The 72,089-nt window shown below is 34.4% G+C and overlaps 4 protein-coding genes, 1 long non-coding RNA gene and 1 pseudogene across 6 annotated transcripts; 4 read left to right on the top strand and 2 right to left on the bottom strand.

The window, feature by feature from the left end:
• The first annotated feature begins 17,031 nt into the window (after positions 1-17,031).
• Positions 17,032-19,934, top strand: LOC106624752 (obg-like ATPase 1). Of its 2 annotated transcripts, none has more exons than XM_014244523.3 (6): positions 17,032-17,220; positions 17,392-17,589; positions 18,552-18,612; positions 18,680-19,061; positions 19,132-19,467; positions 19,547-19,934. In XM_014244523.3, the coding sequence occupies exons 2-6, from the start codon at positions 17,409-17,411 to the stop codon at positions 19,778-19,780; spliced, it is 1,194 nt and encodes a 397-aa protein (XP_014099998.1). In that variant the 5' UTR covers positions 17,032-17,220; positions 17,392-17,408; the 3' UTR covers positions 19,781-19,934. The 2 variants fall into 2 exon arrangements, with proteins under 2 accessions (XP_014099998.1, XP_069965651.1); XM_070109550.1 differs by having other exon boundaries at positions 17,392-17,593; positions 18,556-18,612.
• Positions 19,935-51,349: 31,415 nt separating this feature from the next.
• LOC118681444 (uncharacterized) lies at positions 51,350-52,330 on the bottom strand (annotated as a pseudogene).
• A 5,800-nt stretch (positions 52,331-58,130) lies between these two features.
• Positions 58,131-59,341, top strand: LOC106624237 (angiopoietin-related protein 3). The gene is made up of 4 exons (XM_014243927.3): positions 58,131-58,343; positions 58,438-58,487; positions 58,590-58,679; positions 58,762-59,341. The coding sequence occupies exons 1-4, from the start codon at positions 58,215-58,217 to the stop codon at positions 59,282-59,284; spliced, it is 792 nt and encodes a 263-aa protein (XP_014099402.2). The 5' UTR covers positions 58,131-58,214; the 3' UTR covers positions 59,285-59,341.
• Positions 59,342-60,015: 674 nt separating this feature from the next.
• On the top strand, positions 60,016-61,855 carry LOC138857335 (uncharacterized). Its single transcript, XM_070109723.1, has 3 exons — positions 60,016-60,843; positions 60,932-60,966; positions 61,041-61,855. Exons 1-3 carry the CDS (start codon positions 60,754-60,756, stop codon positions 61,567-61,569), a joined length of 654 nt encoding a protein of 217 aa, XP_069965824.1. The 5' UTR covers positions 60,016-60,753; the 3' UTR covers positions 61,570-61,855.
• Positions 61,312-62,200, bottom strand: LOC118681445 (uncharacterized). Its single transcript, XR_004977175.2, has 2 exons — positions 62,067-62,200; positions 61,312-61,500 (listed from the first exon to the last, which is right to left on the bottom strand). It is a non-coding gene; the product is annotated as an uncharacterized lncRNA (long non-coding RNA).
• Positions 62,201-63,128: 928 nt separating this feature from the next.
• Positions 63,129-64,393, top strand: LOC106624235 (uncharacterized). Its single transcript, XM_014243925.3, has 3 exons — positions 63,129-63,344; positions 63,442-64,044; positions 64,122-64,393. The coding sequence occupies exons 1-3, from the start codon at positions 63,196-63,198 to the stop codon at positions 64,192-64,194; spliced, it is 825 nt and encodes a 274-aa protein (XP_014099400.2). The 5' UTR covers positions 63,129-63,195; the 3' UTR covers positions 64,195-64,393.
• The last annotated feature ends 7,696 nt before the right edge of the window (positions 64,394-72,089 follow it).

Below are 72,089 nucleotides of genomic sequence, written 5' to 3'. Positions count from 1 at the left end.
CGCCGGTAACAATTGGCATTCTATGATACTTAGAAAGTTCCCATTTCTTACCATTACCATGGATATTCGAAATCCTACAGAGTTGAATTTAAATCCGGTCCCCAATATTGGCGTCACTTCCAAAGAAGAGTGGGAAAGGGGCGAGGTGGACAAGGACGCAGGGATAAGCATCTATACGGCTGGTTCCAAACTAGATAACAGAGTGAGCGCCGATGACTTCTCTGCACACAGAAAAAAAAAACATATATATATATACAGACAGCCAGACGTCTTTGAGATCACTAAAGTCTCTTAGGTTTTCGTTCAAGTAAATGAAAGGTCAAGTAAAGGTAGCTGAGTCTCGGAGGAATCAACCCTTACTTGTTCAATAAGCAGGCAAGCGTCTCAGGAATGGAATATGGGCAGTAGATCAGGAATGCCATATAACGACTATTGTAAAAATTGTCTGGAGGTAGAAGAGGAAGACACGAATAAACATCTTCTATGAGACCTACCTACCTAATACTTAACCGTATAATGAGCATTTTCAAAAGAAAAAGTATATGCAGGTAATGTTTTAAGTTTTCTATGTAAATGTTTCCAGTAACACAGTCTCTTCAACTCATCCAGTTATGCATATTTCGATATGTTATAGCTTTCAAAATCACATACTAAAATTTGGGACTAACTTACAACTTAAGTGGTAACATTTACTTGAGAGGTGAAGTCCGTATTACTATACATAAAAACTTTCGGTTTCTCTGATTTTAATACCCTGAACAGGGTATGTTAAGTTTGCCACAAAATTTGTAACACCAAGAAAGACCCTTTAAAATATGTACATAAATGATCATGCATAATGAGCTGAGTTGATTTAGCCATGTCCGTCTGTCTGTTTGTCTGTATATACGCGAACTAGTCCCTTAGTTTTTAAGCACTGGATGAAATTTTGACATGTCCTTTCCTCACTAAAAATCTGCTCATTTGTCGGAACGGCCGATATCGGAACACTGTAGCATATAGCTGCCATATTAACTGAACGATCGGAGTAAAGTGTTTGCAGGGAAAACTTTTTTATTTGACTAGGTATATTCACGAAATTAGATCTGAATCAATTTATTGTAAGGATCCTTTGTATCAGCTGTAGCTTCGGTACAACCAAAGTTAACGTTTTTTCTTGTTATTTTATATTATTGTTAAAGTTCGATGCAAATGAAAATACCAATTTATTAAATATAAAATAGTGTTGTTCAAATATAAATAGTACCATAACTCTCAAAACCCGATTCGGTTAAAAATTAAATTTTTTATTATTTGGAAATTGCAAAATTTGGTAAAACAATACTGAGCAGAAATGTAGTAAGAAGTGACTAAAAGTGCTGAGGAAAATTATATCTCTATAAATAACTCGAGAATTTTCTCACTCAAGAATTTTCGACACTGAGCGAAATATATAACTGAAACTTAATGTGCATCTTGTCATGAACGATAAAAATTAGTAGGTAATGAATGTCTCAGTATTTACTTTGATCTAATATTACAATATAGAAACCAAGGATATCGCAAAAACTTACTTGATAAAAGAACTTGATGTTTGATTGATACGTCTGTATGGTAACTACTTATATGTTGTTGTTGTATTGCTCATTGCTTTGTACAATAGTCAATGCCGAGTTTCGTGAAGATATATCCTCAATCAAAAAGATATTAAGGACTATATGCTATAGTGCTTGGATCTAGAAAATTTCTGTGGAGTTTTGGATAATAATCTATGCAAAATTTTAAAAAGATATCTCTATAAATATAAAATTTATTAATATAAGAACATAATTTTGATCGTTTAGTTTGTATGGCGGCTATATACTTTAGTGGTCCGATATCAGCGGTTCCGACAAATGAGCAACTTCTTGGGGAGGAAAGGAATTTCAGATCGATATTTCAAAAACTGAGTTACCAATTCGCGCATATACAGGCAGACGGACGGACGTGGCTAAATCGACTCAGCTCGTCATGCTGATCATTACATATATTTTATAGGGTATCCGACGTTTCCTGCTGGCTGTTACAAACTGCGTAGTAAACTTTAAATATCCTGTTCAGGGTATAAAAATTAAAATTATTTTCTTATTAGCGTAACGTTTCAAAATAATCAACCCTATTTATATCATTTGAAATTGAAGAATTTGAAAGGAATATGAAACATTTAAAATCGTCTGATACCCTTAATAAGGTATATAAACCCACTACACAGTAACAGTTTTTATTTTAAGAAAATATTTGCACTTTTAATGTAATTTGCGCGCATTCACAAAGCCATACGTAATTATTATTGTTAAACAATAGTATTAACGCAATTTGCATACAAGTACACAATGTCTTGATTATTACTTTTCTTTCGCCTATCCTTCAGCGTTCTCAAATGGTCAATTGAACACTTTTTCAATAACATTTCTCATGCGAACACAAATTATTTGACTCATGCGAACAAAATGGCCGCTCTAAGAGGTGGAATAAAAATAAAAAAAAAATTCTGCAATGCGATTTCTAAGAAGCTAATTGCCACTGAGCAAAGTGTGGCGAAAACAAAGAAAAAACTGGCCGATATTAAATGTTACAAAAACAACAGCAACAGTCGTTCGCTGTGTTCAGTATATTTTCAGTTTTTACTACTACTGCTTCCAAACACTGCTACTGGCTACCGGTTTTGCGCCACAATCCGCCATTGAATTTTAACGTCTTTTTAGCAGTTTTTCTTTTGTTGTGCTCCTTCGTCGTTTTTTCGCACTGTTTTAACGCAAATTACTGGTCAGTTTAATGGCGGATACTTGGCATCCGTTGCAGGCACCGCCAAATCGCCGCTATACTAGTACTCTATCAACGGCGCCCAACCGGACAGTATAAGCACAGCGAGTCTTCGCAATGGTGGCTATCAGATGTGGCGGGCTCTTTCTGGGGTGTTGCAAACAGTAGTCAGTTCGTCAAACGTTGAACCCAACTATTAGGAGAGTTGTGGCATTGCTGCCATTCGAATTTGCAACTACTTTACTCCTCATTGCCGCTACCTCCCTACCAACTAGCAATTACGGTTGTTTTGCGCGTAATAATTTCACTTCTGCATTAAATGGATTTAATGAATGCGGTCCTATTAATTTTTTCCTTCACTAAATTTTCCACCGTCAAATGGCGCACCGCGGCCAACTTTTGTTGGCATTATTTTTTAGTTGTGGTAGTTGCTGTTACTACGTTTTCTGTTTAAACTCTTGCATTTTATTTTTGTCATTATTAACAATAATTGGTTGCAGCATGCAATTTGACTACTGCCAACGCAAATACCATTTCGTTGTAAAGCAAGATCTTATGTATGTCTTATATGAGTTGCTCGCCTATTGTTGTCCAATATTTGTTTTCAAATATAGATATTAATATGATCACAATGACAAGATATATTGATTTCTGGATGTGTTACTTGGTGATTGCTCTTCTTATTAATGGGAGTAGTCTGGTCATTACGCAAGCAAAAGGTTTTTATTCAATAATTAATTTTGTAAAATCACTTTATTAACCCAATTACAGTCGATGCTGATAAATGGGATAAATATTTTTTTTCTTTGGTACGTAAGGAAATGTCGGAAGCCCTATAAAGTATATAAAACGGGGATTTTACCAAGTGTACTTTTTTTGAAGTTAGTATTTTGATAGCTGTTACTTGATTTATACTCAGTTTGGTTTGTCATTTGATAATGAACAGCGCGCGGCGTCCAATATTCATTCGATATAATCGAACATCAGAGTCGATAATTCGAGCAACCATGGATGAGTTTCGCACTACGTTTACTGCAGTTGATAATGCACATCCCCAAGACGTCGTACAGTCCGCACCGAACACGCTATTGCTGCTGTGGAGCACATTGTCGAAGAACACCCGAGTTAATCCATCCGCCATCGCGCGCAATAATTGGAGCTGTGCTTATCCATTTTACTGAAGATTTTGTGAAAGGATCTTGGCTTACGGGCCTACAAAATCCAACTCGTACTCAAGCGCATGACACGTTCAGTGAATGGGCCGAGAATGAGATGGTCACCTATCCCGATTTTCACTAAAAAAAATTGTTCAACGATGAAGCTCACTTTTAAATGGGTTAATAAACAAAATTGTTGCATCCTCAAAAAGTCTAAAAAGTGTTTCGTGTGCTTTACAGAGGGAATAATCACTGGTCCATATTTCTGCATAAATTAAAACGGCCATAAAGTTACATTCGCTTGACCACGCAGATAAAACCGAGACGACTGACGTCTTGTAATAGCATATTCGGCGCGTTATTGCTGACTTACAGACACAATTGGTGCAAAAAGTAGGTGAAAATTGAGCTTCTCGGCTGGAATTTATTCGAGGCACCCGTGGGGTTAACTTGTCCGAAATCATTTTTAAAATATAATGGTAATATCTCATCTTTATAACAAAGCCTACTTTCTAAATTCTTGGTCATAACATTAAACTATATGCGTTTATTTCTTTTTGGAAGCCACACTTCTAAAAACCAATCCTTTATAAATGATCAACACGATTAGTTGAGGCTAATTAGTCATGTCCGGCTATTTGTCTGTTATCGATCAAAAATTTTGCACACGTCCTTCTCTCCGCCACTTATTTGTCGGGAGCGTCGATATCGAACTACAATAGGATTTAACTGCCCCTGAAACTGATCGATCAAAATCAAGATATAGATCCTCTTATAACCTTTCATGCTACATACTGTTCCTATAAAGGTTATTATATGTAGCTTCGGTGCAGTCAAAGTTAACAAGTTTTGAAAGTTTTTCTTATTTTAATTTGCTTTTGCATTTTCTTTTCTTTATTAATTTAGTTTTATTTTTAAATCGGTATATAAGAATAAAATTTTTATTTTTAATTCCTAACCAGATTTTTGGAGAATTTTTCAAACTGTTATCTCGTTTTTGATATTAAAAAAATTGTATATCAAAGATTTTCGGGATTGCAAAAAAAAAAATTATATAATTATCTTTATAACACATTATTTGCAACCCTTCCTTCGGGGAACCTTCATAAATATTATGTGAAAGTGCATTATCACATGAGATAAATTTTGTTAAAGTTATGAGAGAATGTGTCGGCTCTGAACTAATAAGTACAAAAAGTCTCGTGGGAATTGGAAAATAAATGTTTTATGGTTGAACCCTAGTTGAAGATATAAACGACTCATTCGCACTTTTTGTTAAATTACAGGTATACGATTCTCCTGATGGAAGATTTAGACCCCGCTGAAAATTAAGTACGACAGTGGTTCAATAAATATTTTGCCTCACCGCTCAATGGTGCTACTACGCTAGTAAATTTTATTAAGGCGTATTAAATCGGTAACAATCTCGGATTTTTTGAAAAAAAACGTTGATTCGATTCTTGTTTTTAGAAGGGAAGTTGAGCAGAGAAATCAAAACTTCCATGGCGACTATCAAAATTAGAATTAATATCTGATGACGATAAAACATAGATTATGTAGACAGAGCTTAGTCTAATTCATTTAAAATATAAGCACCCAAATTCCCAAACTTAAAAGCCTAGTCTCCTTGGTTGTTTGCCGCTTATATGCAAAATGTTATACTCCTTAAATTTCATAAACGCCTCAAGCGTAGGTGTTTCACATTGCTTGTAAATATCAAAGGTTATTAGAAAAAGTCTTTCGTCAACATTACGTATTCAAGGACCTCGTCTAATTTTTTAATTAGGAAAAGTCAATTAAATTTTAACGGACCTATATAATTTTACGTAAAGACGTTTTCCTATCATCACATTTCTGTTATAAACATTCATTTTGGTACTTATCGCATTCGATAATTTCCCTCCTATCGCAATTTTCGATGTTTGCATTGGTTTTCCAATGCCAGAAACCCATCATTGTTAGCTGTGCCACTAATAAGGTCGTGGTATTATATTTTTACTTTATCCAGCGCACGAGCTACAAATTAAGTGATTATCACCATGGGATAGCGACAATGACGATGTTTACAAGTACACACCGGTATTTAGGTACATACCCACTTATTCACATGGCAGGCGACATTGATGGGAGATGAATGCCAGGCCACATCACCACACGGGGAGCGCTTAAAATTACAAATAATAAAGAATTTAATATATAAAATTATATACTAGCAGGCCTGTGGCAGGCATGCTTTTCGAAAAGTGGCAGGGGCAACCAAACAACCAACCAAAGTTCATGGCGAGCGCGGCACGGATAATAATGATTTGGTGCTTTTGGATTATTTCAAAGAGGACAATTACTAATAGCTATGCATTTACATACATAGCTATATGCATATGGATTATAGGAAGTATTTTCCTTAGAACTTTTGTAGAAAATCCAATTGACCGTTAATTATTATCGTTAGCTTGACTAGTTGACTGAATATATATAATATATGTTGGAATAGTAAAAGACAATTCAAATCAAAATATTCTTCAAAAACGATTTATATGTCTCTAAATTATATAGTAGACTCATAAACATTTACTGTACTTTAACTGAGCTCGTCTATTTTTCTCATTTTTAATTCAGCTTTTGGTACGTTTCGATTTTATTCATGCCTTTCGATTCAATTTTTGATTCAAAATAGGCTTTAGCGCCGGCGATTACACTTTTTAATTGTAATTAATTTAAATTTTTTCCATTTAGCATTATTTTCAGGTTTGACGGAAAAGTCTCTAGGCGATCAATTCGGAAAATATAGTGGATGCAGAATAATTCAAAGAACAATTTCAGCAATTTTATTTCTTTGGGTAGTTTTTCAACGATTTGATACATCAAAAGTTCCGATAACGTTATACAATAGGTTTTTCCTTTTCAAAATATACGATGATGTTTGGGCTCCTCAGATTTGTCTCATATTTATGTAAAATGGAGTCTAATACTAGCTAAAAATTAAATTCGTTGTTATTTTGTGTTCGATTGTGTGATCGGGCGACATCTCATCTGCACAAACCTTTTACATACCCAAATATTTATGAACTATGAGCCCAATTACTCTAAAGTGTTAAAATGTCGGCCATCCCGATCAAGTTCATTTTGAGGCCATTCAAAATTTTAGTGTGTGTTCATATAGCCTGAAGTTAAAAATCTATTTACATAAGGCCACTTTCGTATCAGAAACATTTTATCACCATTAAATAATATAATATTACGTTAACACAAAAAGAGCTTTCGTCGAACGAAACGAAATAACGTGAAATTATGTAACCGCCTGTTATATACAAACTATTTTTCAAAAATAAAATTTTTTGATTTTGGTCTGTCCGGTAAATTTGTTATATGAAATCTCAAGCAATAACTGAGACGTCTGATTGAAACTAGGTAAATAAGGAACTTTGAATTCACATTGAACGAACAGATACAATGTATCTTGTATGTATAATGCATTAAAAAAATGGAAATAGATTATATATTTCCTCTCTATTTCACGAGCATGGACAATAACTGGGTAGTACACCTAGATGGTCAAAGGAAAGAGTTAAGGAATTAGATTCAAAAGACCTAAACAGGTAGTAATGATGTCGGCCACCATTTATCCATAAATAAGTTTACATCAGGTTAAGCATGAAAGAATTACAGATTATGCCGAGTTTTTACCGTTACTTTTTAATATTTCGGCTGTGACAGCTGTGACGTCATATCTCACACAAAAATGGGGGAAAACAATGAAACGAAAAACTTTAAATGTATATGGGTTTTTATATAAAATTAAATGCAAATAAATCATTAAGAAGTGCTTTTTCGGGTGTTAACAAAAATGGGTAAATGTCTATGTGGGTGTGAGTAAATCGTAATCATTATCGTAGTAACATCACATAGTCGGGAGGCGCAATCTTGTCTCTATATTTCTTGCTTTAGGTCCAGCCATCCACTTAATCTCATTTTAATAATAATTATTTTTTTCTTGCAAACTCATCAGTATAACATATATCTTATCTTTCAGAAAGTTCCAGAAACTATGTTAGCTCTTTTGTTTCCAAAAAAAGAAGATACGAAGATTATCATGCTCGTACCTCAAACACTCTCCAAATTATTTGTGTTCTGATAACTTCCTACTCTTTTAGTACTCTTCTTCTTTCCCATCTCAGCTAACTACTAATAGTTGCATACAACGTATGTGAATGCAACATAAAAATTTGTGTTATAATTATATTTAACGGTTTAACACTTCCTTCAAACGATTATCCGATTTTTGTTTTACAATATATCGTGGCGCATACCGAAAGATACGCATTTATAATCACCTTTACAGTTCATCATACAATTTTTGTATTATAATAATATTGATAATTTTAACCATAAAAAAGTAGTACATGAAAATTAAAAGTTACAAGGGGTAGTTTGTGCTTTGAGGCTCTTCCGTACACAGCCGCAGTCTTATTCATATGCGGCTTTCAAGGTAAATATGTAAATACATATACATACTCACATTATTTTTGTTAAAGATTATATGCCATTGCACCCTCTGAAATGTAAAATAAAACCAGCAACGGAGCGAGATGTGAGACAGAAATATAAAAGGGAAAAAAATAAAATAAAACAATAACACAAACACAAACAAAAAACCATGTCTAGTAATATGACATGAAAATATATAAAGGTGAAAAAATTGATTTACAGGATGTGAATGTTAGCCAGTTAAATAGGAGGCGGGGAACGCCTACTTTAAGGATACGCTTTTATATGCATACATAAAAGTATTTCGATATGACATGAAAGAAAAGCATGCACACTCATATTATATTTCATTTTACTGTACAAATTCGGCAAATTTAGTACTATTTATTAAACAATAATATTGTAAAATTTAGGAAAATTTATATAATACTAAATTTATATTTCTTAGACTAATTGATGATGTTAAAGAAATATAAGGATTTAGGTATAATACATTTCCATACCATATTCATAAATGAAAAACGCAAAATTTGGTGAAAATATATTTTAATTATAGTGACCGTCGAGACCCTCTTGAAAAATGTGTGACTCCGAAAATGGGTCTAGTAGCCGTTATTATGTGTCAAATAGTCAATAAAAAAATTTTTTTAAGCATTTAAATATATGTTTAATAATGCCTGATTGATATAAATTCTTGTTTTTTTTTTACTCTCAGAATAAATTTTCAAAAGTAAGTCTTTATCAGAGATGTAAAGATACGTACAAATAAATATTTTGTAACCGAATGATATTATGTAAGGCAGTTTAAATTTTATTTGAAATATTTTAATTTATTTAAACATTCTGCTCTAACCCCTATCTTCGACACATAACCAACAAGTTGTTTGAAAACTATTATATTGGGCTTGTGGAGACTGGGAAAATTTTTGGATTTGAAGTCATTTACACTGACAATGGTCACAACTTACTTATTCAATACTTGAAAACAAAACCCGTGGCGTTACATAACTTTTATAGACTTATAAGTTTGCTTTTAAATATATTTCCATATGCTGAAAACGGATCAAAATGAAAATATTGAAAACAAGTTAGGCTAAGTTCGGGTGTAACCGAACGTTATACGAGTATACTCGAGCTAGGGATTTTCGTATATATATTTTAAATAAAAGTAGCAAATATTGCGCCCATGATTTACAATCACAAGCCAGAAAAGACACTATTCTTTGAAATATATTCATTCATAGTTTACTTAATATTTCTTACTATTGACCTATAGCTGTGGCATAAAGTCAACCGGAAGTTCGAAAATATTTATGTAAGGTATATGGGGGCTAAGGGAAGTATTGACCCGTTTTTATCTATTTTTGGCATAAGGGCAGGCTGTCATCACAAAAATATTCTCTTATCTATATAGATTCTCTTATAAACATATATAATACTAGAACTCACAAATTGACCGATATGTTCAGTAAAAATCATCGAAATGTACTGTGGTCCAGATATTAGATGTATGGGTCCATGAAAAGTTATAGTCCGATTTCGACAATTTTTGGACGTAAAGTTAAATTTCTTGAGGGAACTACTTGTGCAAAGTTTTATACCTATATATTCATACGTGCTTAATTTGTATACTGAAAGTGATAGAATCAGATGAAATTTATATTTGTGTTATATGAGAAATAGGCGTGGTCGTTGTCCATTTACACAGTGTATTATAGCAATGGCTGAGTAACGTCAAATACCAAATTTGGTTAAAATTGGTCGAGTAGTTCCTGAGATATAAAATTTCACCTAATGGTGGGCGGTGCCAAGCCCATTGTCTATTTAATTATGGGTTTTTACACTTGCTCCTATAAAGCTCTTCCCCACCATCTTGGTTGTGAAATTTAATGCTTGTGGCGTATTTATTCAGTGAGATATCGCACTTTTACTCGGTTTCAACATAACTGTTATATGGGAACTGGGCGTGGTTATTATCTGATATTACTAATTTCATCGCAACATATGAAGATGTGCTAAACGAACTTATTTCCAGCGAGTTTAGTTAATTTAGCTCTTTAAGGGCATTTTTAAACGAATTTTAACCAACAGAAGTCCCTAGTTACTGCGATTCGCTGTATCAAAGTACAGTTATATTATGTTTCATTAATTTAGTGCTTAATTTAGGCTTTTTCTGGCAGTGGATTAAATATGATTACAAAACCGACCTCTTCGGGCGCCAAGGAACATATGTAGCAAGTTTCATCAAGATATCTAAATTTGTATTCAAGTTAATGCTTGCACAGACGGACGGACAGATAATCACCCAAATTTCAACTCGCCTCGTCAACTGGATCATTTTGATCAATTTCGATTAGTTTTAAGTGATGCAAATAACCGTTAGGTGAACAAAACTATTATATCCTGTAGCAACATGTTGCGAGAGTATAAAAATATAAAGTTGTGCCTATTTATTACATAAGAATTTCCCATGTATTAGCTCCGATATCAAATTTATTAGTTCTTTGTAATGAACTCGTATACATTATCCCATAGTGGACCATAAGACATCAAATGCTTCTATGTAATGGCCGCAACTATTTTTCTTTCTTATTAGTCGCGAAAGCATAAAGACAAATAACCTATTTGGAATTACATTTCTGTGGAATTTACCATATAATTTAATAATTTTATTTAATTATGCGTTATTATAATGGTGGAAACATAAAATCCAAACCCACAACGAATTAGTACCAGCACAGCACATAAAAAGTCAAACAATTTGCATAAACCATCCTCCAAATGGAAGTAAATGGCGCAAAGCAGCCAAATTTAATGAGCCAGCATTATAATTAGCAGCAATAAATTGTTGTGTAGCACACAAAGAAATATGCATTTCAAATTTTCATTTAATTCATTTCATATTTTCAGTAATTGGAAGCAAAGTAAAAAAAAGTTGTATAATTCGGAAATACAACTAGAATTCACCGAAGTCCACCTGCTTAGCGGGTATGCCACACCCAAAATTGCACTCATTAAACACAATGGGACTTGGCGCTTCAAATGCCTCAAGTATTACATAATTCTCCATCCGCAGCCAATTTGTTTCATTGTAAGTACGCAAGCGTGAAACACTGTTCTTAGCGATGTTGATTTCTGTTGCTGTCGGCAGCAAGTCGTGAGATTAGCAGCTGCAGACATTAGTGTACAAAATTAATTTATTCATCCTCAAATATACAATTCAAAGGAAGTAATTTCATTTCCAACTATCTATGTATGGATATGAACATTGTTTAAGTACTAAGCAGAGTATAGTATTTTTAATTATTGGTTGAAAAGGTTAAAACTAAGCTTTTCAAGTAGAATAAGAGCACATATATAAATTCAAATGGAAATGCCAAAGCCAATAGGAAAATAGTGTATATGCATGAGTATTAAGCGTGTACAAATGTTGTTAATACGAGTACGAATATTTAATGTTGCAAGTGGTATGAATGAGTTGCATGTGAAATGTGAATAAAATGGTGCGTCGAGTATGCCAATTGACGGCAGAATTAATTTGTAAATTGGAGCTATAAAATGCCACAGTGGCGTAATTAGGGTAATTAACTGCACAAAGAGTATTAATTAAACTGTGTTGTATTAATTCACATTTAGTTTGTAGCTTTCTTTCTTCTTATTCCTCATCTGCTAACTTCGTGTACTCACAGCGCAGTATTTTAAAATATATTTAAATGAAAATTAATTTAATTTTTAAAAAATTAAGAGCACTTTCTTCGTTACAATTTATATTGAGGAAAAGTAAAATATACAAGTAAGAAAAATTAAATTCGGTTGAAACCAAACAATATATGAAATAATCTAGAAATCGTAAAAATATAAGGGTGTATACATACATAGTTTATTTTAACAAATATGATCGCAGAGATCAGTTATCATTGTTTGTCAATTTTAAAAATCGATCGTCCAGTTTCATTATTTTATATTGACACATATGTTATCTAACCTACATATGTATATGGTATGTCTCACTTTATCACATTAAAGTCATCAGAACTAAGCGGTAGACTTGCTCAGTGGAGATTAGAAAAATTTATAAAACGGTGTCATCAACATATGTTTAATACCGTACTAGGTTTGGTCAAAATGCATCGCGTATTTGAAGAGGACAAAATAGATGTTCATGAATAAATAAACACTTTTCTAAGAAATACAAAATTCGCGATACTTTATTATCGTATTTTACGAGGTACTTCACCGGTTTCGCTTATAACAATCACATTTTTCCTTATTATATAGTGTGTAAGTGGGTAAAATGTGATTAAAAGTAACCACAATTTAAATGCAATCAACTTTTTTGGTTTTTTATCGGATATTTACAAGGATATCGAAATCGGTCCACATCTCCCTTAACGACTGAATATGAGAATATCCATCGATCCGGTTTACTTTGACATAAATTGTGCTATTTATTGATATAGCTTTTCTTTACTTATTGTATTACATGTCATAACTACATGCTTGTATATACGTAAGTCTACATCTATCACGATTAGGATACAGAACTAGGTAGGTAGGGTGGATATCTGACGACGCACTTAGGCCTTCAGGAAGCCCATAGTGAAATCACCAGGACTAAAATTCCTTCGCCCTATTATGTACTCTCTGAATCACCCTGTGCTTCTTATGCAGTTTATCAATGCAAAAAGTTTTATGATTGCAACTTCCAAGGCATCGTCAAGAAACCCTCTACCGATAGCTTCTACAATAGTCGTTGTGTGGTATCCCTAGTATGCTGGCATGTCAATAAGATAGCATGTCAATCAGTGATAGGACTCACACAAGAGTTTTTATATCATTCATTTTGAGTTTTAATAGTCGACATGTGCGGCCCATGTTCCATACATGCCACGTAAAAATTAACAGAACTATAACCTGGGAAAAATTATGGCCATCTAAATATCATATATTAATTTTTCGTTGTATATTTATTGTTCTGCTTGGTAATATCAATTGTTTAAAACTTGTTTTTATTGTCATGATAAATATTTATTATTTACTTAGACTTTTAGATTATTGGATTTACCATGTAACAAAACACATGCTTTGAGTTTTAGGTTAGAATAGACAATTGTTTTTAAATATTTCATAGTTGGGCAACTTTTCTTATTATTTTGTGATTTATGCATTTTTTTTCAATTGTATATTAATAATAAGATAAATAATAATTAGTACTTACCACATAACTGACCTTTCTCAATTTTATCGTCTCAATTCTCAAGTGAGACCAAACAAAAGACTAAAGTTCCGAACTCGTTGACCGCAACCTACAAACATATACGCATTCAAGCGTCTCAACTTAATTAAATATAAACTACTGTTATGGTCATTTTTCAATATAACTGATGAAGCTCTACAATAACAATGTCGTATAGAGTTCGGTACAGCATTGAGTGGCAACGTTTAGGGTTGTAAATTGCGATTGACCGCAAAATTGCTTCTTGGCTATTAACCATTGTGAAGACGACAAGTAGTGCTTGCTTGACTGACCGTCCAAATACTTCTTTTGAGTCAATTCGGTCACGTGACACATGTGTAAAATGTCCTTGAAAGTAATTTCATGTGGTTAATGCAGTTTGTAATGTATTGAAAGCAAAAATTGACAAAAGGACGCCAACCGATAAAAGCACCGATACCATCGTTCTATATCGGTTGCTAAAGCCACATTGCGGCTTTGGGTCTTCTGCAAAAGATGTTGTTAAAATGCTATTAAAAACGCATTTTGATAGAAACCGCAATATTATTGAAAATAATGTTTAAGGGTATTTTATATGGTTTTACTCCGTTAAGCGTCTAATAACGTCAAAGCACAATAAAAAAAAATTACAACAACAAAGTTGCAGACACACATGTGTGAAATTATGTGCACATTCATGTTAACTAATTCGAATACAACTATTTGGAAATAATTATAATGCGAAAATTATGCCATAACGCAGAAAAGATTACTGCTACGTGATGCACCTTTCTTTTTCACATTACCTCCTTCACATTTCACGGTACAGCAAGTCAAAGCAAGCTACGGCGACAGTTCCCACATAACATTCTCAACAACCTGGAACTTTTTTAGTAAATGGTGCACCTAATTATATTCAACGAGTTCGTATTTTAAAGAATAATCATAATAAAATCATATACGTGCTTTGCGCATTTTATCTAAGAATATACGGATCGTCATCGGAATCACAATATCATAACGCAATAAATGGCAGGCAAATAGAAGAGTGCAAGGGCAGATATGAAATCACTTGCAACAATAATGATCAATCAATAACAGTTTAAGTGATTTGACCTTAACATTCTTTAGATATTAAGCCCAATTCAGATAAGCGGTTTTATGTCGGACTTGAAACAAGAGTATAGTCTAAGTCTAATAAGTATATAAGAGTGGGCAAAATATAACGAATATTTTTTTTTGCTGGTTATTCAGAAAACTAGGTGCTTAGTCTCTCCAAGTATGAGCTCTTAATTTTAACGTTAAAGTCCTTCGCCTTAAAGTTTTCTATTTTTTTCGCCCATATTTGCAGTATATAATAGGAATGTTTGTTTATCACATACACCAAATTTTAAATTGGTCGATTAGTTCCTGTGATATTGGTTTCATCTAAAGGTGGGCGGTGCCACACCCCCTGTCCAATTTTCACACCAGAACCTAAAGAGCCCTTCACTATCATCCTGGTTGTGAAGTTTAATGCTTGTGACTCATTTATTCAGTGAGTTATAGTACTTTTAGTAGTTTTCAACACAACCGTTATTTGGGAAGCGGGCGTGGATAGTACGATAACCCGTGGAGGATGTGAATATCGCTGTTACATTTATATTGTAAATTTATAAGCTTGTTTTAATGTGTTTTGAGCCTTCAGAAATCAATAGAATAACATTGTCAGGTCTCAATCAAGAAAAAACGTTAACTTTGGCTGCGCCGAGGCTATAACAATTTTTACAAGTGCATTTTTTTTATAGAATTAAAGGGTATACAAAGATCTTTATCTATCTTTTGATCAGTCAATAAGTTATAATGGCCCAATCTGAACAATATGTTCGGAGATTATAACGATGCTTTGTATAATAACCTATGGTATGAAAAATTTCGTGATGATACCTTGTCAAATTAAAAAATTTCCATACTAAGACTTTAGTTTGATCGGTCAGTTATGTGACAGCTATAGTTGTCCGATATCGGAAGTTCCGACAAATGATCAACTTCTTGTTGAGAAAATGACTTGTGACAAATTTCAGATCGATATCAAACAAAAACCAGCTCGTCACGTTGATCATTTATATATACATATATATATCTACTTTAGAGGATCTCTGACGTTTCCTTTTGGGTGTTACAAACATAGTGGCTAAAATTAATATACCCTGATCAAGGTATAAAAAAGTGAAGGTTAGTTTAGAAAGGAAACTAAAACAAGTTAATGTTTGTGAACCGGAACTAAATGATGATGAACGGTAAACCCCGTGAAAGCTGATGAAGGAATTGCGGACGATGCCGAACTGTGAAACGGCAGAAACTTTTTAGGATATCCACTAAGAACTTTTACTAACTTAACTCTTAAATAAATTGAGAGCAGCCTGAGTTTAATACAGGAGATGTGTTATAAAAGAAGTAAAGGTATTGTAGTCAGAATAATGATCCGGTTTTAATTACTAGATACATTTATATTACTAGGTTGTTATCATGTAACCAAAAACTTAATAAATATTTTTCATATATTTGGTTTTATATGTATGTATGTATAGTTATTAAATACAATATTTGTCTTTTTTCTTCCGTGGGGTCAGAGCTTTCATTTATTCGAGGAGTCTTCTTCGCACATTATCTCATAGAAATATGGCATATATAATATTTAGAGAAATTTAAAATACAAAATTTCTCTTTAAAAAAAATCATTTTATTCATATAGCTTCAAAACCATTAGAATTATATTAAAAAGTGTTAAACTAAAAAAAATCAGATAGCATAAAGATCGTTAGAGGTTTGTTTTATCACCGCTGAACGTGAGTAAACATTGATTTATAGTGGGATTTGAAAGATTTCATAGACTATTTCTTATATTCCGAAATGCTTCTTTACGATTGTTCTTATATTATTTATGCGATTTAGTGCTGCTGTTGCGAAAGATTTTTTCAGATATTTGGGATCGTTAACCTGATGCTTGTGTCAATTTCAGGGCCATTTTTGTTTTAAAAAGTGCAAAGTGTACTATATGATATCTTTAATTCCACGATGTAAGGCTATGACTGTCTCTGCAGGAACAAAACTAGGCAGTTGGTCGAAAATCCGCACCTATTTAGGCTCTTGAGACACCGTCATGCCCTAATCTTTGTGAAAAGTATCACTGAGTATAGAAATGTGACTTCTTAGTAATAGATTTTGCAAATTTTTTATGTGCTGTTTTATGGTTATGCATAACCGACTTAAGAATGAAATTGTGTATATAAAATAATAAAAGTGAATTAAAATAAAAATTATGCTATTTACTGCATAAAATATTTTTTAAAGTATTGGTTATTGTGAATGACATACGTTGCATTCACAATGATGACCCGTCACAACTCCGGGCTTGACTTGACAGCTGACGTCTCTCTACGTGCATGTGTGCGACCGTATTGATTCCTTGCCGGCTGGATCGTAAAATAAAACTAATTTCCAAGTGAATTGGTGAATTATATTAAAATAATACGGTTTTTGTGATAATACGCAAAAAATTACTTTTAATTTGCTCAATCGAGATTGCGTGAACTCAAAGAGGTAAGTTTATATTCTCCACGTTGAGGTTATGTGCTCGAATGAAACAACTACACACATTCCTTACCACTCTAATATGTTGCTGCCAACGAAACAAATACTTACCATAAATAGATAAAAATATATAAACATTAATAGTACCTATCTGCTAATGAATATTGTATTAATTTGCAGACAAATAAAAGTGCACTATGCCACCTAAAAAGCAAGAAGAGCCCGAACGCAAACCACTAATTGGTCGTATTGGCACTAACTTACGCATCGGTATTGTAGGTGTGCCTAATGTGGGCAAGTCAACTTTCTTCAACGTACTCACTAAGAGTGCTGCGCCGGCGGAAAACTTCCCTTTCTGTACCATCGATCCAAATGAGAATAAGTATCCCAATAATATTTATTTTGACGTGCATTAAATTTTAAATTTTGTTCTACCATTTTTGTGTACGAATATCTCGTAGAGCTGATAACATACCCCTTTGGACACAATTATGGGATAACATTTTTTGTATATTCATATATAATTCTGATAATTTAGATTTTAATAGCATTGGTTATTAACCTGTGTGCTGCCAGGATAGCACCACATGACTGAATTGTACAGATCATTGTAGTCTGCTGAAAGGTCAAATGAAGGTGCGTCAAACTCCACTTTTCCTCAGTTCTGCTGGCAAGCTTCCTATATTTTTACTATTTTCTCCAGATAGCCAATTTGGCTATTGGAAAACAGTATAAAATTATGGTAATTTAGTGAACAAAATTATTTCACATAGAGCCTGCGAAAACACGTTTCTACGACTAGTTGCGCTGCCGTTGGCCACTGTGTTGAGGGATATTAACCAATCCTTCAAACCCGTAGCTTTGGTTTAGTATAAATGAAACAAGTAAAATAAGCAATAATGGGCGTTGGTAATTTCATATGCAAATTGCTTCGCCGTTGTGCAAAAATTTTAAAGATTTCGTTAAAATGTCTACCAATGGACATACTTGCCATGATATAAAAAGAGAGCAAACTATAAAGTTGGCTTGGGTATGGTAAATGATAATCGTCTTCGAAACGGCCATTATTGCCTGTGGACATTTTAAAATTGCAGGAAATTATAGAAAATTGCAATGATTGGCCACATTCAAGTGCATTACCACTAGCGATAGTCCATTGGAGATTAGTATTATAATAAAAACCTGTTTTAAATGAAAAAACAAAGATGCAACTAGTCTCGTTATTATTCAGATGTATCAATTATGATTGCAAAGTAGTATTTAAGTACACTGAGTCTGTTAAAATTTTGTGACGCCACTTGTTGAAATTCGCGTTAATAGTGATTTTCTTATTTCAGTACGTAGGGTACCAGTGCCTGATGAGCGCTTCGATTTTCTATGTGATTATCATAAGCCAGCTTCGTAAGTATAATTTAAAGATTTTTACCACTTGTTTTCTTCACATTCTCATATATGACTTTGTTTTTAGGAAAGTGCCTGCCTACCTCAATGTCGTAGATATTGCCGGTCTGGTGAAGGGCGCATCTGAAGGTCAGGGTCTTGGTAATGCTTTCTTGTCACATATAAGCGCATGTGATGCTATTTTCCACTTATGTCGTGCTTTCGAAGATCCTGATGTTACACACGTTGAAGGAGAAGTAAATCCAGTGCGTGATTTAGATATCATTTCAGAGGAGTTACGACTTAAAGATGAAGAAAAGCTTATGCAGAATTTAGATAAATTAGAAAAAGTAGTTGCGAGGGGTGGAGATAAAAAGCTCAAACCCGAATATGATTCAATGTTAAAAATTAAAGGCGTTTTAGTGGATGAGAAAAAACAACTACGATTTGCTGATTGGAATGCACATGATGTAAGCTCCGAAAAATTTTTTTTACATCTTTTTTTATATAATGGATTTTATTTTTTAATTTTTCTACCAGATTGAAACTCTAAATAAATATCTGTTCCTTACAACTAAGCCAGTGATTTATCTGGTAAATTTATCAGAAAAAGATTTTATACGTAAAAAGAACAAGTGGTTGCCTAAAATTAAAGAGTGGGTGGATAAACACGATCCCGGCGCAATAATTATCCCCTTTTCTGGAGCTTTTGAACAAACCTTAGCTGAAAAGGATGATCTGGAGCGGAAGGAGTATGAAGAAGAAGTTAAATGTAAAAGTCAGTTAGATAAAATCATTGTAACAGGCTACAAAGCTTTACAGCTCGAGTATTTTTTCACTGCCGGAGTAGACGAAGTCAAAGCATGGACAATTCAGGTAATATGTCAAACACACAATTTATATTATATGTTAATGGAGGAATTACCATGTATATATTACTTAATTTTTTTTCTAGAAAGGTACCAAAGCCCCACAAGGCGCTGGCCGGATTCATACAGATTTCGAGAAAGGTTTCATCATGGCTGAGGTAATGCACTTCCACGACTTTAAGGAAGAGGGTTCAGAAGCTGCAGCTAAATCCGCTGGCAAATATCGTCAACAGGGACGTAATTATGTTGTCGAAGATGGCGATATAATATTCTTCAAATTTAATGCGGGCGCCGGTTTAAAGGACGCAAAGAAGAAATGATCCTGTGTGTTTATGGTACTCTTCGCAATGTTTTATATCAATTTGATTTTTTACTCACAAAGTTTCTTGTTTGCCTAAAATTATTATTTTTGTGCTAATTATATTTGGAAATATATGATATGCTGTCATCATATGCTGTGCATTTGAAAAATGAGAGCTTTGTTATAATTTATTTTTTATTGAAAAAAATATAGGGATTTACAAAAAATATTGAAAACATAACTTGAAGTTTTAGGAGGTTTGACGGTGGGTGGTACTTGCAAAAAAAAATTGAGTATTGCAACATTTATAATAATCAAAAATATTTAACGTCATTGGATTTTAATATGAACTTTTATCGTGAACCAGAAACTTTCATCTTTTTAAATTCACAATAGACTTGTTATATCAAAATAATTTTGCGATTCCCCATTAGATGTCGCCGTAATTGCCTTCCATTCGTTGTTGTGCGAAATTTTACGTAGAGATGTCGCGGTAAGGAGTAACACTCTCTATGAAAAATGTTGCTTAGCCAAATAAAAACCGAAGTAAGTACAATAGTTACGCAAAATTTGTGGTATATATCCATGGCTTTCATCAACTTTCTGCTGCGAGTCCGTATTGAAAGAAGCATGTAAAGATATTATCTATTATGCATATAAGTATTAGCGTCGTTAATTCTAAAACTAGTTTAATAAGAAAAAACGTTAAGTTCGAGGCTATAATACCCTTCCTGAATACAGAAGATCCCGCACAAGAAATTCATTTTGATCGGTCTGTTGTATAGCATGTAGCTACCCGATCTATACAATTTCCTCGTTGATTGTAGCGATGCTTTGGATAATAATCTGTGCCAAATTTTTCAATACAAATACTTCAGTTGGATCGTTCAGTTTAAATAGCAGCTATATGCTACAGTTTTTCGATATCGGCAGTTTCGACAAAGATGTGAGACGTGCGCAAAATTTCAAATCGATATCTGACTAAGGCTAAAACTGAGGGACTAGTTCGCGTATATAAAGACAGAAGGACGGACAGACAAACGGACATGGCTAAATCGACTCAACTCGTCGCGCTAATCATTTACCATATATATGTATGTGTGTATATTTATAGAGTCTCTGACGTTTAGACGTTACTAATGTCGTGGTAAACTTAATATACCCTATTTAGGGTATTGTTACGAAAGCGACTTCAAAGAGATTTCTATTAAGTTCTCTCCCTTTATACTTATGTAAACTTATTAGCACATTTCAAGGTAAAGATACATAAGTCTCGCGCAACTAAGGTAGTGTCAATAGTGAAATTACTAGTTGAGACGATATTATTTTTAACGTTGGTACTTTCAAACAGTATTTCATCATACTTCAATGATGTTGAAGTTCGTGACTCTATAGATTAAGTACATAATCTCACTAACTAATAAAGTTATATTAACCAACTTTTGTTAAATAAAAGTCGCTTGAAATCCTTATGTTACAGTTTGAGATGGGTGAAATCGGACTACAACTACGTCGACTTCTCATATAACAATAATTTATTCTACAGCAGATTCTTTTATCTTACAATATGCAAATTAAACCTCACATGAAGATATTGGATTAGCACATGTAATCCTTCTAATATTTGCCCACACTCAACTATTTTTATTGTGTGTGACAACTTTATACCGAAAAAGTAGAATAATTTGTAAGATATTCTAATAAACCGTAGTGAGCATTTTTGATAATAATGTGTCGTTTTGTTACAACTATCTTAGCCCCATATAATGACTTTCGATCTGTCATTGTCAATGAAGTTATCCTATTATCTTGAGAACACTGTATTTTGGTGCCGAAAATAGACGATATCGGCTGTTGGATATGTGTATATCAAGCACCCATATACAATATATAACGAATGTCTTTATTCTAGTATATAGAAAAGCTCCACACGTTGATTTAGCCGATTAATTTCAGACCTTCGCACCTCTTTTAAATTCTATGTCATCACGCGCCTGATGTTTTGTAACTTCCCTCTTTAAATGCCTTTATTACTTCGTGTTTTGTATAAGTTTGTCAAATGTGCAGTAGAAAATACGAAACCAGTTGACAAACTCAAATGCTAAGCCTAAAATGAGTATTTAATTTGTGTTACTTGCAAACCTATTCAACAACCACGCCAGAAATTGCGGTAAGGAAGTAAAATAGTAATAATAAAGTGCATTTGTAGTTCACATATGCATACGTAAAACCATATCAAACTGGTTTACCGTTTAACAACTTGGGGCAGAATTCTGCCTCAACATTAAAATTCGTAAAATTATGAACTACCTGATTCAGATATACTGCATATGTAAATTATTATATATATATTAACATAAAGTTTTACAAGAATTTTGATTTATTTTGCGTTAGATGTCTGGTACTTTTGCAAACTTACCGCGTTGCTTGATGCAAACTTGATGTATATTAAATATTCCAAGTTTTCTCGTATTTATCTTTTGTACACTGTGGCGTATGAGTAACACTAATTTATAGTACATATTTTACACTTTCCTCAAATAGAGCAAATTGCATTTTGTAGTGAAAAACATCAAACATTTTTTTATTTTTAAAAAATTCGGAGAAGTTAAAAACTGACAGAAAAAATAAAAGCTGGATACACCCTTTTTCACTATTTACTTCAATAATGTGCCGCTTGGTGAAATTTATTTTTTCCCATTGAATTAATTTTTTAACTCTGAAAATATAATTGTATATATGATAAAAATGGATAGTAAAAATATTTATCGAAAATTAACGAGCCTCAAAAATACACAAATTTTAGCCCTCTAGACGAGAATACCCACTAATATACATATAATTATATAACACCGAAATATTACTATAACAATAAGTAAAATTAGTCAAGTCAAATGGGTTTTAGAGATGTAGTAAATATCAGGCCACATACTTTACTCTAATCTATCGAAATTGTAGCTTCCAATGCTGTATTGCTTGCAATAAAATAAAACTTCAAAACTTAATTAAGTTGTCCAAAAAAAAAAAACTCAAATTGTAACCATTAACTTAGGTCGAGTTAAGCTAGTTTAATATATATTCATTATACCATATTCTTACTTGTACAAGAGAGTGCCCACAGTTCAGTAGATCGCAAACTTAGCCTTATATAAAATTCTCTTCAGCAAAATTCAAGGTATATGTACATGTACATATGTATAACCTGCTTGTAATTAATATCAATGAATACAGAAATATGTTTTTCTGAATAATTTGTCATGCTTTGATGCCACGGTGCAATACTAGGTGTAAAAGTATGCAAGATGCTAGTGTGGTGCATAAACAAAAGTAATCTCGCATCTTGTTATGAGTTAGCATAAGCAACAACCATGTTTGCATTTTTGCCTTACGGCATGTTTTGCAAACAAGTGTTTGTCCTGCATTTGTTCTAAATGTAGTTGTTGGGTTAACTGACGTCATAGCACCTCATTAATGAGTATTTGTTATATAGCTATTCCTCAACGATTTCGCTTAAATCTACTAACAACATTACATGTAAAATACACTTTTTCAAATGACATTTTCTTTACGGAACGTTTCGCTTAGTTTTCATCACTGAAATGAGGTATTCGTGTATCGTTTGTAATGCCCCAAGTTACGTAACGTTTGTAGTTCCGCTTGCCACTCATTAAATGCTTAAACGAAGTGAAAATACAATTGTGTTAACGGTGCTACAATGCATTTCAAAGCTGTTAAGAGCGACTTGTTTATGTGTTTTTTATTTGCTTGTTGCTGTGTTGTTTGAGTTGATTGTTTTTGCGCTTTTAACAGGTGCCCTTTCAAACGGTACTTGCTCTGTCTCTTCAATATGCCTACGCCATTAACGATGCTGTCGGTGTAAGCAAGTTGTTTGTTGACTTTTTAATTTTTAGCTATTGTTGTCTTCTTCATGCTGTGGCTATTACATTAACACCGTCATTTCTATACATATACCATGTTGCCAAAACATTCTATTCGAATTTTAATTTGAGGCACGTTTTTGAAAACGTTTTACAGATTGATAAACTTTCCTATCGCTATTCATCCTTTTAGTGAATTTGCTGTAGCACTGGCTAGAAAAACAAAAAGTTTTTAAAGTAAAAGGAATCAAATAACCCGCGACGCCTCACTCGCCGGAAAACTACATGAGAGTTTTTGTATAGAATGATAAATGGATATTGAAAATCGATGGAAGTTTAATATGGAACATTCTGGGAAATTTTGCAAAAAAAAGGTAGATCTGACCTTTATTATCTAATCAAATAATAAATTCCCTGATATATTGTAAAAAAACTACCTTTTAATAATTTTTTAAATAATAAAAGTAATAGTTAAATTTTTTGATTTATTTGTAAATTTATTCTATAATCTATAACTACAAGTATATTCGTTTTGAGGTTTCAATAACCAAAGAACTGCGCTGGCCAAGAATGAATTTAACAAATTTTTGATAATCTGTTTTTTTAAGAACCGTATTCCAGTGAAAGCGTTCTGCATCAATCGGAATTGGTAGTCAAAAGGGGCAAGACCTGGGCTGTAAGGAGGGTGGGGCAAAACTTTCCAGGCGCTGTTTTCCAACTAGTTTTTAACTGATCTTGCAACATGAGGCCGATCGTTGTCAGGATGGAAAATTATTACCGCGTGTTTATCGAATTCCGGACAAGAGCTCGTTTCAATTTCATGAGTTGTTGTCGGTAGCGTTTCATATTACAGCACGCCATTCTGATATAACCAAATGCAGAGCATTACCTTGGCGTCATGGATATTCGACTTAGCCCTTTATTTGGCTGGTTAGCGAGGTTTGATATATGATTTTTTGCGGTTGGTTATGGCTGTCGTAATCGATGCTAAAACGTTTTTATAGCGTTCAAGCAACATTTCCGACATGCCCAATCGTTTTCTAACGTCGCTTGGCTTCAATTCATAAATCACACTATAACCTTGCTTTAGAGTGTATCCGGCTGCTTCTAAATATTTTGAAATGACTGCTCGAGTGATTCCCAAAGTTGCTGCAAGCTTTTTTTGAATTTGGCAATAATCTTCCTTGATGAAGAGCTCGCTTGAGGTTTCTCATCTTATCTCAGCTTCAAACCTAAAATCACCTCTTTTAGCACGTTCGCTCAACTATAGCATATTCACTATAAACTTCCACCAAAATACGATGACTTTCGCTGACGTTTTCTTTATATTGAAGTAATGAGGAAGAACATAACACTTTTTCAGACGCAAAGTTTCCTTCACATGATCGGAAGATTTATCAAGTTACGTCATCTCTTGGCAAACCGCACGAATATAGTTAAAAACTTAATATACTTATTATGTTCTGGAAATTTAAAAGTTTAAATATCAGCAAAAGGGTTGCATACTAACTTACAAAACTTTAAATTGCCTTACTTAAAGTCAGAAGTAAAAAATGACTAGATTTGGTGTATCGTGGCTAGGAGAAGACCTGAACTGATTTGATTAGCGTAAATACAGATAATTGAATAAATGTGTGTCTCTTATCTTGGAGAACGCCACCTAGACATTAACACCTATAAAGATATTTACACTGTATTTAAAATCGCGTGATATAAAAAGCGATGTGTTTCGTATATGTATAAACAAGTTTATTATTGACATCTGTTATTATAAAAAATAATTAATTATAAAAGAAAAGAGTTTGATGTACAATTGAAGCGTGTATCGCGCAGAATCGTTAAGAGTCGACGCGGCGGAACGATGTCGATCGAATTAGCTGTCGAATTGTGCAATGTAACGAATGATATGATGCGGCGCTCAAGCCCGTTGGCGAAACGAAATGTGTCGTATCGATGATGCAATCCCTTTTTTGTTGTTGATGGTGTGTGGTGACATCCTGTGTAGTGTGGTCGTATATGTTGTGAGTGTGAGTTGTGTTCCAAGGTATGGTGTGTTGTATTAGAGTGTATCATTATTTACCCGGATGGAGCAGTGTACTTGGAGGTTGCAGTTTATAATCATTTAAACAATAATTATTAACTGTAGTATAAGAAGCAAGCGTAATTCATTGAAGGATATGTTAAATATTGCAAGATATATACGATATAGTGGCAACAAAAAGTTCAAAAAGTAAATGTTTATATTATTGTTATGGCGCTGGGGGTTATTATAATCAGGATTAGAGGATACTCTTCATTTTATTAAGGTAATTTATAGAAGTTTGATTTATGCATATGCAAAATGAAATACTATAAGGGACTATAATTGGCTGTGTTATATGTAAATGAGGCGTGGTTGTTATCCATTTTGGTTCAAACTGGTCGAACAGTTTCCTAAATGTGGGCGGACCACGTTTACTCACCAATTTTAATGCCGAATAACAAATTGATTTATTGGCGCTATCATTTTTATACCCTGAACAGGGTATATTAAGTTTGCCACGATGTTTGTAAAGCCCAAAAGAAAATGGCGGATACCCTATAAAATATATAACATATATAAATGTTCGGCAGTACGACCTAGGTCGATTTAACTATGTCCGTCTGTCTGTATATACGCGAACTAACCGCACACTTTTGAAGATATCGATCTGTAAATTTGCAAGTGATTGAAAAACTATTATAAGCAGTAAATTTTTGCGTCTGCGAGATTTATGTGACACTATTTCAGCCATGTACATATGTATGTGTCATCCACACGGCTCTTGTTGTCATTGTTATTGCCGGCGGTTCATTGTTGCTTCCCCCAATAAATTGTTACTGATTCTGTTTTTGTTGTTCGTGGTAAAACGTAAGTATATATGTATGTATGCTTATAAGCCATCAACCTAACATTAATCGCCGCCAAATGTATATATGAGTAGTGTATGTATGTATATTCGCCTGCAAATGTAAAACTGTATCGTTTAATCCTTCTGACAATCGCTGAGAATCACCACAAACGGACCAACAGAGGCCATAGTTCAGTCCAACAAAATGTCAGTTTCGACTAGCGCTAACTATATGAATTACTTACTGGTTAAATGGCTGACAGATTGACTGACTGACCTTCGACTGATACTGGGAGCTTGTGGCTCTACATAAATATTTGCAGTTGACAGTTTCCATTTATTGCCGTAAACGCTTGACATTGCTGTTGCCTTGGCTATAGTTCTCTTGTTATTGTGTTCACTGCTTAACATGCTGCTGTTTGTTGCTTCATTGTCCGAAGTTTCCACAATTGCTGGCGGCATTTCAAAGTGTTTGCCGCAACTGTATACTGTATTTGCCATCCAGGTGGAAGGTTAGTATCTGCGTATGTGTTCGCCGGCGACAAATGTCAATTTGGTGATTTATATGATCGTCACGTTTCCGTTGCCATCGTGGCAGTGTGTTAATCGGGTCGTACACGCAACAGCTAATAGCCAACAGCAATGACTACTAAATAACAACAAATACTAGAAGTGGCTGTACCGTTCATTCTATACCATAGCTGAGTTTCGAGGATAGTAGTGGCAGCATAAAACGCTTGTAGCCATTGCTTTCCTGACATTTTAGGACATTCGATTTTAGCTGAAAACGGCATTTTTAAATACAGGTAAACTTTTGTGAAATTAATTAGTTGCGCATTTATCATATAATTATTTGTGCTGGATTCTAGCAAAACGAACACATAATTAGATAGATTAACACACGTTGCAAGATTGGTAATTTTTAAAAGCATACATTTTACAAAATTTGTAACGGATATTCTGAACTCATAAAACAAATGCTCTTATTTAATGTACCACTTTCAAAGCATGCTTCCTTTAAGTCAATATGGGAACGCCACTTCTTTCCGTTAAAACCCCAATTGACTGTTTATATGCCCAAAATATGTTTTGTTTTGGTAGAGAGACAAGTTTCCAGCGACCCAAATCTATCGTTAAAGTTAACATAGCATTAGCTCTCAGTTTTTGCAAAACCCTCAGTCTTTTAGCATAAGGCTGATAGAGCCCACTGACTTTCTTCAAAAAACGAAAAGTTCAAAAAAACAAATTGTGTATATAGTCGAAATCGCTAGATAATATATTTATGTGTGATTGTTCCACCCGTTAAAGAGCAAATATTAAAATTAAGATATTAAATAAATATAGTTTTCACACGTATGGTCTCTTATCTCGGCTCTACCTTTTTAATACATGGTCTGCAAAGCTCTTGACAAGACTGTCCTTAGAGCCTTACTTTTAGATAATCTAACTTAATCGTTTTCAGGCCGAAACTGCTGAAATGGTGTTGCGGGAACTGTAAATGAAATTGAGTTATTTAGTTAACATCATTGGAAACTTTAAGGAATGCGTAAGTCATATTATTTTGCAATTGTAACAACTTCATTCAGCGTGTGATACATTCGATAAATTGAAGAATTCGCGCTATGCACTAGACGACCTCTCATCATATTTGCCAGATTAGGATTCCTACTTTCTCTGTCCCTGATTCAAAACGTGGCTTGCTGGAAAAAGATTTTCCCGAAATAGGGAGGTGAAGATGGAATCAAACAACTATTTTGTAGGCCTTGAAGCTTCACTCTATCGAACCGGTATCGAAAGGTTTTACGACTGTTACAACAAATGAATTCGTCTAGATGCAGACTAAAACCAAATTTTCATTTAAAAAAACATTCTCTCATTGCTACTTTTCGGTCCATGTAGTATGCTATTACAAAAACGAACGATGGAATATTCCACAATGAATGATTCGGGCGTAGCTCAATAAGTAGAGGGTTGGTTGATAAAATATTTGGCCAGCGGAACTTACAACATCTACAAGTAGGTAGACGGATCAAAAATGACAAATGGAGAGGGAGCCGGAATATATTGCTCGGAGCTGGATCTCAGTCGACCCTTCAAGCTACCTGAATACTGCAGTATCTTACAGTTGGAAGTCTTTGCGGTCAGGAAAGCGGCTGAGATAACTAACAAGGCAGGAAACAATATAAAGAAGATCAATATATACGTCGATAGTCAAGCGGAAATTAAAGTAATACTCTCACATCGCAATGCGTCAGAGAGGTAGTATCGAAATTAGATATCAAGTCGCTCCTAAAGCTCTTAAAGTTCGCAAAAAGCGTTGACGTCCTGTATGACGAGTACTTCATCTCAAATTAAATTAAACCTAAATCTGTAATTACTAAAGACCAGTAGGTCCATGGCTAGTATAACTTAACCTAACCTAACTTTTGTTGAATATTCGCTGTGCACATCAGGCAACTTGCCATAATTCAGACAAGAGCATGAATTTAAATGGAAAGTTGGAATTAGGTATATTGAAAACGAAAATTGCTGAAATTAAATTTAATTCAACTCATAAATGGTTTGAACTGCACACAAAAAAGGTGGGGCTCTCTTCAGTACTAAAGATTTGATTTACGGGGCGCATGAGCAACCATTACAAACGGTTGAGTGCATCGCACTCGACACGCACACCGCATTTATGCAGAGACGTTGCATTTGCTGCAAATAGTGACGCGTTATGGAGCGATTGATGTCCTGTGACAGCAAAACAATTTGAATTGTGAGTGCGATAAGTGGCGGTGAATAGAGGAGTAGGCGACGGGAATGACTACGTTGCGGCGGCATCTGTAAATGAGTAATGATGCAATTCTGAAATTTCAATCCAATTTTTACTCGCCTTCATTTGTGTCTGTCACTTGATGTGCTCTTATTGTTTGTTTGTTAGTTAGTTTGCAAGTGAGCAAGTGCGCGACGGTTTGCGTGTGTGTGTGTGTGTATGAGGAGTTCACTTGTTTGATTGCTTGCGAACTTTCTCATTAATTTATGACAGCAATTTTTAACGCTTTGCTGCTCTTGCAACCTGCACAATCACACAAATATATAAAATTAAATGTACATACATACCCACATTTATATTTCTTTCAATGTCATTTGCAGTCATGTCAGCAAAAGGTGTTGTTGTACGTTTTTAGTTGTTATTGCAACGCTTTGATTTTGAGTTTCTAGTTGGCAGTTGATGATTTGATTTATGTGTGATTCGTGGAGGCCTCTCGCACCCTCGTTAGTTACATATATATGCATTTAGATACATACTTATATCCATGACTTTTTTGGTTCTGTGCTGAATGGAGTTAGACAATTAGTAGGAAGGTATTTCCAAGCAAGCAAGTATTAAGAAACGCTTATTTCAGGCGAATCTGAATATTAGTTTAACTTTTTGATAATAGATAATAGGTAAAAGAATATTAATACCGCTATAATCGGTATATGGATCTTTATGTTCAATAATAAGACTGAATTTTGCAAAACAATTGTGTTTTCATTTAAGCGGCCATTTTTAGGCCAGCCAAGGACTTTAAAAAAATCGTACTCTTTGTTGGTTCAAAATACAAAGTTGGTTTTAAAAGCATTATTCAATTGGTAGAATAGTGGAAAATGTTTTTTACCTGTTCAATCCGCTGAAGTCTTGAAGTGTTCAGATTAGTCAAAATCGCATTTTTCATGTTGGGGGAGGAGGGTACTCGGAAACTGTACAGGTATTCATTGGAGATTTAACTGTAGCTTCCTGTTAATATTATCTGGTAAATTACGTAAGATTTTTGTTGATATTTTGAAATTTTTATATACATTTTTATTATTATATTGTATATACATATATATATATTTCATATTTTCATTTTTGAAGTAAAAATTTAACAATTTTTTGCAAGTCCGTCATTTTGCGACAAAAACGGAAAGATCTTACTAGCAAGTAATATGTAAATACATTAAGATTCTATTTTTTATTTTATTTCAGAGAGCATGAATCTTTGTTTAATAAAGTGTAAGTAAAAGGTATATAACAAAATAGAATTCCCGAAGTTATGCCATCATTAATCAATGATATCGGGCTGTCAATACGAGAGAAAGCAAGGAAGAAATTTTAGGCAGGAACCTTTTAGGGGAACCAAACCGTTTAAATATGGTAAATAAATCAGTGAAATCGAGTTTTCGAATTCTAATAGAATCAACTCGGTTACAAATATTGCCTTCCCTTCCAGAGGAGAATGGGAAAGGGGCGAGATGGACAGAGAAACAGGGATAGGAATCTATACGGATGGGTCCAAACTAATTTGATCAACAAACAGGCAAACGTGGCATGAATAGAATATGGGCCGCACATGCCGACTATTAAAAATAAAAAGGAATGACATGAAAACTCTTAGTGTTAACAGGTCATTGTTTAATTGGAAAATATGCCAGCAGACTGGGAATACCATACAATGACTATTGTAAAAGCTGTCAATAGGTAGAAGAAGAAGAGACTATAAAATATCTTCTATGTGATTACTTTGCATAAGAAAATAATCGCAACTATCGGTTGAGGGTTTCTTGACGATGTCTCGGAGGTTAAACAAATCAAATTTTTATTTTGATGAACTTCATCAGAAGCAAGGGGTGGTTCAGAGAGAACCTTGTAGAGTGAGGAGATTTTAGTCCCGGCGGTTTCACATTGGGCCTCCGAAAAGCCTAGGTTCGTCCACTCTACCTGGATGTCTGACGACACACCTATCTATTATATCATCAAAAGTGATAGAGTAGTAAAAGAGTTTCACTTCTTATCTATCTATGTTATCTAATATTTCAATAAATAACCGTTATAAACGTGGCTTGTAGAGACAAATAATGTTAGCGTTGTTCAACATGAGACATAATCTATGGAAATAAGTTTCACTTATGGTTAAGTGGGTGTCTTCCTCTTCTGTTTTTCAATTATTTCCAATCCTACAGCAACAAAACTCGTAATTTTTCTTAGAATTTAAACCATTTGTAAAATCGAAATTACCAACATAAGTGAAACAGTTAATTTTTTCCATTACGTTTGACGGATATTTGACGCTTGTGTGAAAAAACTTTTGTCTGTTTGGCTTAGAAAGCGTAGAACAGGGATACTTAATGTTTCTAAAAATTTTATATTATATGTTGGCATTAAAAATGCCATGCAACAAGCCAATTGTATTATCTGAACGGTCTGAATTGCAATGCCAAATAAACTGATGAAGTTTGTAATATATATTTATGACGCAAGTTGTCTTCCGATTACACATACTTAGAAAGTTGGCTTTAACGGTCAACCAAAAGGGTGTACTCGTATATGCCATATTTTTTCAGGTTAGGTTAGCGGTTTGAGAGATTATTACTGATCATGACAAATATACATAAGTTAAACACTTTAAAAATGTAAATATTTCCCATATGTACTTACTCTGAATTAAATCGTTTCCGTAATGGGCATTTACTTCATACATACGAGTACTTGTATGCATTTAAGAGTGTGGCACTTTACAATCAGAGGTGCGCCGTACGACGCATTCCAAAGCGGTACTTTATCCGCTTAGGCGAGCGTGGTGCTAAGTATTCGTACACACGTAACGTAAAGGTAAACGAATTATGGACAGCAAAAGAGAACCGAAAACAAACCAAACAACCTGCATGCGCTTATAGCTACATATACAAAAACATGTATACATACACATGTGCATACATATATGATTTCACAGGATTACAGGTGGGAGTTTGTATCAAGTATGCGCGTTCGCTGAATGCCTTCATTTTATTTTGAAAATGTTGCCCATGACGATTTATGGCGATTAAAAATGAAAAGAAAATGCTGAAAAATGCTGCAAGTATACAAGCTAGCCGAGAAATGAATTACTGAAAAAAGGAGTACAGCAAAGTATGAGCTGTGGCATATTTACAAAGAAAAATGATGCTGTGAATTGCAAAGAATGAAAAATTCCTAGCATATAGAGTAAGAGCGCGGCGGCAGTAATTGCTTCAATACAGAAGCGACGCGCTTGCAGTCACCGTTGCATTGGAAATGATGGAGATGATGATGACAGTTTTGTAGCACTTATGTACTTTTTTATCATAGCTGAAAACATCTCACAATGTACATATGTTAGCATTGTTTGCAAAGTTGTTAGTCATATACATACGTAGATATGTACATATGTGGATATGTGCACGTATATTTCACACATATCAAGGCGTATATATTCATTTGTATGTGCGCTGATATATTCTTATACACAAATCTGTATGAAAAAAAATACGAACCTTTATATGGGGGGCGTAATGTAGGTACATTTATTTCTTAATTTACAGTTTTATTGTAATAATATAACATTTGCATCGCATAAGGCGGGAATTTGAAATTTTTTTATACCCTGAATAGGGTTTATTAAGTTTGCCACGAAGTTTGTAACACTCAGAAAGAAACGTCGGAGATCCGTTCGTCTGTATATATGGGATCTCCCTCAATTTTTTTGATATCTGAAATTTCGAATACATCCTTTTCTCCCCAAGAAGCAGCTTTGTCGGAACCGTCGATATCGGACCACTACAGCATATAGCTGCCATACAAACTGAACGACCGGAATCTAGTGCTTGTATAGAAAGTTCTTTCATTTAACGAGATATCTTTACCAAATTTGGCATGGAACTGACCGATCCAAATCAAGTTCTTATAAGGAATCAGTCTACACTGTGCTCAATCAATAGCCGTCTTCGATTCACCATTTCTGTGATCGCTCAAATAAGGCATGAGCAAAATCATGGAGTTATTAAGTTGTTATTTGAAGCGGAAATAAAAAATTTTCGAATTTCTTGACGAAAAAAGAAATGCTTGGCGAATCGTAAACAGTTAGAATAAGATGGCAGCCAATAATTTACTTTGACAGCAAATATATTAGCTGGTGTCGTCATGAAAGTAAGGGAATATTGTGATGTCAGATTGTCTTTATTTTTACTGTTTTCTATTCATTAATTTTATTTAAAGAAATGAAATTGTGAAAGAAAATATGAAATTTTTCGTGTATGTCTGTCGATTTTTATAAAACCGATTAAAAAACATGAAATTGTGTAGAATAAATTTAACGGTAGTCACTAATATCTCCGCCTGTTTTGAACTGTGGCTAACATGCTTAGATAAATTATAATTAGCCTAAGTTAAGTGAAGAAGAACTTGAAAATTTGCCGTAGGCTTTGAATTTTCGTTATGTCACAAAATAATGCCACGAACTTTTATCAGTCCCCGCGCATATACGAGTACTTGTACATACACTTACATTTGATATGTTTTCATTGGTATATATGCTACATACATACATAGGTATGATTTTAGCACTCCCTAGCAAGTGAAAAACTTCTGCGGTGCACCAAACTTAATTACATTTTAAATTAAAATACATTTAATCGTCGCTTCAATCCAGGCTGGTAGAAGCGCAAATGCATAAATACAAATGCACAAACATATCCTCACATGCATGTACATATGTAAAATATGTACATATAAAAGAATTGAGCAAAAAATATATTGTGGTTGGTGTGTTTGTCTGTTTGCTTGAATGCTTAAGTAAAATAATGAATTTCTCACATGTTGCTCACATCGACGGATGAGTGTGATTCTTTGCGTTGAATGCATGCAATTATATTGTGAAGATTATTAAGTGTGTCGGCAGCATGAATACTACTTACAAGCCCTTAACAAGCGTAAATGCTTGATAAACTGTTGCAAGAATGTGATTATAGTCGGGCGCAGTGTATACGGATCATAATCTGCTGTAGTCATAGTAGCTGCATACATAAATTTACATGTATTTGCAATTTTAATAAAACTTGGTAGGTGCTCTTATTAACTTGTTTTATTGGTTAAATAGCAGTATTGCAATTAGTTTGTTTTGATTATTGTAGAAGTGTTGTCGGGATTTATGAGTTTTTATTTTCAACTGATGCTATAACTGTATCGGAAGCATTTGATATTTATAATGAAAAACTTGTCATCTGAGCAATTTTTATACTCTTATCTTAAGTTTGCCACGATTTTTGTAAAACCCAAAAGGAAACGGCAGAGACCCTAAAAAGTTTATATACATATATATGATGACGAGCTGAGTCGTACGAACTAGTCCCTAAGTTTGTAAGATATATACCTGTTCTTTTATCACCAAAAAAAGTCATTTGTTGAAACGGCCGATATCGGAGTACTATAGCACATAGCTGCCGTAAAAACTGACCAATCGAAGTCGAAGTTTGTTTTCACGAAATTTTGCTTGAGTTATTGTTCAAGATAACAGTGCAATCTCCAAAAAAATTGTTCAAATCGAGTCACTATAGCATATAGCTGCCATACAAAGCAGCTCATTGGACGTGTGCTAAATTTCAGATCGATATCTCAAAAACCGACCTAGTTCGCATATATACAGATAGACGGACATGGCTAAATCTACTCAGCTCGCCATGCTGATCATTTATATGCTCTCCGAAGTTTCCTTATGGGTGTTACAAACTTAATATACTCTGTTCAGAGTATAATAATTTACGAGCGCTTTTAGACCGAGAAGTGGAATGGGAGGCCGGTGGTTGAATATTTGAGAGTAAATGACGGTTTATCTCGCATTGCTCTGTTTCGGTTAGTCGAAGTTGTACAGGAATATATTACTTGAATTTCTAAAAATGTATTGTACATTATATTTTTCATAAAAGTCAAGTGTATTCGAGACATTATTTCAAGAAATTCAGTCATATGTAAAAATTAATTACTTCCTTAATTTTTTCTGGTTTGAAGATCCGACTTTGTGTCATTATAGCATCTGTAACACAAGTTCGACCGAAAAAGATTATACAACATTGAAATAGTGATTAAGTTTGTAATTATGATGCGTCAAACACCTTCGTGGAACGTGCACTCATTTATGATGCCTATAAAATGCTTAATTCATTAATTACTGGTTCTTAGCTAAAACATATTACTAGCTAGATTTCATTCAATGCAACTTAGGAATTCCTTTGTAAACTGTGCATTCTGTAAACTCTTCATAAGCAAACAAAAAATAAAAAACACTTCAGGAACATACATAAGTGCTTATGTCAATAATACCCGTTAAAAAAGAAAAGAAAAATTAAATAAAACCGCATTTGGATCGCGAGCTTTGCTTATGTTGTTTTAGTCTTTTTCAATAGCATGCAATTAAGTGCTGGGCATAGCGAAGGACGATTCAACTCATGCCCTTAAGTGTTTATAACTCGGACAAATGGTCATAGGTGTTAATGAGATTACACTGCTAAGCGACATATGCACACATGAATGTTTTCAATAGTAGCGGATAAGAATAATAAATTCCCAATGCTTTGCAGTGCCAAAAGCTTTCACAATTCTTAAACATGTTTATACCCTGAACAGGGTATTTTAATTTTGCCACGAAGTTTGTAACACCCAGAAGGAAACGTCGGAAACTGAGTTGATTTAGCCATGTCCGTCTATCTGTATATATGCGAACTAGGTCGGTTTTTGAGATATCGATCTGAAATTTTGCACCTGTCCTTTTCTTACAAAGAAGCTGCTCATTTGTCGGAACGGCCGATATCGAACCACTATAGGATATAGCTGCCATACAAACTGAACAATCGGAATGAAGTGCTTGTATGGAAAACTCTTTCATTTGACGAGGTATCTTCACGAAATTTGGCATGTATTATTATTTGAGGCATTAATCTAATCTCCGAAGAAATTGTATAGATCGGACGACTATAGCATATGGCTGCCATATTAACTGAACGATCGGAGTAAAGTGCTTGCATTGAAATTTTTTTTTTGACGAGGTATCTTCACGAAATTAGGCACGAGTTATTGCTTAAGGCAACAAATTATTCTCCACAGAAATTGGTCAGATCAGATCACTATATCATATAGCTGCCATACAAATTGAACGTTCGGAATTAAGTTCTTGTAAGGGGCCTTAGTATTTGTGAAGGGTATTTTAGCTTCGGCGCAACCGAAGTTAACGTTTTTTCTTGTTTTGCTAAAGATGGACTTACAAAAAGTAAGCAAACCTAAACATCGAGCGAAACAAAAAGCAGAAGAACTGAATATAAGTAATAAGTTATAGACATACCATCACAATATGTTGTATCCCGATTTTATAAGAGAAACAAATACAAAATATTCCTTACAAAAACTTTGATCATTCAGTTTGTAAGACAGGTATATGCTATAGTGATCCCTTCTGAACAATTTCTGTATAAAAGCGAGCTAGTACTTTAGTTTTGAGAAATCGATCTGAAATTTTGAACAGGTCTTTAGCACTAAACTGGGAGATATCGTTGACATTTACGAGTTATTTAAGTAGTATACGAGGTATGTTATGTTCAAAAAATAACGGAAATTTTAAAATTAAAAATTCGCGTATTCTAGCGGTGCAATTGCCAATTTTTTTATCTCTTATGTTGATATACATACCCTTCAATGACATAACGATACAATTTTCAGCTGTATTCATTGCTACTTTGTCTGTAGCAGCCGCTTGTTAAAAGAAATGGATCAACGAATTTGTTCGTAAGTTCTTGGTCACAAACAATACTGGAACAATGCCTCATTCTCTATATTTGCCAGATATGGCTGCATGTGACTTTTTCGTATTACTAAAAATAAAGAGAATCTTAAAGGGCCGTTGCTTTACAAGATAGATCACTAAGAGAGCTAAAGGTTATCCCGAAAATCGAGTTTGAGAAGTGTTTCGTCAATTGGAAGAAGCGCAAGCATAAGTGCATAATATCGAATGGGGACTACTTTGAAGGCGATAACGTTGTAGAAAAATTTATATTTTTTTGTTCAAAATACGAAAATTCCCATTTTTTTTCGTATCGTATATACAAATGTTAAATATATAACACTTTATAATTTTTTTCTTTTAAAATATTTTAGTTTTTTGAGCGTAGATATGCAAAACTTGGAGAGTGCCGGACAAAAAAAAAACAGCTGATATAAATTAAATAAACTCAAATGAATATTAAAATTAATATACTGCAATATTCATATGTGTAATTCAAAACTCTCCTATATTGGGTTTAACTGGATAATTTCGTAGATGCTTTCACTTATAACTTTGTTGGCAAGGAACATAGCTCAAAAATAGCGTGCAGAGAAGTTGCAAATCAGATTGGCTGTAATAACCTTGTGCAACATGTTGCTCTCGGTTAAAAAATTTAAAACTCTTATTTTATTAAAAACGGCGGAATGAAATGTAACATGCTTGTGCGCAATTTATAAAAAGGGAAATATGCCAGATTTAAGCTGGGATGTTTCGTACTACAGAGCCTAACAAATAAAACAAAAGCAAAACAAGTAAAAACCACAGCCACACAAATACATGTATGGTTATTAAGAACATATCGCTGTGAGCACATGGGGTGGACAATAATTGTAGATACCACATGTGGTATGAGTGACATTCCCCGAGAGGCAAGTAAATGTGTATATGCAGAGTCCTTAGGGTAAAAGAAAGCGCATTTCTGGCGCAACATATGAAACTTGCATGATACTGCAGAAACTGTGCCGTGAAATAACCAGCAATGGTCAGTAAAGTGCAAGCAGAATTTTATATGTGTATAAAAATAAGACTTATACAAATTTTTATTTGTTAAACAAAGCAAAAAGTACATATAATGAGCACTGATGGGATATAACCACAGCTTTGTCCTAAAAATTCAAGAAAATAAAAATGTCGAAAAGATAATGGAGAAAAGCTTTTTCGCAAATTAAAATAAAATTAAAAATACGTTAAAATGACATTACATTTCGTTTTCGAGCAAAGTGTATAAAGTAATTATGCCTAAAAAGTTTATACATATATATAGAATTTTTTTCAATTGTAACCTTTTTTTATGTGAGTTTTCCTTGTTAGTATAATCTTACAACATGTTGCTATAGAGTATAATAGTTGTGTTCAGTTAGCGGTTGGTTGTATCAAATAGGGTTATGTATGTATAAATGATCAGGATGACGAGTGGAAATTCGTGTGACTGTCTGTCCGTTCGTCCGCCTGTGCGTGCAAGCTGTAACTTGAGTAAAAATTAAGATACCTTAATGAAACTTGGTACACATGTTCCTTGATACAAAATTAAGGACGAGTTTGTCGTAATCGGACCACTCCACGCCCACAAAACGCCATTAATCTAAAATGTATAAAGTGCCATAACTAAACTAAACAAAAATGGATGATAGGCGTGGTATTGCCCACATTTATGTGCAATTACATATCTCGGGATCTGCTCCACCGATTTCATTGCCAATTTCATTTAAATTCGGTGTGTAACATTCTTCTGACATACCTATGTTATAGTGTGAAAATGAGGGAAATGGGATCACAACCACGTCTACTTCCCATTTAACCCAATTTTAAATTCAAAGCACCAATTAATATAACGCAATTAAACTTTGCATGAATAGTGTATTTGAAGTGTTTCACCTTATACCAAAACTTATCCAAATGTGTATTATATAATATATATTTCAAATTCGGTGAAAATCATTTCCTGATAACACTATGTCTCAATGTCAATTGAATCGGTTCAATATTTTCCTTAGCCCGCATATATGTGAAGTATCTCAATGAAACCCTGGGAGCATTTTATTAGTCTTTGGCATCTTAGTGGTATGTGCTTTTGGCAAAAACAGATAAAATCGGGTCAATACCACTTCTATCTCCCATATACTACACATAATGATTCTCGTTTTTCTAACAAGTTTCATTCCAAACATGTCGTCCAGTGTGTGAGTTATATATTTAAAAACATTTGCTTGAAAATATCTTCTCAAGTATACCTGAACAATGACCAAATTAATACAATCAGCCCTCCCTTTTTTACGCGCTCTATAAACTCTATATAATGATTTCCGACTAAAAACCGTAAAATGTGATATTTTAATGAAATTAAGTAGAGACGTTTTCTTAAAAATTATATGGTGTAGCGTTGAATTAAAATGGAATTGATCTATACATCATATCTTTAATATAATGAACTCCGATCCTCTATTTGACGTCTTCCACATCAACTTATTATATTAAAATTAGCCTCTTTGGTCGAGTTGATATCACATGCATATGTATATCTCATTTGAAGATGTTCTTAATATAATTTTAGCTACCACAAATAAAATATATGTAGGAATAACATTAAGTGTAATTTAATAGCCTTCACTATAAGTCAAGAAGATACCAAATTTTATTGCAATTTATTCACGATTTCTTCGAACAATGAGTGTTGAATTCTTTCGCAACATTTTTTAAAAAAAAATTTTGCCAACAATTAAAGGTATTTCCCCGGCTTTGATAATTACAAGTTACAAGAGTATGAAATGTTCGGTTACATTTGAATTTCCTATTTCTGTTCAAGTTTCTTTGTGAAGTAGTTTCATATAGTACAATAAAAGAATTTGATTTTGATTGCAACCATTTAATCAGTGATTGTCGAAAGTGCGTGGCGTTGGACACATGTAATATAAGATGGAACGAAACAAGTTCGAGACAAATCTTCATGCATTCTGATGTATGCTCGAATGAACGACATTTTTTGTTTATTAATTTTGAATGTTTTACTTATGCTATCCACTTGTTGTAGAATAGTCACGTGTTATATTTTGTTACTCTGAAATATATTTATAAGCGAAACGAGTGTAGATATTCCACTCGGTACAGCGTTCACTAATAGGAATGACGCTCGTTTGTTTACGGATTCATCTAAAATTTTGTAAGTGGGTTCAGTAAGGTTCGTCATTTTATCATGTTACGTTTCACTTTAGAACAACACTTGGAAAATATCCAAGATTATTATACAAATGCATGTTCTCCGGAATATCCAGAAATCGGGAAAATCATCTTCTCAGATAAGGCCCATTTCTGGATTAATGGCTTCGTCAACAAAGAAAATTGTCGCTATTGGTCAAATCCTCGTGTGGTTCAGGAAATGCAATTGCATCCCCAAAAATCATCGGGCCTTATTTCCTTAGAAATGAGTCAGGAATTGCGAGCCTTATAACACGATGTTAACCGACTTTTTTTCCCGGAATTTAACGAAAACGCGGACGATCTCTATTTCCAACAAGAAGGTGCGCCACGTGCAAAGTTTGGTGACTCGTTAGTTTCGAGAAATGGCCCCGTTAACTGGCCGCTAAGATCATGCGATGTAACGCCTTTAGATTATTTTCCCTGTGGGTATCTTAAATCAAGGGATTACGCCAATCAACCTGTAACGCTCCAAGAGCTGGAAGACAACATTAAACGCAATATAGCCGAAAATTCCAGCCGAAATGATCCACCCATTTTGACCAAATTTGATTGTTTTATTTTATTTTCACGTTGTTCTTATTGATAAACCCTTTATTTGACTATGAACTAGCTTTGAAGTTTTCTTAACTCTCCAGTCATTCGCAATCGTTGAAACCGCTCTTAGATGGTCTTTGTTGTTTCAAATGAGATAATGTTACTTATTGTTATTCTTTACGGTCAAGGAAATATCACCAAGGGGAAGTAAAGAGAGCGATTATTTTCAGCATTGTGGTGACCTGAAGGACACAAAGGCTGGCATTACTCATCCCAGATTTTTCTTTGAGATCTTAAGGCGACTATAATCTAATATCTAATTGGAAAGATGTGCCGCTTCCGCGTAAGACCAGCCGTCCATTTTCTCTCAAAACTAATAGAAATATAATATTTCTATGCGTTATAAATAAAGCGGTGTTCCTGGATTTTCAGTTTTTCTTTTTTAATTTCCTCGAAATGGCGCTATATTCAATTTGTTGATTTTGTATGACTATATTACGTTAAAATATTTTACCACAATATTTAATGTAGAGAGGAAAATTCATTTCAAATATAAGTTTTTACTTTTAATATTAAATCATGTGTTTACTAAACCTCCTCCGGCAGCAAAAATATGTGAAATGGTAGCAAAGTTGGCAATTAAGAATTTAGAGAATAAAAATACAGTAAAATGAATTATAAATAGCAAGAAATATGAAATATAGAAGCTGCATACATACATTAATACTAAAATTACAAAAAAAAAAAATACATTATATTTTCGCTCCAAATTCATTTGGAACCATTTGCACTTATTTAAATTGTTTAAGTTTTTTAGTTAATGACTGAAATGAATGCCAAACGTAACTAAAGTACCATTAAATGCGGAAAGAAAAAATATACTTGCATATACGAGTATACGAGTTGATTTAAAAAGAATTTACGTTTATAATTCTTTATGCGCGTTTATGTGCTTCAAATGCACATATTCCTACATTTCATTCATCGGTTTTTGTGCCACATTATTCATTGTACCCATTTTTTGTTTTAATGCATTGTATGTGCTATATTTCCACTTGTTTATTTCTTTTTCACTCATCACTGTTGATTTTCTTTTATTTTCTTCACAGTGTAAAGGTCCCATGTGATGAACGTAAGCTCGACGTTGTCCTCTATATAGCTGTTGTTGTAGTTCGCAGCGTCCTCTGCATCATTATGATCATTGTTCAGAGTGGGAAGCCGGAAAATGTGTTCATTTCCGGTGTCAGTGTCATCGCGCCTTGAACAATAGGGACAGCAGGGCAACAGCCCAACGTCGGCTGAAAAAAACAGAACTTTGCAGAAGCAAGCGCTAAAGGTTTATTTAGCTGTGGCTCAAATGTCGATCAAAGTTCGTAATGTCGCACGCTTGCACTTTAAACAGAGTGAAACTTTTATATAAGTATCTACATTTGTAGGTAGGTATGGGAAATGTATATTTGTAGACTTTTGAAAAAGTTGCCCAGAATCAAATGAATGAATGAAAAGTATAAATAAAGAGTGCAAGTTGCACAAGAATGTATTTTAACTGTTGGCATGATGTGAACATTGAGACATGGAAGCACCTCTATAAGTGCCACGATTTGACTCGTGTGCAATGGCCTGCATTGGTGGAACGCAAGTAAGCTACCGTCGCATTGCTTTGGTAGTCTTTCTTATTATGCCTTTTGCAGTTATGGCCCCATATGTGGCCCTTTTGTCCGCAATTGACTTCATTACGTATAAGTTTTGAGATTAGCAATACTTAATGCTTCTTTCAATTTCCCGATATATTTTTATATTTTCACATCCTAGAAGGAAGCAGGGTTTAATAGTGATGTCAATCTACCGTTTGTTTGTAATATCTGAAACTATTCGAGTTAGGGACAAGGTTATTGCTATTGTTAAAGAATATGGGCGGAGAGTCTTGCCAACAAAATAAGAGCAATCTGTAAGCAATCTATGTAATAAGAAATCTTTTGTAATTTTGAAGAATGCAAAAGCCACCTGTTCGCTCTAGCTTAGCTCACTGTAGTAAGAAAGTTTATTAATTCTAAATTACAAGTTCGTTAAGTTTGATTTTCTTATGTCAATTATTGTGACGCTAAAATTTTGTCTGGTAATATTTACAATGGAAAAACTTGAATAACGATTTTGCTACAGAAAATATTGCAGAAGTATTAGGGGAGTCTACTTCATCACGAACTCAAGTATTTAAGTGGCACAAACCATTCAGTGAAGGTCGTGAGTTCTGATTAATGCTTTAGGCATGAAGCGTGTCAATGCAAAAACGATGTCGAATAGACGTTGTAAAAGCCATGCTTGACTTAGCATTACTTAACAGTGGGACTACTAGACTTTGTATATACGACAAGTTATTATTGGTTAAAACGTTTTGACCAGAAAAATTGTATCAATTCAATAGATAGTTCATGATTCTAGGCTCATTAAACGCTTCATTATTGGCTGAGACGTGGATATATGAATATGATGTCGAAACTGTCATTTAAAATTTTTTCCCGCTTCTACTGAATATAAAATATTTAAGAAAATATTTAATTTACCTTATATAATCGAAACAGTTGTGTTAGCTAGTTTAAAGAAATGACAGGATAGGATATATCATTCCCATTCCCATCTCGCTGGAATATTTAGCAACAGTTATGATTTTTGCTAAGAAAAATGTCAAAAAATGTACGAATGCCTAATGGAACTTCCAAGTTCAATCATTGAACTTTCTGCCACTAAAAAACTAACCGTTACTAACAGTTATATTTACATATTTGATTGAAATACAGTTTTGATTGAATTTCTAGTATACAGCGAACCTTACTAAAGCAAAATTGTTAAAACTAACCGTAAATGCAGTAGCAATTAGTTATTCTGTATCCCTTTTCAAATTCATAATACCTTCACTAAAAGTACACTATTATTTAAACTCCCTTATAAAAGCACAGAGGCACAGTGCAATTGCTTTACTACACCAACATATAGTATCAGTGAGTAGTGTCACGGGTCAAATGTATTTTAATATTGAAAACATGTCACCGACACAAAACCCATCACCAACCTCCCCATTGCTAAAGCCGACTGCCGGTGACTGCACTTTTTCATAGACGCTGCACCAACATTCCGGCCACACGAAAATCGTTGAAAGTAACAGCAACAACAAAATGAAGTCAGAAATAAAATTACTGGGAAATTTTTCAATAACAGCAATAAATCAAGTGTATGAACGCTGAGGGACCAGCTATAAATTACCGACGTTCAGTTCACACTCTGAATGACGGTGTTGTTTGCTCGTGGAATGCTTCCCTTAGTTGTAAGGTCAATGCTTGAAATTTTATTTCTTTTTGATGTTTTTCGTGGCTCTCACTAATGCTTTAAAGTTCACACTTCCCGTGACTTCGCCCGTCTATTTGCAAAACATATTTGTGCTTAGGGAGTTGACTTAAGTGAACAGCGGAAAAATAACTATGCACATATGTACTTTCATTGCCATATATATTTATGCATGAGCATGCACTTTCCATATAGGTCAGGTATTCACTTATGAGTTACCTCGTATATTCAAAATAGATTTACGCAGATTGGTGGAAAATTGGCGAAAATAGTTAAATTACCTAATACTCCGAAATGTTTGGGTAAAATTAGTCATACAGACACAAACTACATTAAAGTTTTAGTCAGTAATCTCTTGAGTAGTATGCATTTCTTGCTCGAAATAAAAAAAGAACAAGTGAGGAAAGGCTAAGTTTGGGTGCAACCGAAAATTTTATGCTCTTGTAACTTGAAAGGTCAAAGTAGGGAATATACCTTCAGGTTTTAGAAAATATAATAAGGGAGTTTTAGGAAGGTTTAGAAAATATAAAAAAATCTAATTTTATATTAAACAACTACGAAATGGCTAAGTTGGGGTGTAACCGAATATTTCATACTCTTGCAACTTTCAAGGAACAAATCCAGGGAAATACCTTCAGGTGTTGGCAAAACTTCGTATTAAACGAATAAGGTTGGGCTAAGTTCTGGTGTAAGTAAACATTTTATACTTTTGCAACTTGCAGAAATCAAATGTCTTTAGGTGTTGGCAAAACTTAATATTAAGAAAATGGTGAATGTTAACTTATTTCGCAGGTCATAGACTTACTTAGTTTTATTACTATATTTTACTTCCCGTCAGAGAAATACTTGGGGCATAGAAATGGAAGTACTGATTGCATTAATTTTTGACATTGCTCAAGTACACTTGAGAACTTATTTTCAAGCAATTATTTTATATAAATATATAATAATAAAACATATATATGGAGTAAAGTCAGTAATCAGAACACTGTCACGCCCACAAAGTGCATTAACCGAAAACCTAAAAACTGCCACAATTAACAGCATAACTGTAATTTAATACAATTAATCGTAATAACAAAGGGCACCTGCGGTATGAACATTTTTTAAAAGTGCCCCCTTATAGGTTTAATGTGTATATCTCCCAAACCACTCAAGCTATATTACGAAAATGAGAAATCAATTGAACATTTTTTGCGCCAGCGTAAAAATAGGTGAAATCAGATAATAACAGCGCCCACTCCCCATATAATGGATTTGTTAAAAACTACTAAAAGTGTGATAAATCAATAACTAAATGCATAAGAGATATTACATTTTACATCCAGGATGGCACAAGAAGGTCTTATAGCAGCCGGTATCAATTTTGGACGATGTTCATGGCACCGCCCACTTTTGGGTGGAATCACATATCTCGGGACCTGCTCCACCAATTTTAACCAAATTTATTACGTAACATTCCTACAACATTCCGATGTTGCCGGGCGAAAATAGAAGAAATCGGAACAACACAACACAACACAATTTTAAATTCCATCTGATTCTTTCACATTCCAGTATGCAAATAAGCACCAGTTAATATATCGAGATAAAATTTTGCACGAATAGTCCTTCTAAAGTGTGCCATCTTATGACCAAAAATTGTCCCAATCTAACCAAACCTGTTCGAGCCCCTAGGTACCGAATATGTGGACCCCTGTGCCTATATTTGACTTTTTACCGAAAATATCAGTCAATGTGTGAGATATATAATTGAAATTCGGAGGCAATGCTTTCTTGTTGATAATATGTCTGATTGTCATTTGGTTGAATCGGATCAATATTTCCTATAGCCCCATATAGCTTATATAAAGATTTTCGAACGTCCGGGGACTTTACACCCATATATGTGAATTATTTCTATTATAAAAAAAGAGAAAGCATATTTTTATAATAACAGTGTACCTTTGTGCCTAAAATAAGTAAAATTGGGTGTAAACTTGTCCTGGTCCCCATATTACTAATCGCAGAAATTCCAAACATCCGGTTGATTTTACTCCATATATGTTGGTGACGGTATGTGAGGTACCTTAATGAAACTCAGGGAGCATTTTAGAAATTGGTCTAGACATTGGTCTAACCCTTATATATAATGAATTGCCTGCTTGACGTTTTCACCTAAACTCTTTATATTGAATTTAGCTTCTTCAGTTAATTTTAATCCCATATATCTCATTTGATGATGAATTCAATGAAATTTTAGCTGACGGGAAGTAAAATATAGTAATAAAACTAAATTAGTCTATGACCTATAATATAACCTAATAAAATACATAAATTTAATTGTAATCCATTCACAATTTCATCTTATAATGAATGTTGAATTGTTTCGCAACATTTTTTAATCTAAAGTTTTTATAACAACGAAGGAACTTAGTCCTTCCTTACTTGTTTAACTAACAATTTTGTATTAAGAGTCGCCCAAAAGCGACCATCGGTGCTGGCATACATGTTCCTAAATAATATTACTAAATATGTTAAATTAGAAGACTTATTTTTCGTTTAGAAAGTATATAAACTCAAATCTTAGAGTAAAAATAGCATGATTTTTTTCTATTTTAAAAACCACTGTTATTAAGAATATTTTGCACTTATCTTTACTTATAATTTGAGCGTAAATGCCAACAGATGGCAACTGACGCCGGAATATCCACGAATGCGTCAATATTCACATGCATATGTACCATATGCGGGCGAGTACCTGATGTGCAGTATCATCAGGTTATTATTAACTCGATATTAAACTCATGTAAGTGTTTTAATAGAATTTTTTATACCTCTACTTCTTTACGTATGTATTATATGTAGATTCAGTATATTGGGAGGTGTTGGTGTTATGAGCATGTTGAACCATCAGACGCCAGAAAGAATGCTCAACGCAAAGGTTGAAGATTTCATTTTGCCAAGTATACGAGAGGCAACACTCAGCGATAACAATAAGTTTAAGTGATATTAAACCAAAAGACTGTCTGTGAAAAGAGATATTCAAAATTGGAAGCGTGGGATGAAACTTTACGTTATGCATTTTTAAATTTGAACACCTATTCGTGCAATGTGTGTGAAGATCCACATATGAATACACTGTGATAGTCATAATTCGAGTACGTACTTATGTTATTACAACTTATTTATTTACGTAAGAGTTCCTTGTTAACTAAATTTTAAAAGGTATGGTTATAAACTTCATAATTGTCAGATAATTAGATCGTGCGATATATAAATTTTGGTATTTGGTGAGCTTTGCTAAATTCATTACAGGCCGAACACTGAATATGATAAATCCAGGAGTGCCGAACGAGCGGATTGTAAGCTCGGTGTTATAACCGATTAACTGTGTCATAAATATCAATAAACAAAAGAAAAAATTCTTGTTTAGGGGTTCGAATACTCAGAAGAAATCTTTATATTCTCCAGATTTTGTTGGCAGCGAGTAAAGAAGAAACACTTTGCAATAATGTACGTTTCTCGTAACTTTTGGAGAGAAGCTCATATCACAGATTCTTTCAGATTAGCTCAGTGATAACGTTGTAAGAAATTTTGTTTCGACACTCACGTCATATATTACGCCACGGAATAATATTGGCTTACATTTACGACAGTCCATGCAAAATATATAGTTAATATTATATATACGATCGCGATCAAAAAGTAAGTAGAATTTGTTTATAAATTGTTAATGCAATTGGAAGAATAAAGAAATAATAATCTTTTAACTCAATTTCATGTCCTTCAAATTAATATCCGTCCAATAAAACGAACTTTTGCCAACGCTTTTTCCAGTCCTCGAAACAGTCAAAATAGTCTTTGCTGGGTGTAGCTTTCAAGACCTTCTTCGATTCGGCTTTTATCTCCTTAATCGTATTAAAACGACGTTCACGTTGGGCTTTCGAGTTTGCTGAATAGCCAGAAGTCGCACGGAGCCCAATCAGACAAAAACGGTGATTGCAACACGATCTGCATCGAATTTTTGGCTAAAAAGTAGCGAACAAGCAATAAAGTATGATATGGTGCATTGTCGTGCTGAAGGAACCATATCTTCGATTCTTTTTAGCATGACCCTCGTTGGTAGAGGTTTATAGTCGTTGTATTACTTATAAACGTGCCTGTGCCATAATTTGATCACCAAAAGCCTTTCGCAATATTTTCAACGTGTTTTTGTACGGACACATATTAGTTCCGTAATAAAAATTTTAGTCAAGTTCTTTGCTCAACAAAATCAACTATTGTAAAAATCAAGAAATTCATTTATCGATGTTTACAAAAACTCATGTAATTCAAAGATAGTTAAACCGTTTGGCAAACAGACACTTGACAATTGTTATAGACAGTCCTGTCAACCTAGAAAAAAACGTTAACTGCCTTCCTGATGTGCGAGAGTTTTAAATTAAAATTTCACCATACCTTTTGATCACAGTAGTATATCAGAGGAACGGGAAAAATATCTTTATTCCTTATATTATATTATATATATTATACTTGTAGAGTGGACATGGTTTCGCTCTCTAATAATAATAATAACCCAACGATTACCCTACTCCCGCCCCACCTAGGCGAGGGGCGCAATCCACATACGTGCGGAAATAGCCGAGTTAAGAAGAGGCAAGACAGTTTTTAAAGCGTTGAGATCTAAAACAGCTATGCAAACAAAAATTTCAACAGCTAAGATTTTCAGTTACGATATAATCAATTGTTACGTTTTTATAGTTTAGAGAAATCAATATAGTCTTTTTAATCTTGAAAAGTGCGTCAGATAATTCAAATGTGCAGGAATGAGAATTAATATCATGACAAATACGGCGGAATGGTTCGCTTAGTTAAGAAATTTGATCAATAAGATTTTAATAGTAAGGGTCTATAGTGCCTCGAATAGCAAACCGGGATATTAAAATTAATTTCAGACAGGAGAAAAGAACTGCAAACATTTCCATTCAAGTTTTTTACTAAGAATTTTATATCAAGCATTTCCCTACGACTAGAAAGTGTAGGTAGATTTATAAGTTTTAAACGATTAGTGTATGGAGGTAGACTTATCCTAGAAGCCCATCGGAAATGAGCTAGGGCGCAAAGTAAAAATTGTTTTTGGCTTGAAATTGAGCGAAATCAGACTAAATAAATCCACGCATTTTTGACATATGATATCATTTTCATTAAATCATATTCTTATAATTATGGAAAGTCTCATCTAAAAATTTGTTGTAATCGAACTTTTGCCTTCTAATACCGAATGAGGATCTTTGCGTTTATACTTGATATCGAAAATATCGGTCAATTAGTAAGTATTATTCATTTCCATATTATGTTGTGATAAAATCAATTCAGTACTTCTTAATTCAGTAGTTCGATTCTTGTTGAAGGCAAATCGCGCAGTGAAAGCAAAAAACGTTCGAGTGTTTTATGCAGCGACTGTTGTTGTTATTGTAACTGTTATATAGTCCCCGCTTAGATGGTAAGTAATAGTTTGGTTGTCGTCAAGGTCATCTAACGGGAGGTTCAAGAAACGGTCTGTTTCGAAGAGGTGGTTAGTATCATGCGGGGCCTCATTGCACTCAGGACATATGTTTGGTATGTCGGGATCTATTCTGGATAAGTAGAAGTTTAACCTGCTACAATATCCAGAACGAAGTTGCGCGAGGGTCACTTTTTTGTGGGTCGTGTGAGGAGTGAAGGAGCACAGACTGTCCAATGTGACGCCTAAAATTTTAGGGTTATTAACTGTCGGAATTTTTGTGCCATCGAGAAATATTCAGGTCCATTCTGTACTCCTTGCAGAGAAGAAGCGAGAAATATCGAAGAGGTAGCTGTTTACTTTTGAGCACACGCCATCGATTCCATTGCCCGACGTCAATATCGTGCAGTCATCAGCGTACGAGGTCACTGAAAGTCCCGCTGGTGGCTGGGGGAGTTTCGAAATATAGAAATTAAACAGTAGTGGGGAGAGGACACCGCCCTGCGGAACCCCCTGTTTAATTTTTCTAAGTTTGAAGTTTTGACCTCGAAACAGTACGGATGAATGCCGACCGCTCAGGTAGTTCATAGTCCACTGCTTCAGCCCTGGAGGGAGCGTTGATTGTTCTAGGTCCTCAAGTAGCGTTGTGTTAGTGACTGTGTCAAAAGCTTTTGACAAGTCCAACGCTACGAGGATCGTCCTCTCGCAGGGTGGCTTCTTGTTCAGGCCATGACCTATCTGGGCGTTTATGACGCTAAGTGCTGTGATGGTGCTGTGCACTTTCCGGAAGCCATGCTGATGGTCTGCTAGACTCAGATGGTGAGTGAATGACGGGAGTAACAAGGCCTCAAGTGTCTTCACTACTGGGGAAAGGAGAGTTATCGGGCGATAAGACTCCCCTTTGTTGGCGGGTTTCCCAGGTTTCAGTAGTGGGACCACTCTTCCGACTTTCCACACATCGGGTATTTGAAGAGTGGAGGACCTTGGTGAGATAGTTTACTCCCGTTGAGCCTAGATGTTTTAGCATCAGCATGCTAATTCCGTCAGGGCAGACGGATTTAGACGATTTCGCCTTTTGGAGGACACTCTGAACCTCCTCTTCGGTGAAAGTAAGTGGTGCACAGTCTTTTGGCATTTTGCGCAGCCGTCAGGTAACACATCGTTTGGCCTTGTCGGTCGAAGGGTGCAGTGTAAACTGCCGGCTAAAATAGCGGGAAAACTTTAGTATCTTTGCTTTCGGGGATAAAATGGGTATGATCCTCCAGATCAAGAATATATATAGATATAGCCGCGGGAAACTTATAGTTTTCGAGATATTTTTGTTTAAAGTTCAAAATTTCGACTATTTAAAGTACGTATTTTTTTGTTTTAGAATGAATTATACACTTATATTTTTCACTTTTATATCCACTAACACTTCACTAATTCGTTTTTACACATTTTTTTTATATTATATCATAAAAAATAGCTTTATTTTAATTATTCTTCAATTTTTGTGATTTTCACAATAACAAGATGCTTGCAAAATGTCAAATAACCAGTGTTACCTTATCGACTTTTTTTGTAAGTGAACTGAAAGAAATGAAAACAGATTATTCCCCCATTACAGGAATCCAAAACCTAGAAAAATAAAAAGTTAAGAAATTATTTCAATAAAATAAAAAGATTTTTTTTTTATGGTTTGTAAGTGTGTATTATTGCTTCAATTAATTTCATGAAAGGATCTTTATGCTTATTTGCAATATTTTTTCGCCACACATATTCAATGATAAGATCCGCAAAGTTTTCTGGATTGTTGTAATTATCCTTTGAGAAAAATCTTTTCATTACCCGCCACTGGGATTCAATTCGTTGGGTATGCGTCCCGTCTTCCGCAACGAACGGATTGTCAGGATCGCGATGGTTTACCCGACGGTGCTCATACCCGTGAGTTGATAAGCAATCATACGCCTTCCAACAATCGGTACAAATGATTGTGCCGAACGCAACGTGTTTTTCAATCAGGGGTATGAGCACCTCAGCAGACCTGACATTGTCAGGACATACCTCCAACCGCAAGTCCTCACTGTCATCTTCCACCATTCCCAACACCCAGTGCCCTTCCACCTTCCTGCCTGAAATAAGAAAAATATATAAAATTATGTATTATTGTTTATTTTTAATATTACCTTTGTTGTATTTCCTCTATCCAAATTTGCTTTCGTCAATTTGTACCTTTTTCCCAGGGCCACCAATTTTACCCAACTTCTCCTGATGGTCCACTTGGTATAATACTACAGCTTCGCGGCAGTAGTTGTACCAGTCGCATATGGTAGCGCTGGATAAAATCGGTTCTCTGACAAAGCTATTTTTACGCACCTCCTCATACGACCAATGCGACAAAAAACAAAACATAAGGTAAAATATCTGGTTTAAGGGTACTTTGGCGTTCTCGAACCAAGTACCCTTAGACCTAGATATTGCTGAACGCATACGGCACGATCCTTTTCGGCATCTAAATGTGCCGACGATACTAGTCCCCGCCATTGATAATACCATCGGGATCTTATGCATCCTGCAAAGCCTTTTCTTTAATATGAGCCCTTGCTCTTCAGCCAAGGCTATGCAGCTCTCCTTTGTTTCAAATGTTGGGAAAACCTTCCTCACATTCCACATTTCTTTCAACTCTGCCACTGTCAGAACATTAGTTCTGCACATCACGCCACGGCTTCATCAATATCTAAATATGATTATTAATAAATATTTAAAAAAATATTAAAAAGTATAATAACTTACCAGTTGAAATTCCACTCATTTTTAAAATAAAAACTTGAATAATTACTTTTATAATTTATCCTTTTCCACAATTTAAGCACAACTCACTAAACGCGTTTGAATTTTATTTGCCAAATATGAAGTAAATAGCAAATGGAAAAAACGAAACGGTACTTTTCTTCAAAAGTAACAGTATTAATATCCGTTAGAGAGCATTGATGTTAAGGATTATGTTATATCCTCTATGACAATATTACTTTTTCGCATAGAACTCCTTTTTGCGAGTTGTACAGTATTCCAAAGCTTACTCACACCGGTGGAGAGATTACAGGACTTCAGGTGCTCCACCCATTTGGTCCGCTTATGTTGGTTTACCATTTGCTGAGTCTCCAAATTAAGATCCCTTATTCAGGGATCACAGGGATCGGCATGGCGTAAGGTGTCGCGCTCGTTTGCTATTACAGCTGCTTCGGCGGGGAAATTTGGGCGGAGTTTCGCGATTCTTCCAGCCGGTATGAAGCGAGCGGTAGCAGCAGCGATCACCTTGCGGAATTGACGCTCGCCAACGATGACGTCCGTAGGAATGGGTAGTGCGTTGAAGGTACTCTCAGTAAATTCTGTGAAGCCGACCCAGTTAGCTTTATTAAAGTTAATGAAGGTGCGGTTGTCCACAGAAATAAAGTAGGGAGGTTTCTCGATCGAGATAATTATGGGCAGATGGTCTGATGCGAGAGTTAGCATAGGTCGCCAGGTTATGCTATTTATCAGACCACCGCTAGCGATGGTAATATCGAGCGAGCTATTACAAGTGCCCATAATTCTGGTGGGGGCTTCGTCATTCATTGTGCAGAATGTCGAATCGTCAATCTGTTCCGCCAGCTCCATCCCCCTACGATCGTTTAACAGGCAGGAATGCCACCAAACGGTTTTCACCATGAAGCAGCGCACCTATGTTCGGGTGATATCCTGTTGGGCAACATGCAACTGGGGGGATGTATATATTAAATATGTCGAGATCGACATCGCCTGACCGGACAGCTATACCCTGACATTCAAGGATAATTTCCCTGCGGTCGATGTCCCCATCGATTAAATGTTATTGCACGGTGTTGTGCATTATGAAGGCTAGGCCTCCACCATTATCTCGCTCGCGATCCTTACGCAAAACGTTGAAAGCTGCGCAACTCAGAACATCTGAGCGGCTGTTTAGCTTGGTTTCTTGGACCGCAGCTATCGATACACGTTCTCGGCTCATATAGGCAACTATCTCCTCGATCTTGCTCTGGAGTCCGTTGCAGTTAAATTGTAGGATTCGGGTTTGTCGCGGGTGTCCGGTCGTGATCCTGGGGGTGAGGGAGGTACGTGTAGGTGGTGGTTGTTATAGCTGTAATACCCGCATGGGCGGTTGTCGCACTGTGGTGTTGTTTGGCGACGCCACTTGATGGGATTGCGGGGGCAGACTCCTACAGCATGGGGCAACATATGACGCACTCCACTCACATGTGGTGCGCAGTCCGGAACACGACAGAAAGTGACACCAGCCAGTGCAAGAATTGCACTTGACTGATGTGACGTTCCGGTGTATTACGGCCTGACACACGGGACAGACTGTGCGAGGAACCAGGAGTTGCTGAGTGGTTCCCGTACGGAGTTTGGAGTGGGATGAAGGTAGAGGGGGGGTTGGTCAGATTGGGAGTCCTGCTGCCTAGAGCTCCTTAGGGACGTAGAGGTCCTGTTTTGGCCACTCAACTGTCAAAATTCGAATTATTTTCGGAGATATAGGCATTTTGCTGGCGCAACATTCAAACTGGTTCGGCCGGATAGAATCGTACAATAGACGGTAGGGACTCTCCGTCTACCTGAACCCATATTTCTCCGTTTTAAACCTTTTGTTCTATTATATATAAATATATATATTTATAGTAAATATATATATGTATATGCGTGTATAAGTACAAGGTGACTTGTATCTTTTCTATTTAGTATTCCCTGAGATTCAGCTGCTGACAACAGTGTTATTCTAACCTCTAAAACACGTGGACTTGTGTAGTGAGTGCAATAAAAATATTGTGAGTGATTGTTTAATTAGTTAACTGAAAATATGAATAAAAAATCCTCAGCCCGAAAAGTGACGCATCCTGACAGATCCAAAAAGCGGCGCTTTCACGGCAATTGACACACAGTGGAGAAGGAGGACACGACTTTTACAAGTTCATCAGCCGCAAAATTACTTAAAAGTAATGATGAAGAAGTTATTATAGACAATAACTACGGCTACTGTGTCCTCGAGTTTTTTACAGTTTTTTCAGCAATTTCTTCAATGATGTTGTGTGTTTCTTGAAATAAATTAAATTCTCTCGAACGGCTCACCGCGGACTAGGATTTAAAATAGCATTGCAATGTAATTGCCCAAGTGTAAGGTATTTATTATCATGCCCATTTATTGAAAAATCATTCGAAGTAAACCGAACAATGATATTTGCTATTCGACTTTTGTTAGTTGGTAGGGAAGGAATAAATATCTTTTGCAGTCTGATGGATATTTGTCAACGAATATCAATCTGTACCTACTACGCTTGCGTCAAAAACATTCATAAAGCCGCGTCTTCAGTTTATAATCTAATTATTTCCAAAGCTGCAAAAGAAGAAAAAGATTTAATATCTGAGTGCGATTCTAATGCTAGTCCAACAGAAATTACAGTTTCTGGCGATGGGATCTGGGAAAAAAGAGGGTTTAACTCTTTATTTGGAGTTACTACACTAGTAGCTAAAAATTGTAAGAAAGTTGTTGATACAGTTATTGTCAAGGTTGTAATTTTAGGAAAAATAAAAAAATTCGAATATTTCTGCTTATAACGACTGGTATGAAGAGCATGAAGAGTCCTGTACTATTAATCATAGGGGAAGTGCTGGTAAAAAGGAAGTAGGTGCTACTATTGAGTTGTTCTGTCGATCTGTTGAAAAACACGGCGTAAAATACGTGAAATACATCGGAGATGGTGACACTAAGACTTTTAAGGGTATACTTGATATGGATCCTTGCGATGGTGATCCGTTGGTACAAAAAAAAAGAATGTGTAGGACATGTACAAAAAAGAATGGGTGCTAGGCTAAGGAAAGCGAAGAAAGACAATAAAGGGGTCGGTGGAAAAGGTGAAGGCAAATAAAAGTGAACAATAAATTGTCTTGATATTATGGTTTAGCGATCCGCTGACACCCTGACTCTGTGAACGATATGAAAGATGCAGTTTGGGCCACTTATTATCATAATAGTTCTAGTAATGAAGACCCACAACATATGTATTGCCCACCTGGTACAGACAGTTGGAGTAAGTGGCAACAATCTGCATCTGAAAGTACAATAGAAGATTTTGTGCACGAAACTATACCTCTGGCTGATAACGTTTTGACAGTTATCAAACCTATTTACGACAGTTTATCATCGGATGAATTATTGACTCGATGTTTAGGCTCAGAAACGCAGAATAATAATGAATCACTCAATTTATTGATTTAGACTTTTGCGCCTAAGCATATTCATTCTGGAGCTCAGATAATTAAAATAGATACATTTATTGCTGTTTGTATTTTTAATGAAGGTTTCATTCCCATTTTAAAGATGATGACTTTGATGGGAATTCAAATTGGTACAGAGGCTCATTCATTTCCCGTGAGACGAGACAACGCCCGAATCGACCGTTCTGTTTTTATGAAGTCGAGGAAGGCCCGATGTATGAAGCAGGAATGGCAGATTAGATAAATGTAAGTATAAAATATAATTTCATGACTTAAACTGCGAATAACTTGACGCGAACGGCGGGCAAAACTTGAAACGCGTTTTTCTCGAAACTGTCTTTTTCAACCTGATACCCATGATATCTCGAGTTCTACTAGACCGATTGACTTGAAATTTTCAGGGAATCTTCCTCATAGACTCCTCTCAGCCATCCCCAAATTCCAAAATTTTGTATTTTTAAAAAATTTGAGAAAGTCAAAAAAAAGGGTCCAAAAATGATGTTTTTTTTTCAAACAGTCGCCATTTTATTTTAACTTGTCCCTAGTTCATGACCTTGCGAAATTCATGTAGATTAATAATCTTTTTATTTTTTTCATTTTAGATCACTGGAATGGATGAAATCATGGGTATGGCCACCTGCCAATTTTTCGAGACCCCCGAAATTGGCTGCTAAAATTTTGGATTTTGAAAAAAAAAATTATCTAATTTTTTTCTGTACTCTTAAAAGGTTAATAAATAACTTATAAAAAAATGTATAGTAAAAATATTAATTGCCTTCTTTATACAGCACTTTAAAAAAGACTTAAAAATCATGCCTCTAGACCAGAATACCCCCTTAAGATGGCTCCATCCATTGCATGTATTGCACCTAACCGAGGTGGAGTTTGGATGGATCCTTTTAGCGCATACGCAGCAAAAGAATTCCTCGGGGCCCGGGTTGGACTCGATGCCAGCATGGGTCAAGAGGATACAGAGTAATCCTGTTGCTAGGTGTTGCTCTAGTGACGACAGACTTAGACTAACACTTACCGATCCAAACAGGGTTAGATCGCCGAAATAACAGCCCTTGGCTGGATGAAATTCGGGTCAATTCCGGTAACGTAGAATCGGCTGTTGTGGGAATCGGCAGCGACTGTTCTTCTTCGATGGCGATAGTCAAAAATTGGTAAAACGAGTTTCAATGTAGCCTTGTGTCAGTGTTTAATCAGCAACATCCAGGTTTCAGGAAAGCCTCGTCTTCCATCATGATAATGCATCGGCTTACATTTCCGCCGTTGCCATGGCTATAGTGGTCGAACTAAGCCACGAACTGCTGCCCTATTTGCTGTATCCTTTACTCTTTTGTTTCTCACTCTAATTGTTTCGCATAGGTATACAAAAAAAACGATCAGGATAAAGACGTCTACTTCGCATGTAATACAATTTTAAATTCCGTCTGATTCTTTCACATTCCAGTATATAAATAAAACATCAATTAATATATCGAGATAAAACTTTGCCCGAATAGTCCGTCTTAAATGTGCCACCTTATGACCAAAAATTGTGCAAATCGAATCAAAACTCTGCAAGCCCCTAGGTTCCGAATGTGTGGAACCCCAGTGCTTATAGTTGACATTTTACCGAAAATATCGGTCAATGTGTGAGATAACGCAACACGTTTTAATCTAAAGTTTTCTTAACGCCTGATAGTATTTTTCCTATTCTGATCTTTGAATGTTGCAAGGGTATAAAATATTCGGTTACAACCGAACTTGGCCCTTTCTTATTTGTTTGTTTTTCTTTTGTAGCCTTATAAGTTATTGTATCACCATGATGTAAAATATCTTGATCAGATCATGCACCACCCAAGCCCCATCACCCAAGCCCCCCTATTATTAAATATTTCTCCACTATTAGATTTTACAAATAGCAAGAGTATATAATGTGCGGTTGCGCCGAACTTTACCGTTCTTTATTTACTACTTTTTACATTTATTTCTTATAAGTTAAGGAGTAGAGACTTAAACTATATGAGAAGGCTACGACAAAGGTAGGATAAACAACCTTAATAATAGTCGATAATAGTTTTATTTATTAAAAGGTCTAATGTTAATTTTGTTTAATTAGTAGTTAAAATACATTCCTAGTGGGCATGTGTTCTTGTCTTTCTCGTTAAGCAACTCAATCAGCATGTATAATCTTTTCATTCGCCTCAGTCAGATTCGTACTGTCGCTGTGTTTAAAAGAATTTCTATTTTTACTGCTGGTTATAAAATAAATAATATAAATATGGAGCCTATTGTTATTGATAAACTCCTGATGGCATTAAGTGTTTTGTTCACTACTCCAGGAAATTATATACAGTTGAATTCGAGAGATGTTAACGTGTCGTCATTAATGCGTATTGGTGGAGATAATGTGCGTATATACCTATGTATTTATATGTATCATAAAGATATGAAAGTTGAGAATTTGAATTCGTTTTTTTTTCTTATTTTCTTTCTGGTAATAGAATGCATGGCAAAACTGCAACGTTACAGAAATGAAGAATCTGCGTCACGAGTATGTACAAGTATTTAATAAAATTATCATATATAATATATGTACCATATGTGTATGCACAAAAAGCTATAACATTTTTTTATGTACCATTTCTTTATGAAGAGTTAATGAAGCCCTAAACAATCAAATGAAAACAAAAAAAAGACTGGAAAGCATTGCTACCGATCTACAAGCTATAAAAACAAGTTTAAGGTATTAATAATAATTAAATGTGTATATATAACAATGACAAGTTGTAATAACTTTTCAAATATAATCTTTTATGACTACTTAGCACCCCCAATCCGGTCGATTGTTCTAAAGTCGGAGAATTCCTTGTAAACTTACCGCAATCACACAGTTTTTTATCAGTGTTGTGTGTAAACAACGAATATGGTAACAATTGGATATTAATCGCTCATCACAAAGTCACTAACGCTCTTGTTCGTTATAAAATAACAAATGATGCACAAGAAAATGGTATGAGCGAAACTCATGGTGAATATTTTATTGGCTTTGAAAAATTGCGTGCCATTACCGATAACCAACTGTATGAATTGCTTATAGTGGAGACCGATAAAAATAATAAGCAATGGTATGATCATTACCAAACTGTGGCATTTGATGCCAATAACAAGGTGAAACAGCTGGGACAGCATAGAACCAATCGTGCTGATAAATCTATTGGCTTATTGGCTCATGCTGAAGCGGTCAATGAGAAATTGAGATTTGATTTGAATTCAAGTACGAATACTGCCGTCACTATTTATTTACGAAAAACATCACTACATGACGTTCCATTCTTTAAATATGCGTAGTATTTCTGAATGCATGCAGCTGGAAATGTTAAATAAATTATTATGTCAGCTGTCTAATCTGCTTTTGATTTTAAAATACTACGATCTTCATTCATCTTCAGGAAGACCTGGTTATTTCAATTCGTCTACCAAGTTTCGTAATTATATAATATGTGTGTACACATTTTGAATAACCCATTATGTTAAACACCGTTACAGTTTAAGTTATACGTACTCCTTGAATTCGTTTATAGAAATTAGTTTTACTTACGAACTAATTTTACTTATAAAGAAAATGAGAGGCTGAGGGATCTTTGTATGTATCAGCTTCTCGGTCGTTAAAAGTAAAAATTGCATATTTCAGTTATCAAAATTCCCTGAATACTTTTAGCTTACTTTACGTCATTACGTATGAAGTCAACCAAACGTATATGTATAATTCGGCTGAAATTTCGAGAGTAGTCACTTGCGAGAGAGTATACAAATTTTATTTTTGTTGTTATTAAACCGACATCAATAGGTGAGGCTACATACTTCTCTGACCGTCCTTAAGTGCTCTAACTGAGAAAATGTTCACAGACGATCACATCTGCAGCAATCTCCAGCTTAGAACAATTTGAACAGTGTGCGGTTTTCCTTCTAATACATTTTTGTACATATCAAACTTCCAAAGCTATAGCAACCCAAATTGGTGGAACCCTTTTTTCTTTGGCTCTTTATCATACAGTCAGTTATGTCAAAATGGCTAAAATCGGCTAATAACTATTAAGTGTAAGTGTAAGAATTAACCACCTCTCATACGACGCTATGTTCGAAACTACTAGAAGTGCGATAACTCGAGAGTCATTACGGCAGGGTTCATGTAATTAGGTTTAAAAATTGATTAATAAGCGATGCACAGCAAACGCTAGACAAATTTCACATTTGGTTCATTATTATCTAGAAACTTGAAGGTGTGGCTCATGTAAAATTTTAATATAACATTTTTCCTCCAGGTACCGAATATGAGAATAAGCACTGAAGTCGCTTGTGACTGACATTTTACCAAATATATCTGTTAATCTGTTAGATACTTATCTTACCTTAGCCCCCTTATACTGCATACAATGATTGTCGTTGTTCTAGTGGTCGCTAGGGCGAATATTGAGTAATCTTAATCAAATAGTGTGGAAATATGTACATATGTTCCTTTCAGGTTAATACCGAGAGTAAATGCAGAAAGCTTCTTCTCGCCCCATTTTGCATTATGAATTATTAGTTTTATTCATCTGTACTCTGTATGGCATGACCTTTTGCACCTAATGTGTTGGAGCTAATCTTTCTCTCAGTAATCAGCAATCTCTTGATTATAAAATATTTATTTATGTATGTATGTGCGTATATGCCGGGTCTAAGTGTGAGATTGTATAATATTTTAGTTGAATTATAAAGTGGAAGTGCACAGTATCACTTGAGTTGTGATTCGAGTACAAGTAAATTAATGCAATAAAATGCCACAAGCCATATCATTGCAACGAGCATTTATAGCGATGACATATCTACTTTCATCAAAGGAAATCAATCATATTGATAATCAAAAGGTATAGGATAATTTATCTAGTTTTTTGCTAGTATTTACGTATATGTACATATATGTATTTACTTGTATCATTTTTCGTTTTTAATAAGCAAATTTGTCGAGAATTTAAAGACGCTTCAAATAAGTAAGTAGAAATATATTAAACCTGAAGCTTAGATATAATTATAAATGTCCACCAATGCATACACTCTTATACAGCATGCAAAGTGCAGAAGAACTATTTATGAATACTACGGATAAACTAGACACGGTTGGCGAGAAAATATTACATTTACGATACGGTCAACAGAATAGGAAAATCGAACCAGCAAAACCCTATGAATGCGAAGATACATCCTTTGGAAAACTGTTTTGTGAGGACAAAAGATACGGAAAACATTTATTGTTAATAGGGCGTGGCCACATGGTTGTAACACATGATCTATATCAAAAGCTTTTAACCGGAATTCCTTGCAATAAAAAATGCATCGATAGTGATACTGACTTCTTTATTGGTACAAATAACTGTCTGCAGCTCGTTCGCGAAAAATCATTTGATGTGCTGTTTGTTTACTTTGATGCTGATGACATGGAACATTTCCGTTATATTTCTAAATTTCAATTTGATGGTAAAATGTTAAACATTACGCGCTCACGTAGTAGTATGACAGAAGTTTCTCTGAAAGAATTTGTAAAAAACATTACAGTTAAAAGTTGGAAAATATTTTTGCGAAAAAAGGTTAAATGATTTATCCAAATCTGTAAGATTATTATACTTTATAAACAAACATAAAATATTAAATGATAAGATAATAACTAAGCAAAAAATGGAGAAATCTAAATTTAACTAAATACATGTGTACTATTTGTACGGTAACTACAATTTTCTGTATTTTATTGAAATATATCAAAAAATTATTGTGTTTATTCAGGACCATAGCCTTCGTTGCTAGTGCCTTTAAAATGTTATATAATTATCTTTCTGTTAAATAAATAAATAAATAAATATTGTGTTGATTATTGTTTCGGGTAAAGCAAGTTTTTTACAAATTATTTGAACTTCCTGTTTGAACTTTCTTCGAATCCATCACAAAAATGATAATAAACAAAAGAAGATGGGACTCTTATTAAATATAGCAACATACTTATGTGGCTGTATATATATGTATGTATATGTTAGGTGTTTCATATTCCAGGAATAAGAAATACATACACAAAGTATAATAAAATATTGTATATACTTACGTTATCAGCAAATTAAGTGTTATCAAATTTGAATTTGTGCAGCCGCAAAACATTTATTTCGCAAAGTTTTTGAGGGTGTTTCAAGTGAGAGATGGTGGAAAGTATTGAGCTCGTTGCAAATATGCTCATGAGTTGGTCGTCTGAATACATATAGAAATAGTATGAATAATAAAATATCGGCCAATTTGTATGATATATTTGTGAATTTAAGTAGACATTTTTTCCAAATTTTAACAATAAAGAGACATAATTCTAAAAATTATTTGACTTATATATCGGTCAATATATAAGATATCCTAATGGTATTAATTAACCATATTTTCTTAGATATACTGTAATTCGTTGTTGAAATCAATCCATGAGTAGAATATAGAAATATGATGTAAATGTCAAAGCAATTTCATCAAAGTTAATTCAGACTTTCATCTAGGCTCAATATACACAATATTGAGATTTTTGACACTTATCCAGATGACAATAATTATTTAATTCATATGCAACATCTTTTAATATCAAGTTTTACCAAAAATTGAAAATAATTCCCGGTTTTAATTTTCGCAAATTGTGAAAGTTTAATTCGTGCACATGGAGCCGAAATTTGATCTTCCTTATCTTTTACACTATTCATGTATTTAATAATGCTCATACTAATTACCAGTGAATCATATTAACCCACGTTTAAAAGAGAATGGCCTGTTCGAATATTTATACACAATCAGTAAAATTTAGGGAGAGACAATAGTATATATTGTACATATACCAATGTATATATATTAGGGCAGGTCTTATTTGTGAATAATTGTAATATCTATATATAATATTTTAAAATGTTATTATAAGACTGAATCTATAGTATTACATTTTGATTAAAATATCTTTGGGATTATAGAGTAAATAGTGGATATTATCCGCAAAACCTAATTTTTTAACACTACAATCTGTCAAGTTTTTCTCTCTGAATTAGATCACTATTAATACAAGTAGAACCACGAGATGTTCTAAAGACCACCATAATAATCAAGCGTAGCATATATTGATATTTAAATATTTGCGAAAATCTACGCAAAGTAATTATTTAGTTTGGCGACGGTATTTCAACAGTAAGGACCAACTTACCATCATATTGATCATGTGCCCAGAAAATTTCTTTACAACAATGATTTGTTTTATGTCAACATACGACAATAATTTGAATAATATACAGATCAATTCAAAACCTTTGGACATGAACGCGGAACTAAGCTGTACAGCTGAGGCGCAGAGTTTCAATAAAAAAGTGTAAGTATAAATATGCAGACCTAAGCATTTATAAAAGTGCAAATAAGAAACAGTAAGAAGTACAGTAGCATAATTATAAATGCAATAAATTTTGTAGTTCGGAATTGGTCGATCTGGCGGAGCAAAATGATAACTTTTGTGAGGGGATAGTAAATGATATTGATGAGTTAAAAGTGTTGCTTGGTGTAAACCCAAACTTAGTAAAGGGACGCAGTAAACGGGAGACTGTTGACACAATTGACATATTGACCCATTCACATTTTACCTGTAAAATCCCAGCCATTGGTATAAAAAACAACAACGCTAAAGTGTTACCAATCACAGTGCAATGTGAGAGTAATCAATATGGAGATGGCTGGATACTCTTTGCCACTTTAGATGCAGATCATCGCAATTTAAATGAAAAGAGTACAAATGAATTTATAAATGGCTTTGGTGGTTTCACGAATAGTGAGAAAGTGAGGGAGTACTTCCTCGGCCTAAAGCGTTTGCATGAAATAACTATAGAAAGTGGAGAGCATGAATTGTTGATTTTGATACACAATGTCGATCATTGGAAAAAAGCGCACACACATTACATGCGTTACAAAAGATTCAGCGTGGCTGGTGCAGATAACGACTACAGGTTGGAAGTACTTGGTGGATACGATGGTGACATTAATGACACACTTCAAGCGTTCTTAGGAGAGCCATTTTTACGGTAAGTGTTTTTTTAAATAATAATATTATATTCGCTGGTTGACTTCTTTACTGCACTTTTCTACTTTCTATATTTAGCACTATGTTGAGTATGGAACGGAGGGGCGCTGTAACAATGTTTGTGAGAAGTGTGAATGCAAAATGGAATTAATTTGATCGCAGAGTGTACCATCAACATTTCGTGAGTTACATATTGGGGAGAGTGCAATAAATAAACCAAACATACACTTCAAAATTTAAATTTAAAATTCCACCCAGTGTAAAGAATTTATTTATTTTAGGTATATTTTTTGACTACAAAAACGAGCAATAACTTTTGGTTACAAATAATAATTAAAAATTAATTATAATGCCAATGATGTTTTAATAATTATTGCTGACATTTCATATTTATATTTATTTATTTATTCATATTTATTTTGCGTGTGTTTTGTTGATGTGTCACTGCACGGAGTGGAAAACTTTGCAATTTGTACACCGTGCAATGGTTTTGTAAGAGCAAGAGTATCTTTTTTGGCTTTCATTTTTAGCGAATTTTCTTGAATTATCAATTAAAAATGATTAAATATTGTTCTTACAAAAAAGTAACAGCAATCCAAAACAAGTAAGTAAGGACTAAAATCGGGTGTAATCGAACATTTATACTCTTGCAACTTGAAAGAGTAAAAACCCGAAAAATTCCTTCAGGTGCTAGAAAAACTTGCTACAGAGTAAAATAGTTTTGTTCATTTAGCGGTAGTTTGTATCACCTATAACTAATCGAAATAGATATGGTAATTTAGATATCCTAATGAAACTTAGTATACCAGTTCTACGCCCACAAAACGACATTAAACGAAAATCTATAAAGTGCCATAATTAAGTACTTAATTAAGATAAAAATCTGTAATTTGGCATAGAAGATTATAGTAGCAAGAGGCACCTGTGGGCTAGAAATGAAAAAAAGTGGGCTTGGCCCCGCCCTCTAATGGGCTTAATGTACATATCTCCTAAACCACTTAAGGTGCAACAACCAAATTCGCTCAATACAAAATGAAATCAGGTGATCACCCCGCCCACTCCCCATAATAAGGGTTCTGTTAAAAACTACTAAAAGCGCGATAAATCAATAAATAAATACGCCAGAGACATTAACTTTTACACCTAGGATGATACAGGAAGCCTTTATAGGAGTCGGGTTCAAAATTTGACGATGGGCGTGTAACCACCCACATTTCGGTGAAAATCCATATCTCGGGACCTACGAGACCGATATCGGCCAAATTTAGAATGTAGTATTTTCTTGACATTGTATGGTTCAGTCCGAAAATGGCCGAAATCGAACCACAGTCACGCCCATTCCCCATGTGATACAATTTCAAATTCCATCTGATTCTTTCACTTTTCAGTATGCAAATCAAGCACCAATGAATGTTTTGGAATAAAACATTGCAGGAATAGTGCCTTTCAGGTGCGCGACTTTATTACCAAAAATTGTTTAAATCGGACTAAAACTATTCAACCTTCCATATATTGAATATGTGGACCCCAGTGCTTATAGTTGACATTTTATGGAAAATATTGGTCAATCTGTACGATATGTTATAGAAATACGAAGAAAATTCTTTTCTGATAATAATATGCCTGTATGTCAAAATTGGGTTATATCGGGTCAATAATTCCTTTAGCCCCCATCTACCTAATAAAAAGATTTTCGAACTACCGACTGACATTATATCGCATATATCGGCGAATAAGTAAGATACCTTAGCGAAATTCACTGGACGTAAATATTGAATATATGTATGTACTATAGCTTAATGCCGAAAATTGAAATTGAAATTGGTTCACAAATCACCCAAACGTAATACATATTTTGATTTTCGTTGTTCTAACAAACCTAATGCATTTAAAGGTATTCTCTTGTTTTTGATCGTAGCAAGTTGCAAGAGTATGAAATGTTCGGTCGCACCCGAACTTAGCTCTTCCTTACTTGTACTACATCAAGTGAAGTTTGCTGACCCATTGTCATGTTCTCAGCTAATTTTCAAATGCAAATAATATTCTATCTGCTCAAGGATATTAAATAACATTAGAATGAAGCAGTTACAAAGAAAAAGCTATTGATAACGGTACAGTTTTTTAGGTAAAATAAATATGCGGGATGCTATTACCGTAACTGTACACTTTGTTTTGACGCGTGAAATACTGCGTATATTTGGTTCTGTTTGTGTTGTTTTTTACTTGTGGAGTTTTTTTGGGTTTGCTGTTAAGTTTTTGTAAGAACAACATTTAATCATTTATAAATGATGTTTGATTTGAAAAAATTTAATTTTTTTTAGACTGAAATATATGAGAAAAAGGTGTACACTTTCTTTTGACGCTGACAGTATATAAGTTAATAAGATATCAAATATGATTTGAAACCGACTTTGAACTGTTCTAGTTGAAATATTATTACTAAATGATTGCTGCTAGCCTGATTTCAACTCAGTTGCGTTTGTAAATCGGTCTTGTAAACTTGTTATTAATATAGCACGGTCTTCTCTTAAGCTAGTGCACCTTTTTCTTCTGAACCTTTCTTTCTCTCTATTTCGCGATATATTTTTGAAAAACGTCGTACTGAGCTTTCGTTAAAATGTATTTGTTCTGCTATTTTACCAATAGACTGGGTTTCTTTAGCCAACGAAATAATAATAGCCTTTCGTGACAAAGAAAGCTGGGTTTGCTTGGGCGTGATTTCGTTGCATTTAAAAGAAAACACAAGTTAGACAGCTAATCACTCAAGCAAATGCTTTGAAATGTGTGAAATATAATGCAAAACGTTTAAAAAGTTGCCCTGCATAGGGGTGCAACGGGCGTATTTTAAGTAAATGTTTAATTTAGTAAATATCAGAAAGGGAAAATATTGATATTTACCAATAGTCACTTGGCACTTTTGAGCTCAACTTCCACACATACACACCTTATAAAAGGTTGAAGCTTCAAATGACAATTTGTTGAATGATTGAGAACGTATTACATTTACTTGAAGGTGAATAAACAAGTAGAATACATTTCATTGCAAGTTGGCGCGGTGCATGCTGCAACGAGAGCTAGTGTCGCAGCGTTCTGTAAAGCAATAGTACATATCGATGGCGCTGCTGTTAGTGGAAAAACCTCTAGAAAGATTTTAAAAATTGCGATGGATGTAAAATGTATGATGTTTGCCTTTTGCCAAATGTGACCTTTTAAACTGATAGTGAATTTATACTGATTGCAAATATATCATATATGTATGTACATATGGAAAGTACATGGTTTTACATATTCGTATGTTATGTTTATAGAACACTTCAAATTAAAATATTATATCAATGATGTTAGTTTTATATATTAGCTGCAAAAATAAGGTAAGTATTGATATTATTAATGTAACCAAGTCAGGATGTGCACCCGGCGGTTCTCGAATATTATTTACAAAAAACATCTCTAAATAGAAAGTTTGTAATGTGTTAGTGCTGGTATAACAATAATATTTAAGAGTTTATCTAAAGTATACATACTTACTAAATTTAATACTCAGTTCAAACTGGCACTTGGAAGAAATGTTTGATATTATAGATTTTCGGAAGAACCAGCAATACGTTTATACTCCGATCAACAATATGTGGTGACATGATCAAAAATGAATAAAATCTGACTACAAATGTGTGCTCTTTTAAAAATCAATTGACACAGACTTTGTGAAATATTACATAAAGCTTTGTACATAATATGTTGCTTTGACTGCTCTAAATATTCTTTGTATATCCCCGATAATGATGATGCAATCATTTCTCTATATATTATGTCAGCTCCAATTGATGCAGTGTAAATTGAACTAAGTAGTTTGATTTATAGAATTATATACATCATGTTTAATATTCACATTATACTATATGTAACTATGTACGATTTTTCACACTTCCCCTCCGTAGCGTTAACCAACCAACAGAACGGGCCATGTGGATAGCATGACATGTGGATAGCACTGACAGAGTGACAGCTTCTGCATCAGCAACAATGATTGTGGCAGCAACATTGGGAGTGATAGTGACAGTGGCAACGAGAGAAATGCAAAACCAACAACGACAACTATGAAAGTTCATATCTATAAACTCAATATTTTACATCGGAATATAATTTCTTGCATGAAGGTTGTTTGTTATATCATAAAAAAACCTAAATGCAATCTATGGTGTAGCAAAACATTTCTCCAGACTGTTTAAAAACACGTACAAATATTGAGTATAACCTCAAGAGATGTTACGAGCCTCAACTATACTATATAGCGATGATATTCGAGCATAATGTTTTTATTCTCTCGGTGTTATTCATAAAAGTAATGTGGACTTGTATCTGGCTAGAAGTTAGATTCTAGCTAGGTTGTATGGAGACTCCCCTAATTCCTTTTATAATTAAATGGTGCAGCGTACCAAATTCAATAAAGAGACTTTTATTCTAACACTCGTCCGGTTTCCCCCGAATGTGTTTGCTCCTTACTTTTTTCTTGTGCATTTTGCTATGCTCATATATACTCGTAGTATATACTAGTTTTGTTTCTGACATTATATTAGTGCCGCTTTTCACTGACCATTTGATATGTTTGATACGGGAATATATATTATATAATATATATTTTTTTATGGTTTTTATATACATATGTAGGTACTTGTACAATGCGCAGACAAACATGTAAAAGCAACCTTCGTTGTTGAAGTGACTTGGAATTGCAATTTATTGTTTCATGTGTCCACCATTTGGCAAGTGTTGTCAGACAACTGCTAGTATTACAATGTGCAAAAATAAAATCGTATGAAACTGAGGTATGTGTGAAATATTTTATGCAATAAAAATATTCATACGTAAATGGTGTAGTACATACAGATTTGGATGTTTCACATTTGTGTAATGGACTTTATTGCGACACGAGATGTCACATTCATCTTAATAATAACAAATATTTATTTTATTGTGCTTGATATTTAAGATATCGATGGTAAACACGCTGAGTTGTTTTTTCTTGATATTTTGAAAATTTTTTTACACATATACTTATTAATATTAACTAATATTGTTAAGACAAATTTTAAACAGCCAAAGTCCGGATGAGTTTAATTCAAAAGAGTGTGAACTAAATAAACCAAAGCAATGCTTCTGGAGAAGGGACGCAGTAAGCTTTTCACCGGAGGTAACATACGAAACTCATAGGGAGAATAATGTCTTTTGTTGGGAGATTTCCTTGCTTCTAGGTGTAAACTTCCCGACCACAGCAGTGTCTTTCAAGTAGAGGTGGCTGCCACAAAGATAACAATAGATATACTGCTACGAAGTGCAACCTTTTTCTTAAAGATGATCATTCACTACGAATGCAGAGCGGCAGTACGCACCTTGAGATCACTAACTGTGCATTCCAAACTAGTCGTTATCATTTGCATCAAGCAACTTCATAATAAGGTTTGTATACCTATACCTTTAAACTATGTTGATACTGTAAAGCCGATTATCAAAAAAGAGCACTTTCGGGTTTTAAATATCAGACTGGCAACAAGTGGGTGCTTCGCCGTCCTCTTGCGATTTAAACCAACGACAGTAAAACGTAAATGGTTCATTGTGCTTTCAGCAAGTTCATGTGAGCGCGGTGAACGCTGGTCAACAACCATCTCTTGAGCAGCTGTGATCCTATTGTGTGGATTTAAGTGGATACTGTTGAATGGACAAAGCTGCTGTGTGGCAAAAAAATGTCGACAAACGGGTCTCGATACTTTTTCTTTCTTCATTCAACTTTTATTAGACTGACGTTTGAACAATGATTGATATCTTTGGTGAACTCGGCGCATTGGTTAAATCGGTATTAGTATCACAAATAACCGTATTTCGATTCCCCAAATAGAAAGCTTGCGATCTTGTCAGGGGAGTAGTTAGGCATTTGAATAATGGATTGTTTAAGATAACAAAACGTTGAGTCTTGAATAGTTGGGTTAGCATAACATTATACTACTGAATTAGTTAGTCTAATTCAATATATTATCAGAGAAATCTTGATAATGCAGCGAAGTCAACGCTTTTTGTAATAGTTATAATTTGACAGCGGTTTATCCTGTACAACGGCCATCATATTAACTAAATTATTGGTCTTGATAGAAAATATAACTTCTTGTAGGTGCTTAATAAAAGTGCAACAAAAAGTACCCACATTGTTGATGTACTATTAAATCGAATAACTTGTTAAATCAAGCAAATAAGTCACTCATAAAGCGAACGCATTTTCATTTTTCTCTTTTGTCTTCCAATTCAAAGCATAACGAACATTACGACTCCGCTTTTGTTGCAGCCACAATGGCATTACAATGTTCTGAAACACCCGCAGTGTGACCACAAAACAAACACTTTTGAATTTATTTGCTCTCCAATGGTTGATTATACCACCAGGAGCAGCTGTCAATTTCCAGTTCCTTAGCTTATTTACGGGCATTTTTCAACATCTGACATCGAGCCATTATATTTTATGCGGCTTTGGAAATGTGTTTATTTGTCAAACCAATTGAAAAGTTTATACGAGTATCGTTATGCTGGACAGCGTAGAAAAAGTTGGTGTGCTTGTTGACTTAACCGAAACCAGATGCGGAGAAGGGACAGGCTGTACAGAAGTGTTCGGCCGTAGGAGCTTTGTGAAACATTGCTCATTGTATTTGTAATCGAGTGTTATATATATATTTGTCAGTTTATTTAGAATATTTTCTTGCAGTGCGGTGAATAAAATAACTGCTGCCACTTATATTGTCGTCTGCCGTTTGTTGTTTGTTGTTTGTATTTGTTATGGTATTGTCATAATAACGCACAAATGCTGACTTATCATCTTTGCTTAAAATAAGTTTACTTTTATCACTATTTACTCACTATGTTGCTGTTGTTGTTGTACTTTGCATTTTTGTAGGCTTTCAGGCCTACCACAATGACAGTGACCAAAACAGTTTCCACTTTATTCGAACCAAAACTTTGGTGAGTGCTGCATGAAAAATCGCCGTTGTACCATGGCTTTCGGATATTGTCGTGCATAAAGAAGTAGGTCGAAACTAAAGTGGGAGGCTAATGTGGTGCAAAGTATTTGCAATTTCTTAAGTTTGAATAAACAAAATGTCGAAAACTTTTATTTATGTGCGTTTGCATGTATGTATATCTGTGAATCGACTGACTGTACTCTCCGTATGACAATAATAAAAATAACTTAATATACATATACATAAGGCATACATACTATAGGTATACATAAGGACAACAATAAAAAGGCAACATTCTGAAGTTTGATAAAACTTGCCGCCTGCTGTTGCCTATGCATTTGCAAGGGTCAAAGTGACCGCAATGATTTACTTGTGAAATTGAGATGTGCAAATTATTTATGAGACAAATACGAAGCTTTAAGAACAACCGCAGGCTCATCAAGTGCCCATGTATATTTAGTTACTGAATCCATTGTAATACTACGTAAACTCAGGCCACTATATGCAAAGGTTCATGCGATATTTGTTTATTTAATTTATTGGCTGGAAATGAGCGATTGACTAGTTTTGCTTCGACTTTAATTTAGCTACCATGTGTATAATGTATTTTAGTGTATTGCATTAAAATAATTTTTGTTAGATATTTGTAAGACACGTATATCTTTTTTTTGCTTTTAAGTAAATAAGCATTGAGTTGTCAAGGAGAGAACATACCACAACTTACATAATATGTAATACATATGGATATGTACGTAAGTACACCCTAAAATTGTAAAATCGAAGTGCAAGAGGCGCTGTTATAGGTCTTTACCTTTTCAACCTTTTTTACGTTTCAACACCTCTTATATATACACAATTTATACACGAAATAAACTCAAAGTATATGACTATACATCTGCATGTGCATACATCGCACTTAAATTGAACGAAAGTTTAACAAACCATACAAAATGAAATGAAGCGATGTATCAACAGGATGTTGACAACATATTTGCTATTGGTGGTTATTGTTGCATACTCGAGGTTGCTGGAGTAGGATTTTTCT

The sequence above is a fragment of the Bactrocera oleae genome, chromosome 5 (genome assembly GCF_042242935.1).
Source record: "Bactrocera oleae isolate idBacOlea1 chromosome 5, idBacOlea1, whole genome shotgun sequence".
NCBI classification, from domain to species: Eukaryota; Metazoa; Arthropoda; class Insecta; order Diptera; family Tephritidae; genus Bactrocera; species Bactrocera oleae.
The sequence above is the reverse complement of the archived record's forward strand: the minus strand, read 5'-3'. Positions and strand labels throughout refer to the sequence as shown.

Bases quoted from the DNA above. Each gene is read 5' to 3' on its own strand.
- LOC138857335 (XM_070109723.1), top strand. From the start codon at position 60,754: ATGCCACAAGCCATATCATTGCAACGAGCATTTATAGCGATGACATAT. The intron at 60,844-60,931 runs GTATAGGATAAT...GTTTTTAATAAG, and splicing joins ATCATATTGATAATCAAAAG to CAAATTTGTCGAGAATTTAA. The intron at 60,967-61,040 runs GTAAGTAGAAAT...ACTCTTATACAG, and splicing joins TTTAAAGACGCTTCAAATAA to CATGCAAAGTGCAGAAGAAC.
- LOC106624752 (XM_014244523.3), top strand. From the start codon at position 17,409: ATGCCACCTAAAAAGCAAGAAGAGCCCGAACGCAAACCACTAATTGGT. The intron at 18,613-18,679 runs GTAAGTATAATT...CTTTGTTTTTAG, and splicing joins GATTATCATAAGCCAGCTTC to GAAAGTGCCTGCCTACCTCA. The intron at 19,468-19,546 runs GTAATATGTCAA...TTTTTTTTCTAG, and splicing joins TCAAAGCATGGACAATTCAG to AAAGGTACCAAAGCCCCACA.
- LOC106624235 (XM_014243925.3), top strand. From the start codon at position 63,196: ATGTGCCCAGAAAATTTCTTTACAACAATGATTTGTTTTATGTCAACA. The intron at 63,345-63,441 runs GTAAGTATAAAT...TAAATTTTGTAG, and splicing joins CAGAGTTTCAATAAAAAAGT to TTCGGAATTGGTCGATCTGG. The intron at 64,045-64,121 runs GTAAGTGTTTTT...TTCTATATTTAG, and splicing joins TTAGGAGAGCCATTTTTACG to CACTATGTTGAGTATGGAAC.
- LOC106624237 (XM_014243927.3), top strand. From the start codon at position 58,215: ATGGAGCCTATTGTTATTGATAAACTCCTGATGGCATTAAGTGTTTTG. The intron at 58,344-58,437 runs GTGCGTATATAC...TTCTGGTAATAG, and splicing joins TGCGTATTGGTGGAGATAAT to AATGCATGGCAAAACTGCAA. The intron at 58,680-58,761 runs GTATTAATAATA...ATGACTACTTAG, and splicing joins GCTATAAAAACAAGTTTAAG to CACCCCCAATCCGGTCGATT.